This window comes from Vombatus ursinus, unplaced genomic scaffold (genome assembly GCF_900497805.2).
Source record: "Vombatus ursinus unplaced genomic scaffold, bare-nosed wombat genome assembly UNPS02007855.1, whole genome shotgun sequence".
In the NCBI taxonomy this organism is placed as follows: Eukaryota; Metazoa; Chordata; class Mammalia; order Diprotodontia; family Vombatidae; genus Vombatus; species Vombatus ursinus.
The window spans coordinates 166207-220514 of NW_020947633.1; the positions used below are offsets into that span (position 1 = coordinate 166207).

Here is a 54308-nt window from a genome sequence, read left to right on the forward strand (position 1 = left end):
GATTCATGTTTTTGCTCCACTTTGGGAAGTTACAGAATAAAAATAAATGCTATGCTCTTTAATTAAGGTCAGAGTTCCCAGGCAGGAATATCATGGCATTTTCCAAGTCTATTTTTTCTATAATATTTTTTGTGTAACTTGCCACAGCTTTTTTGCATCTCATTCCCTATAATGAAACAGATATGAACCAGAAATTGCTGTGATCAATCACAATTTTAGCTGACACCATGTTGCAATGCTAATAGAATAGAAATGTGAAACAAATTGAATAAAACAAGGACATTTTTGAGTTAACATAGGCTTTCCAGGCTGGGAGAAAGAGATGAAGAAATGGCAAATCACTGACATCAAGTGTGCTGAGTGGAAGGGTAACGATGACTAGTCTTCCCACACAGGATTTTCAGACTGCTCCCCTGGCCAAAATGGATGCAGCTCTAGTCGCAATTCAAATGCTTCCTCATCCACCACCACACCTGCTCCATCTCTCTTGAAATTCTTATGCATGGTGGCCAAGCTCACCTTCTCACCTGTGCACATCTTGCATCTCACAAAACTTCCTCAGGGGGAGGGGGAGGATAAAGAAAAGAAGACCCAGCCTTTTAAAGCATAATTGCTCTTTAGTCAGTGGATCAAAATCAAACTGAGGATCCTTTGGTAAGGTGGCTGTTACAAATGCAAAATATTCCTGAATTCTGTCTGGTCCTTTCCTTTGCTGCAATGATGATGGCAGGGGGACATGAAAGAAAGAAGGGTTACAAGGATCATGTAATTTTTAGATTGTATTTTAGATACATAAAGTGAGGGAAAGGGAGGATATAGCCCCCCATATTGGAAAGGCTTCTTTCTAAAAGACATGCTGACATGTAATGGAAATGCCTTGAAGAAATTTAGAGCAAGTAGAGACATTCTGTAACTAGTTCTGATATCCACATGGTAAAGAAGAGCCTCTTTGATTGGCTATGGAATTAGAACTAGGGTATATTTTAAAATAATCTATGGTTATTCTCTTGTCCTGGGTACTTTCTAGACTTGCTGGCATTGTCAAAGGAGGCTTAGATGGCTACTGAGGGCCTGTGGGTGGGAAAAATGTTTCAGACCCTCCATTCCTCAGAGCTAGCATGCAAGAGTGGTTAGCCCATCGTTTTGAATTTGAGAAGGTCAAGAGAGTGAAACATGTGGTGATCAAGGAGGGGAGGGGTGAGTCTAGCATCCAGGCTCTGAGGAAAGACATTCAGGACCCAGCCACGCTTTAGCTGAGATTCAAACTCATCCAGTTCATATGCTACATTTTGATGTGAACTTGGTAGGGAATAATACCATATAGAAATTATGTTAAGTCTGAGTCCTTTCTTCCCAGGGGCCAAAGTAATGTAAAGGAGATAGTCCTCCTCCTCCAGGAATCGGGGAGTCGGGAATATTGGTACTTCTGTGCTTGCTGTTCTCCAAGTAAATACTCCATTTAAAATCTCATCAAAATTAATTGGATAAGTGGAATGGGGGCAGTAATCACTGTCAGCTAACAGTAAAGGAATATATTACACTGTGGGCTTAAACCCATGGAATTACACTAAAATGTTACCATAAGTTCTAAGCAGGACCTTAGAACAGTGAAGGGAAGATGTAGGTGGTATATCTCTGGAACAATAAGGGTGTACTAGGCGTATATAAAAATAGTAACAACTATTATAACTCTAAATGTAACTGGATCCTCGTCCAGTGATCAGCAAGCGGATAAAATCCTGGAGTAGCTGAATGATATCATTAATTTTTGTTATGAAGACAAGAGGAAGTTACAGCCAAATGGGAAGGTGGTTCTGAAGTTGTTTTTGGAGAGGCAAAGAAGGGAGTTGGTGGAGCAGATAATGTCTTTTCCTCAAAGTTGACAAGAAACAAATAATGAGAGTTTTTTCATTTCATATTGCAGAGCATATAAAAGTAATTTGAAAAAATACCGCCATGAAAATAATTGTAACTTGTGTGTTACAATTATTGTAAAAAAATGTTGTGTTGTAAAAGATGTTGATCTTTTACAAAAATGAGGCAGAAGAGAAATATTACATACAACTCTATAAGACCATCCAATTTAAAATTAAGTTATTTCAGTGAGAATAGGTGAGAAGAGTGAAAAATGTCATGAAATATGGTTCAAGAGGAAACAATGAAAGAATCCAAGGGCTTGTGGTATTATTGCCTGGTTCATAGAACACTGTTTCATATAACAGCTATGAGGTCACATCTAGAGGAGTGCTTTTGGGTATTATAACTCAGCAAGCCGCTAGATGGCAATTTAAGCTTCAGATGCACTACCTCACTCAACTGAACATGTGTAAAAGCTTCTGTAGAACTCCAGCTCTGAGAGTCCACCTTATTTTTCTGAAAATGCACAGATTATACTCCCATCTCCTAGACCTTCTCTAGCCCAGTGGGGAAGGAGGGAGGGAAACAGTTCTGAACTTAAAATATAACAAAAATTCAGAGAAATAAATAAAGAAATTTTAGCAGTGAGGTCTAAAATAGTTAATTGCACAAGCTCCAACTTGTCCTGTAGTGTTCTGTGACATGACAGGCTGATATACCTGCAGATCTTTGAAGGAAGTCTTTTCAAGGTTCTCTGTTTCAAAGACAGAGAGGACAAGAACAAATCATCTTACCAAGCTCCAGACCCTCTTTTCCCCTTGCATGATCAGGGAGTGAATGATCCTTATCTCTTGGCCCTCAGCTGACTCATAGCATATGTCAATTGTTTTGTGAAAAAATTTTGTGTCATATATCATAAATGCTCTTATATTCCAGGGAAATTTTATCAGGAGCCTTGAAAAGATTGTCCATACTGCCTTCACACATGGTTGTCCTCACTGAGAATATAGTACCTTTGTGCCAGGATCTGCAGTTTCTACTAAGCTGGATTTCATAGATGGTCTTTCAGCCTCAGTTGCGTATATGTGTAATCAGTGTGGGTTATGGCCTGACCTGAATGAATCTAGTGAGTTGATGAGGACCAATTTTCATACTTAGAAAACACTCTCACAGTCACAATCACAGCATATTGATCCTAGAACAATGTTGAGAATTCCCACAGCAGATCATACATACCAGTTTGACCATGTTGCTATACAGTCTAGCTCTTTAATTTTTAGAAGTCCTGTATAAACAAAAAAAAAAATGAAAGCCTTTGGGAATTTTGAAGACTTCTCAGACAATTCTTCTGTGCAATGTTGTAATGTTTGTAATGTTCTCAATCCCAGTGGATTTCAATTGGCATTTTAATGATGTAGGTTACATTTGATGTTAGGGTACTCAAGGGGTTATATCCCAAATGCTACTAAACCCAACATAAATTTGATGCTGCCACGCAAAGATAATAACTTGGAGTCTACAGTTATCATCTTCTTGCATCAGTAGGTACCACTGCTGTTCTTGGTTTTACTATTAAAATACTTAGATCTGATTTTTGCTTTGTACTCATTTAGGGAGGCCTGTACATTCATCCTGCCATGGCAGACTTTACATTGATCTCTCTCTCTCTGTTTCTCTTCCTTCTCTCTCTCTCTCTCTTTCTGTTTCTCTTCCTTCTCTCTCTCTGTCCCTTTCCCTACTACCCTTCTTCTGTTTCTCTCTTTCTTTCTCTTCCTTCTCTCTCTCTGTCCTTTTCCCTCATACCCTCCTTCTCTCTCTGTCTCTCTGCCTCTGTCTGTCTGTCTCTCCATCTCTCCCTCTTTCTCGCTCTCTCATTAACATCCTTTTGTGATTTGGGTCTTCATATTTCTGGTCCCCTGTAGGTCCATATAAAGTCAAAGATTTGGAAGTGAGCTATATGCATGGAGCATTATTACAACATGGTAGTAAGTAAATTCTGATCTACCCCAGGTCATATCATATCTTGAAATATCACTACAACAGTAAGTACCTGTTAGAAGATGGTAAGGTAAGGACACCCTAGGTAAAGATCTCTGTGTATACATAGGTGCATTTGTTTCATGTATGACTCCCTCCCCCCACCTTTTCAAATTGAGAATTTATGGGGAAGAAATTCACTGACATTTGTTGTTTGATGTGTTGAAGAGAGAATTATACTTGAAGTCAGGAGACCTGGGTTCAAATCTCACATCTTAGTCTTTCTGGCTATGACTGTGATTGTGGATAAATGACCAAACTTCTGTGATCCTCAGTTACCTAATCTGTAAAATGGGAATAACAATATTTCCCCCTCAAAATTATGTGATGAAAGTTATTTATGAAATTTGAATTGTGGTATTGAGTTATTAGAATTTCTTTTGTTTGATTATTATGCTTATGTTACCAACATATGTTACAACATGAAAACTTCGGGTTTTCAGAAGTGAGTTGTTGCCTGCCATTGAACTAATATTTTCCAAGTGCACACTATGTACCCTTAGGACCTGTCCTAGGTACTAGGCATACAAAGAAAAAAAAACAATTCTTAACCTCAGGGAGTTTGCATTCTGTTGGAGAGGAAATGATAAAGTATTTACACAGATAAATAAATACAAGATAATTTGAGGAGGGACAGAGTTTAAGAAACTAGACTAAACCTGTAAGTGGTGACCCACTAGCTATGACACAAAGGAAGCTTAAGATTCTAAGAAGCAGAGATGAGGTAGGGCATTTTGAGCATGGAGCATGACCTGTGCAGAGGGAAATAAATGAAGATAGAATTCTGAGTCTGGGGAACAGAAAGCAGCCTGGAGTATAGAGTATATGGCTGGGAACAAAGTGAAATAAATTTGAACAGGGAGACTGGATTCAGGTTGTGCAGGACCCTAAATATCAAGCTGAAGGGTTGTTATTTTGTTCTCAAGGCAATAATGGATGTGTTCAATGCTTGAGTGACATGGTTACTCATGTGCTTTAGGAGGATAATTTTTGTAGGTTTATAAATTAAGAAATTATTGGCAGCTTTTTAGAGAATAGTTCCAGTGGACTGGCAGGAATCAGAAACCAGATGAGAATGGATTAACAAGTGAGTCGGAGGAGAGTAAGTGGATTCAACATGGATAGATTTTTTTTTTTATTTTTGAGAGCTGATTGGGAAAGTTAAGATATAAACTACAGTAACTCAAAAGTACAATTGAAGTTTTTACAGGATTGGACAGATCGGAGCCCATTTGTAGGAAGAAAGGAAGAAGCACATTGATAAAAACATTAAAAATTAAACGAGAGTTTTCAATGGTGACAACTTAGGTAGGATGAAATGGGAAGGATGGAATCAATGAAGCAGTTAGAGATATTGTCTCTGGATAAAAGGACCGGGTCTTTTTCAGGGACTATTGCAAAGACAATACGGGATGATATCAAGGAGTTTTGAACTTTAGAAGAGAAAAGATAAGGGAGCCCACAGGGACAGTCTTTCTTTTGTCAGAAAAGTGGTATGCAAAGTCCTCTCTTGAGAGGGAAGAGTGAGGTAGGAGGGGTTGAAAAATTCACTCAATGCTCTACAATTTTTTTAGTTAAAGTATTCTTTTTTCTTGTGGTCACGAAGAGCTAGGGTATTGACTCTTAAATGAGCATTATAGTCAGGTACTTTCTGAGCTGAATAGTATCTTGATATTTTATATCCTTTCCTAATGGACTTAGAAAAGAAGGAAAATGAGTTTAGAGTTGAGAGTAATAAGAACATCCCAGGAAAAAGTAATATTTAAGATAATTTCTTTTATTTGGATCTTACCAAGCACCAACAGATGCGAATATTTCAAGACATTTTGACCTTTAAAAGAAATGTGATGGATCTACATGTAAAGTTGTGGTTCTGCTGTTGATTTTTCTACATTTTGAAAATGTTTTGTTGTTGTTCTTTTTATCTTCCCATGCCTGTCACTACCCACTTAGCTACTTCCCTGTTCCCCACACAGTGGGAAGCTTCCCTTGTGAGAGATAAGTAAACACTCAAAGAACACAGATCAAGAAATAGGACATGTCTGAAATTGTGTCTCATTCTGTACCTCCCTGATAAGAAGTGGTGGTTATTTCCTCATCAGTTATATGAAGACATGATTCATCACTCTTTTGGTTCAAGTTTGGAGATCTTTCAAAGCTGTTTCCCTTCTCATGACTACTGTGGTTGTCACATAAATATTTTGTCTAATTCTACTGGGTTTCCTCTGCATAAGTTGATAAAAGTGTTTCCACATTATTCCAGAGTAATCATATTCATGTCTTCTTAAGGCATAACACATTTTTACTACATTCCTATACCAAAATTTGCTCAGCTTCTCTCCAAATGACAGAATCAATATGTAAATACGATATGGTTACAGAAGGTTCAGCAAGTGTTTTCCATTATTTTACCTAGAAATAGAAATTTCCCATGGGAAATTTCCCACATTCTTTCAGGCTTGCATTTTCAGTAATGCCAATTACTGAGAGCAAAATAACATAAGATGACTTAGAATTCAGATTCCCCATTAATCCTCTTTTGTGATTTTGGAGCAAAAGGGTCATTTGAAAACAAGGACTTTCCTCATAAGCAATTAGCATGATGTGGAAAGTGGCCCTGTGAGAGATGAGGGATGATAAAGTAGACTGTGTTTCTTTGGAAGGGTGACTACTTGGCCAAATAGCATTTACCCATATAGATATAATCCCTGCATAGATTTAAGGAAGGTTCCTATGGAAGGGATTAAAGCATATTTTTATTGGTAAGGATCTTTTCACATTGTCATAAAGACAAAATTGGTAAACCATACAGTCTTTTTGGTCCGTGGGGAAAAATTCGGAGGCAACAAAATTATTTATCTCCACTTTGGTTATGGGCAGCCTATCAAGGTGCCTAGAAGCAAAGTATGGGAGTAAGAAAGTAGAATGGATATGTAGGAGGTGGTCAGTGAATGTTTCCTGAATGCATCAATAGACATATCCAAAGCTTAATCCTGCATTCTATTTTAATCTCTTTTCCTTCTAATAGGTACCCTTTCAAAGACATATGTCTGAAAACTGCACTGCTGTGACTGAATTCATTATTTTGGGATTAACAGATGACCAAACCCTTTGTGTCATCCTCTTTGTGATATTTCTGGGTGTCTATGCTGTCACCTTAATTGGTAACCTTAGTATAATCATATTGATCAGAAACAGCTCCCAGCTTCATACTCCAATGTACCTTTTCCTCAGCCACTTGGCTTTTGTGGATATTGGATATTCCTCATCTGTCACACCTATCATGCTCATCAACTTCCTTACAGGTAAGACCACAATCCCTCTAGGAGACTGTGTGGCCCAATTTTGTTTTGTAGCCATTTTTGGGGCCACTGAGTGTCTCTTGCTGGCTATGATGGCCTATGATCGGTATATGGCCATCTGTAACCCCCTACTCTACTCCACCAACATGTCTCCTAGGGTCTGCACTCTGTTACTCATCACATCATACCTGGGTGGTTGTGTTAATTCTTGGATTTTCACTGGTTTCTTATTGAATTTGTCCTTCTGTGGACCCAACAAAATCAATCATTTCTTCTGTGATTATTCACCACTTTTGAAACTTTCCTACTCCGAAAATGATCTTGCTGAAATTCTTCCTGCTGCCTCTGCTGGGTCAATAATTATGATCACAATGTTAATTATCCTAATCTCTTATGTATACATCCTCTTTTCTGTCCTAAAAATAAGCTCCATTGATGGGAGATCCAAAGCTCTTTCAACTTGCACTTCCCACCTCACAGCAGTCACCCTGTTCTATGGGACCACTACATTCATTTATGTGATGCCTAAGTCCAGTTACTCAACAGATGAGAATAAAGTAGTGTCTGTTTTCTACACTACTATGATTCCCATGTTGAACCCCCTGATCTACAGTCTAAGGAACAATGAAGTAAAAGAGGCACTGAGGAAACTGATGAATTGGAAACCTCTTTTTTCATGATTCAACTCAATAACACAAGTATTTAATAAGTACATATTACATTGTTTGGTTTTGGAGATGCAACTACAAAAATGAAATGCTCTCTTCCTTTAAGGATTTAACGTGCTATTGCTATAATGGTTAAGATTAAGCGATAACAATACATGAGTTTTGGAAAGGCAAGTCACTTAACACTGTTTGTCTCTGGTCCTCATCTTTAAAATGAGATGGAGAAGGAAATGGAAAACTATTCCAATATCTTTTCCAAGAAAACCCCAAATATGGTCATGAACAGACAAAGAACTGAAATGATTCAACCACAAAAAATTTTCATTTTGATAAGTTAAATTTGGGAATTTAAATGTTGATTGCAAAGATATGAAAATGCATGCAATGTTCCACAAACATGGTCCTCCCACCTCTGCAAAAAGTCAGAAGAGAAGTCTTCTCATAACTCTTCTGTGGGTCTGTGATTGATTTTTTTGGACTCCTATAAGATTCATTTTCTACTTATGTGTGGTGGTTGTTCTTTCTTTTACATTATTATATTTATTCATTGTGTGGGAAGCTTGTGGTACAGTGGATAGAGTACTCAGCATGGAATAAAGAAGACTCATCTTCCTGAGTTCAAATTTGACTTCAGATGCTCATTAGCTGTGTGACCCTGGGCAAGTCACTTAACCCCATTTGCCTGATTTTGCTCACCTGTAAAATGAGCTGGAGAAGAAAATGGCAAATCACTACAGTATCTTTCCAAAGAAAACCCCAAATAGGTTGATGAAGAGGGAGACATGACTGGAATGAATGAACAATAACAAAATTCATTGTTATGTGTGTTGTTTTCTTGGTTATGAGAATGATCACTCTGTATCACATCATGTAAATATTTTCTTTGTTTCTGTAATACCCACATTTGTTTTTTTAAAGCATGGCAATGTTCCATTACGTTCATATGACACAATTTGTTTAGCCTTTCCTCAGTCATGGGGTATCTGCTTTGTTTCCAGTTCTTTGTTACCCCAAAAGTGGTGTTATAAATATTTTGGTGAATATAAGGAATTTCCTTTTGTCAATGACCACCTTTGTGGCCCAATACACCTATAAAATGTATTCTTTTTCCTTTGACATAGCTGTTTGTGAGGGGTGAGGAGGGAGAGATACTAAAAGAAATTTAGGTTATGTTCAGACAAAAGATATCAATAAAGAATCATTAAAAAATAAAAATCTTGCTCATTCTTACTTTTTCAGTCTTACACTTACTCCCATCCCTGTGGTGTGAAGTCTAGCTGCACTGGACTATTTGCCTTTTCCCATACATGTGTCTTGACACTGTGCCTTTACGCTGGCTGTCTCAGGTGCCTGAAATGTTTTGCTTGCCCACCTCTGCCACTCTGTTTCCCTGGTTTTCCTGAAGATAGTTCACATTCCACTTTCTCCAAGAAGTGTTTCCTCTCTAGCTGATGGTAGCTTCCTCTCCAAGATTACCATTCATCTCCTCTGTCTGTAATTTGTATGCACCTAGTTATTTACAAGGTGTGTCTCCCAATACAATGTGACCTCTTAGAAGGCAGAGACTTTGCTTTGCATTGTATTACAAGTTATAGCCCAGACCCTGTCTTATAGTAAGCCCTTAAAATCTTTATTGATGGATGACCAACTTGGTTATCCTCCTTTGGATACTCTCCAGATTTTCAGTATTTTCTTAAAATGAGGAGGTCAGGACTGAAAATAGCATTCCATATCTGGTATTATTAAGGCAAAATCCAGTGGAATTATCAACTTCCTAATTTTTAAAAATATACTTTTATTTTTTCCAATTACAGCTAAAATCTTTTAAACTTTCCTTTTTTAAAATTTTGATTCCCAAATTCTCTCCCTTCCTCTTCTGTGCCCTCATTGAGAGTGCAAGCAATTTGTTATAGGTTATACATGTAAAGTCATGCAAAACATTGCCATATTAGTCATGTTGTAAAAGAAAATACAGACCCACTCACAAAAAAAGCCTCCAAGAAAAATAAAGTTAAAAAAAGTATGTTTTGATCTGCACTCAGACTCTTTAAGTTCTTTCTCTGGAGCTGGATAGCTTTTTTTTCATCATAGGGCTTTCTGAATGGTCTTAGGATAGCTAAATTATTCACAGTTCATCATCGTACGCTCTATTTCTTACTGTGTACAATGTTCTCCTGGTTCTGCTTACTTCACTCAGCATAAGTTCATGTAAGTCTTTACATATTTTTTGAGACCATCCTGCTACTCATTTCTTAGAGCACAATAGTATTCCATAACATCATATACCATAACTTGTTCAGCCATTCCCTAATTGATGGGCATCCCTTCAATTTCCCATTTTTTCCACCACAAAAAACTGCTGTAAATTTCTTTGTACATATTTTGTAATTGTCCTTTTTCCTTGATCTCTTTGGGGTACAGACTTAGTAGTTGGATATCTGGGTCAAAGAGTATGCACAGTTGGAAAGCCTTTTGGCCACAGTGCCAAGTTGCTATCTAAAATGGTTGGATCAATGCACAACTCCACCACCAGTGCTTTATTGTCCAATTTTCCCACATACCCTCCAACATTTATCATTTTCCTTTTCTGTCATATGAGCCAATCTGATAGTTGTGAGGTTTTTATTCATCAGAGTTGTTTTTATTTGCATTTCTCTGATCAAGTGATTTTCATATGGTGATAGCTTTGATTTCTTCTTCTGAAAACTTCTTGTTCATATCCGTTGAAGATGCATCAATTGAGTAATGACTTGCATTCTTATAAATTTGTTTCAGTTCTCCATATATTTGAGAAATGAGGCCTTTAAAAGAGACACTAGCTATAAAAATTCCTTCCCCCACCTCAGTTTTCTGCTGTCCTTCTAATCTTGACTGCATTGGTTTTGTTTGTGTAAAAATCTTTTAATTTAATGTAATCAGAACTATCTATTTTACATGCATTGTGCTCTCTCTCTCTCTCTCTCTCTCTCATTTGATCATAAATCTTCCCTTACCCAGAGATTTGACCAGTAAACTATTCCATGCTCCATTAATTTGCTTGTAATATCACCTTTTATGTCTAAATCATGTGCCCATTTTTATGTTATCTCAGTAGATGATGTGAAATGTTGGTCTATAACTAGTTTCTGCCAAATTGCTTTCCCATTTTCCCAGCTTATTTTGTTAAATATCAAGTTCTTGTCCCCAAAACATGGATCTCAGAGTTTCTCAAACACAAGATTACTGTAGTCATTTACTATTTTAGATTGTGTACTTAATCTATGCCACTGATTCATTACTCTATTTCTTAGCCAGCAGCAAATTATTTTTATGATTATTGCTTTGTAATACAGTTTCACATCTGTTGTAGCTAGGCCACTTTATTGAACATTTTTTTTCACTGATTCCTTTGGTATTTTTGACCTTTTGTTCTTCCAAATGAATTTTGTTGTTTTTTCTAGCCCTATGAAATAATTTTTGATAGCTTGATTGGTATGGCACAGTATAAATAAATTAATTTAGGTAGAATTACAATTTTATTCTATTGTTTCAGCCTGTCCATGAGCAATAAAATTTTTTCCAATTGTTTAGATCTGACTTTAGCTGTGAGAAAAGTGTTTTGCAATTGTGTTCATATAATTTCTGGGCCTGTCTTGGCAGTTAGACTTCCAAGTATTTTACACTGTCTGCAGTTATTTTAAATGGAATTTCCCTTTTCATTTCTGGTTCAGTCTCAGTCTCATCCAGCTGCTATATCACATTTGACTGTGAACATGGTAGGGAAGACTTATGTAGGAATTGTGTTAAGCCATAGCCTACTCTCCCTATGGACCAATGTGGAATAAAGGAGAGTGTGTGCTTCCTCCAGGGATTGGGGAGTAGAGAATATTGGTTCTTCTGTGATTGCTAAATCTTTCAAGTAAAAATTCTTTTCACAAAATCTCATTGATATTAATTGGTCAAATGGAACTGAGGTAGTAATTACTGTCAGCTAACAGTAGAGGAACACATAGCAATGGGGACTTAAGCCCACAGAATTACATTAAAACACCCATAACCCTTGGGGAACCTTAGAACAATGAAGAGAAGATGTAGCTGACATAGTTCTGGAACAATAAAGACAGACCAGGCTGACGTATGAATAGTTACTTAATTATTATTACTCTAAATGTAATTGGATCTTTGTCCAGGAATCAACAGGTGGACATAATCCTGGAGCAGGTGAATCATATCTTGCACTTTTGCTATAAATCAAACCAGAATACAAGAGGATGTTACGGCCAAATGTGGTTCTGAAGTTGTTTTTGGAGAGGCAAAGAAGGGAGTTGGTGTAACAGATATTATGCCAAAGGTAATAAGAAACATTTCAGGAGACATTTTTTCATTTTATATTGTAGAGCTTTTAAAAATAAATTGTAAAATGACCACCATGAAAATAATTGTAGCTTAGGAGTCAACATCATCTAGAAAGAAATAATCAGATTTCTATATATTGCAAACAAAGTCCAGCAGGAAGAGATTGAAAGAGAAAATCCATGATAAAGAATAGCAGATGATATGAAATACTTGGAAGTCTACCAGGCAAGACAAACTCTGGAACTCTGTGAACCCAATCACAAAACACTTTTTATACAAATTAAGTAAGATCTAAATAAATAGAGAAATATTAATTGCTCATGAATAGCCTGAGCCAATATAGCAAAAATTACAATTGAACCAAAATTCATGTATTTATTTAGTTCCATACAAATAAAATTACTAAAAAAATTATTTTATAGAACTAGAAAAAAATAAAATTCATTTGGGAGAACAAAAGGTCAAAAATATCTAGGGAATCAATGAAAAAATGTGACAAGTGGCTTAACAGTACCATGTTTCAAACTGTATTACAAAGGGGGTAATTATCCAAACAATCTGGTACTGTCTAAGAAATAAAGTGATGGATCAGTCGAATAGATTAGGTGAACAATACACAGTAGCAACCATAGTAATCTAGTGTTTGGTAAACCCAAAGATCCAGAATTTTGGGACAAGAAATCACTATGTGACTAAAATTGATGGGAAAAGTGAAAAGTAGTTTAGCCAAAAAAAAAAGTGAAAAGTAGTTTGGAAAAGTAGTTTGTCAAAATGGGTACACAATTTAGACATAAACAGTGATATCATGAGCAAATTAAGTAATGCATGGAATAGATTCCTTTTCAGATATATGGATAAGGGAAGAATGTATAAGCAAACAAGATATAGAGAGCATTATGGGACTTTCTGGCCGTCAGCTGACTCACAGCATATGTCAACTGTCCTATGGAAAAATTTGTGTCATATAAATGCTCTTATATTCCAGCAAAATTTTATCAAGAACCTTGAAAAGCTTGTCAATATTGCCTTTACACATTGATAATTGTCCTCACCAAGAATAGCACCTTTGTTCTAGGATCTGTGGCTTCTACAAAATTGAGTTTCATAGTTGGTCTTTCAACATCGGTTTTGTATATGTGTAATCAGTGTGTGTTATGGCCTGACCAAAATGAATCTGCTGATGTGATGAGGATTAAGTTTCATAGTTAGTGAGCATTGTCACAACCACAATCACCACATGTTGATCCCAGAACAATGTTTGAGAGCTTTCATGGCAGATCATACTAGTTTGGCTATGCTGTTATTCAATCTTTTTTTTTTTTTACTTTTTAAAAATCCTGGATATACATAGATAAAGAAATATTAATGAAGCCTGCTGAGAATTTAGAGAACTTCTTGCACAACTCATTGGTGTGTTTATAATTTTCTCTATCCTAAAGGATTTCAGAAGGCATTTTAATGATGGTGGCTACATTTGGTGCTAAGATACTCAAGGGATTATCTCCCAAATGTTATGAAATCCAACATAAATATGGTGCTGCTATGCAAAGGTAATAACTGGAGCCTAACCTAATCATCTAGTTGCATCAATGTTTACCATTGCTGTTCTTGGTGTTAGTATAAAAATTCTTAGATCTGATTATTGATTTGTAGCTCCTTTCAGGGAAGCTTATCTATTCCTCTTGACATGCCAAACATTATATTGATTTCAGTTTTATATAGGGCTTTAATGCATATCTCTCTCTCTCTCCCTCCCTCTCTCTCTCTCTCTCTCTCAATCTGTTTCTCCCATAATGAGTGAGATTCATTCCTGATTTTGTTCTTGTTGTTTATGGTCTCTTACAGGGCCTTATGATGTTAAAGATTTAGAGGTGAGGTATACACATTGATCATTATTACAACATGTTAGTGAATAAAATTCTGATCTCTCATGGATGATAGCATATACCCTGAAACATCACTACAGACAGTAAGTACATGAAGAAATATGGTTAGGTAAGGAAAACTTAAGTAGAAATCTTTGTGTGTAAATAAGTACATTTGTTTTGTTACTTTTCCCTTACTTCTCAAAGTGAGACTTTGGGTGAGGAATTTCACTGATATATTTGCTGGTTGATGTAATGGAAAGAGAATTGGACTTGAAGTCAGGACAACTGGGTTTGAGTCCCACAGTTGAGTCTTACTCTCTCTGACTGTGATTGTGACTATGTGACTGTTCTGTGATCTCTGTGATCCTTAATTACCTCATCTGTAAAATTAACAGAACAATATATTCTAAAAATTGTGTGTGTGGAAACAATTTATGGAATTTAAATTGTCAAATTGAGTCATTAACACTCCTGTTATTTAATTATTTTGATTATGATGCCAGTAGGAATGAGGCTTAAAGTTTTCAGAAGTGCATTGCTGCCTTCCATTCAACTAATATTTTGATGTGCACACTATGCAGTCCTTTCTTATCTATTGAGGATAAAAAGAATAAAATGCAAAATAGACCTTAATGTCACAGAGTTTCTATTTTATGGGAGAGGAAGGGATGAAATATTTACAGAGATAAGTAAATACAAGATAAATTATGGTGGGATAGAGTTTTAGAAACTAGGCTTCCTGTAAGTGGAGACTCACTAGCTGAGACACAAAGGAAGCTTGAGTTTTCTAAGAAGCAGAGATAAGCTAGGGCATTTGGAGCATGGAGGATAACTTGAGCAGAGGGACAGAGATGGGTGTAGGATTTTGGCTCTGGGGTACAGACAGTAGGCCAATTGGGCTGAAATATAGACATGCCTGGGAGTAAAGTGAAATAAATCTGAAGAGCAAGACTGGATTATAATGACATGGGAGTATAAATATCAAGCTTAGGAATTATTATTTTGTCCTCAAGTCAGTAAGATATTTGTTTAAGGATTGAGTAAACAAGTGATATGATCAGCCATGTGCCTTAGGGAGATTATTTTTGTATGTTTTTAGAAAATAGTTTAGAGAACATTAAGACTGGACTTTTAATTAAGAGTCTTTTGCAATAGTCCAAGTGAGAGATGATGCAAACCTGAATTAGGAAGGTGGCTGTGTGAGTGGACATAAGAGTAGATGTGATATATGTTATGAATACAGAAGTTGCAAGATGTGGCAACTGAGTGGTTGGGTAAGTGAAGATAGACAGAAGAGTACAGATTAATTCCAGGATTACAAACCAGGGTACCTAGAAGAATGGTGAGGTCCTAAACAGAAATAAGAAATTATAGAGATATGTGATTTCAGGTTTGAGACTGGGGATAAAATGAGAAAGAACAGAGGTTCCCATTGTAAATTTTCCACATTTTTTCAGGCTCACAATATCTCACCAAATGATAGCCCTTTGCAAGTTCTATGAGCAAAATAACAAAAGATGACTTAGATTACTCACGCCTTGTGATTTTACAGCACAAGAGTCATCGTGGAAACCAGGACTTTAACCATAGTCAACAAGCATGAAGTGAATAACATCTTCAGTTCTGCACAGTGGTCTTTTGAGAGGTTTGGAATCATAAAGCAGACTCTTTTTCTTTGGAAAAGATTAACAATTGTGGGTACTCAGCAAAATAGTAATCATGTGTTTGGATGTAGTTTCTGCATATATTTAAGAAAGGATCCTATGGTGGGAATCTAATTATTCTTTTTACTTTTACAGGCTTTTTTATGCTTTCAAAATGTCAAATTGGTAAATCATAGAGTAATGTTGGTTATCAGGGAAAATTTTGGAGGAGACCAATTTATTCATCACTGCTTTGTTAATGGGCCCAATACCATGGTGTATAGCAGCAAAGTTTGGGAATAAGATAGTAGGATGGATATGTAGGAGGCAGTCAATTAATGTTTCCTCAATACATCAATAGATATATACAAATCTTAATCCTTATTCTAAATTTAATATTCTACTTTATTCTCCTTTTCTTCTAACAGGCACTCTTTCTAGGACAGATGTCTGGCAATAACTGTACTGCTGTGACTGAATTCATTATTTTGGGGTTAACAGATGATCCAACCCTTCGTGTCATCCTCTTTGTGATATTTCTGGGTGTCTATGCTGTCACCTTAATTGGTAACCTTAGCATAATAATATTGATTAGAAATAGCTCCCAGCTTCACACTCCAATGTACCTCTTCCTGAGCCACTTGGCTTTTGTGGATATTGGTTATTCCTCATCTGTCACACCTATCATGCTCATTAACTTCCTTGTGGACAAGACCTCAATGCCTCTGGGTGGCTGTATGGCCCAGTTTTGTTTTGCTGCCACCTTTGGGACAGCTGAGTGCTTCCTGCTGGCTGTGATGGCCTATGATCGGTATGTGGCCATCTGTAGCCCCTTACTCTACTCCACCCACATGTCTACCAGGGTCTGCACTATGTTACTCATCACATCTTATCTGGGTGGTTGTGTAAATTCTTGGATCTCTACTGGTTGCTTATTGAATTTGTCCTTCTGTGGGTCCAATGAGATCAATCACTTTTTCTGTGATTATTCACCACTTTTGAAACTTTGCAACTACCAAGATGATCTTGCTGAAGTTCTTCCTGCTGCCTCTGCTGGGTCAATACTTATACTCACAGTGCTAATTATCCTAATCTCTTATGTGTACATTCTCTTCTCTGTCCTAAAAATAAGCTCCATTGATGGAAGATGCAAGGCTCTTTCAACTTGCACCTCCCACCTCACAGCAGTCATTCTGTTTTATGGGACAAGTACATTCATTTATGTGTTGCCTAAATCCAACTACTCAACAGATGAGACTAAAGTGGTTTCTGTTTTCTACATTGTAATGATTCCCATGTTGAACCCCTTGATCTACAGTCTAAGGAACAATGAAGTAAAAGCGGCACTGAAGAAACTGATGAGTAGAGAACATCTTTTTTTATGAACTCAACTCACAACAGGTACTTATTAAGTACATATTATGTCTCTAGCATTACATTCGATTTCAATGATGCAAGTACCCAAATGAAACATTCCCTTCCTTCAAGGATCTAATAGTCTATTGATATAATGATTATGATTAAGTGATACCAATTAATGGGTTTTGGAAAGGCACGTCACTTAACCGTGTTTGCATCAGTTTCTCATGTGTAAAATGAGCTGGAGTTGGGGGCAGCTAGGTGGTACAGTGGATAGAGCACTGGCCCTGAAGTCAGGAGTACCTGAGTTCAAATCTGATCTCAGAGCACATACTTGACACTTACTAGTTGTGTGACCCTGGGCAAGTCACTTAACCCCAATTGCCTTAAAAAAACACTTTGTAAATTGGGCAGCTAGGTTGCACAGTGGATAGAGCACTGACCCTGGAGTCAGGAGGACCTGAGTTCAAATCCAGCCTCAGACACATAACACTTACTAGCTGTGTGACTCTGGGCAAGTCACTTAACCCCAATTGCTTCATCAAAAAAATAAAATAAAATGAGCTGGAGAAAGAAATGACATATCATTCTGGTATCTTTTCCAAGGAAAAACCCAAATGGGTTCATGAAGAATCAGACATGATTGAAATGACTGAACAACAACAAAATTCACTGTGTGTGTTATTTTCTTGGCTCTGCTATCCTCACTGTATCAGATCATGTAAATAATTTCTATGTTTCTGTCTTAATTATATTTTTTATTTTTTACTGCACAGCAGTATTTCATTATGTTCACATGAGAAAATTTGTTTAGCTTTATCTCTTTGTTACCAGAAAAGTGGTGCTATAAATTCTTTGGTCTATGAAAGGAGTTTCTTTTTATCACTGACCGCCTTTGTGGCATAATACACTCATAAAACATATTCTTTTTTCTTTGAGATACCTCTTTGTGAGGGATAAGGAGGGAGAGATACTAGAAGAAGTTTAGGTTATATTTAAACAAAAAATACTAATAAAAAATCATTTAAAAAAAATCTCCACAGTCTTTCTCCTTCCTACATTTTCAGTCTTATGTCTTACTCCCATCCATGCAGTGTAAAATCTAGCTGTACCGGATTATTTGCCATTTCCCACATATGACACTCCATCTTCTATGTCTTTACACTGGCTGTCTCACATTCCTGAAATGTTTTTCTTGCCCGCCTTTTCCACTTAGTTGCCCTGGTTTTCCTAAAGATAGTTCACATTCCACTTTCTGCCTTAAGTGTCTCCTCTCTAGCTAACGGTAGCTTCCTCTCTAAGATTACATTCTTCTACTCTGTCCATAATTTGTATCCACTTAGTTATTTACATGGTGTTTCTCCCAGTACAAAGTGACCTCTTAAAAGGCAGGAACTGTTTTCTTTTATTCTTCTTCGCTTTCCAAGTTATAGCATAGAGCTGGCATATAGTAAGCTCTTAAAATTCTTGTTGACTGGTGACCAACTTGATTATCCTCCTTTGGATGATCTCCAGATTTTCAATATTTTCTTAAAATAAGGAGGTCGGGAGTGAAAATAATATTCCATATCTGGTCTTATTAAGGCAGAATCCAGTGGAATTATCAACTTCCTAATTTTTTAATAATCTTTCATTTTTTTACAATTGCAGATAAAAATTTTTAACATTTGCATTAAAATTTTTTACTTCTAAATTTTCCCTTCCCTTCCTTTTGTATGCCCTCACTGAGAATGCAAGCAATTTGATACAGGTTATACATGTGCAGTATGGAAAACATATTACCTTACTAGTCATTTTATGAAAAAAACACAGATCTCCTTCCCCACCCAAAAACAACAACAACAACAAGACAAATAAAGTTTTTAAAAAAATATGTTATATATGCACTCAGACTCCATCAGTTCTTTCTGCAGAGGTGGATAGCACTTTTCATCATAAGTCTTCCTGAATTGTCTTAGATTGTTATATTGCTGAGAATAGCTAAGTTATTCACAGTTCATTACCATACTCTATTATTCTTACTGTGTACAATGTTCTCCTGGTTCTGCTCACTTCACTTTGCCTCAGTTCATGTAAGTCTCTCCTCATTTTTTGAGATCATCCTGCTCCTCATTTGTTAGAGCACAGTATATGCCATCATGATCACATACCACGACTTGTTCAGCCATTCCCCAATTGATGAGCTTCCTTTCAATTTCTAATTCTTTGTTACCATAAAAAAGCTATTGGAAATATTTTATACATGTAGGTCCTTTTCCTTTGATCTCTTTGATGTACAGATCCAGTAGTGGTATTGCTCGGTCAAAAAATATACACAGTTTGAAAGTCCCTTGACCATAGTTTCAAATTGCTCTCCAGAATGTTCAGACCAGTCCTTAACTCGATCAACAATGCATTAGTGTCCCAATTTTCCCACATCCTCTTCAACATTTGTCATTTTTCTTTTCTGTCACATTAGCCAACCTCATATGTGTGAGGTAGTACCTCAGAGATGACTTAATTTACATTACTCTAGTCGAGAGTGATTTTCATGTGACTATAAAGTGCTTTGATTTCTTCTGCTGAAACCTGCCTGTTCACATCATTGAACATTCATTAATTGGGGAATGACTTTTATTCTCATAAATTTGACTCAGTTTTCTATATATTTGAGAAATTAGGCCTTTAAATTTACCCCCAGTTTTCTGCTTTCCTTCTAGTCTTGACTGCATTGATTTTGTTTGTGCAAAACTTTTAAAATTTAATATTGTCAGAATGATCCATTTGACATCCCATATTGCTCTGTTTCATGTTTGATCATAGATCCTCTCTTATCTATTGATCTGACAGGTAAACTATGCTTATGATATCACTTTTTATGTCTGAATCATGTACCCATTTTGACCTTATCTCTGGATACAGTGTGAGATATTGGTCTATACCTAGTTTCTGCCAAACTTCTTTCTAGATTTCTTTGCAGTTTTTGTCAAATAATGTTTTCTTGTCTCAAAAGTTTGGATCTTTGGGTTTATGATATACCAGGTTACTATGGTGATGTGCTACTGTGTATTTTCTACCTAATCTATTCCACAGAAGCACCATTCTTTTTGATGATTCCACTTTGTAATACAGTTTGAGACATGGTATGGCTAGGCCATCTTCCTTCACATATTTTTTTTTCATCAATTTCCTTGGTATTCTTGACCTTCTGTTCTTCCAGAGGAATTTTGGTATTATTTTTCTTATTATTTTTCTATCTGTATAAAATCGTTTTTGATTCCTTGATTGGTATGACTATGAATAAGTAAATTAATTTCAATAGAACTGTAATTTTTATTTTATTGCCTCTGCCTGCCCATGAACAAAAAAATATTTCCCCTATTCTTTTAGATCTTACTTAATTTGTGTGAAAAGTGTTTTGTAATTGTGTTCATATCATTTCAGGAACTGTTTTGGCAGGTAGACTCCCAAGGATTTTATACTGTCTACAATTATTTTAAATGGAATTTCACTTTCTATTTCTTGCTGTTTAACTTTGTTTGTAAGATATAGAAATGCTGATGATTTATGTAGGTTTATTTTATATACTGCAACTTTACTTGAGTTGTTGATTATTTTAACTAGTTGTTTAGTTGATTCTGAAGGATTCTCAAGTATACCAACATATTATCTGCCAAGAGGGATAATTTTCTTGCCTCATTTTCTATTCCAATTTGAATATTCTTCTATTTTTTTATTCTTTTGATTTGATTTGATTTTTTCCCTGATCTCTAATTGAATCATTAGCTTCCACTTAGTCAATTCTAATTTTTAAGGAAATATTTTCTTCAGTGAGTTTTTGTACATCCTTTTACATTTGGGCAATTCTATTTCTTAAGGAGTTCTTATTTTCAGTGAATTTTTGTTCATCATTTTCCATTTGGCCAATTGTGCATTTTAAGGATTCTTCTCTTCAATAGATTTTTTTGTACCTCTTTTACCATTTTGCTTAATCTGTTTTTTAAAGTGCTATTTCCTTCTTTTTCTTCTTCTTCTTGTTCTTCTTCTTCTTCTTGTTCTTCTTGTTCTTCTTCCTTTTTGGTGAGGCAATTGGGGTTAAGTAACTTGCCCAGGGTCAGACAGCTAGTAACTGTCAAGCATTTGGTCTGAGGCCAAATTTGAACTCATATCCTCCTGACTCCAAGGCCGGAGCTCTATCCACTAGCTGTTTGTTAAAGTGTTATTTTCTTTTGTAATTTTCTTTGCCTCCTTTGCAAAGCTATTTACTTCCCCCCCCCCCCAATTTTCTTGTATCACTCACATTTCTTTTCCCAATTTTCCCTCTGCCTCTCTTATGTGATTTTTAAAATCCTTTTAAAGCTCTTCCAGAAGTTGTTTTTGGTCCTGAAACTTATTCATATTTTTCTTTGAGGTTTAGCATGTAGCTGCATTGATTTCCTTGTGTTCTTCTGAGTTTGTGTTTCAATCTTCCCTGTCACCATAGTAACTTTTTATGGTCAGGTGTCTTTTTTTTGTTTGTTTGTTTGCTTATTTTTCTAGCCCTAAATTGCCTTGGGCTGGAAAATTGTTTCACTTTGACCTTTTCTTGATTTAGCCGCTCCAGAATTCATTTTGAAGAGTTATTTTAAAGTTGTTTGGAGGGTAATTGAAGAGAGTTCAGGCAAGTCCCTGCCTTTTCCCTGCCATCTTGGGTCTGCCACATCACCTTCATAATTTTTGATCTTGTGCTTCTCTTAATTCAGCCTAAATTTGTATTATTCCTTCTCATTGACATGATGCATTATTCAAAAATGAGTACCTTTCCCATTGCATTGTAATTGTCATTTTTTTAACTACTAATTTACCATTTAACTTTGATTGTAATTCTGCACTGTCTATTCTGTTCTGTTCTATCATTTCTGCCTTTTACCCAACATGACATAATTTGGGAAATAATCATTTTATAATATTATCTAATCATAATCACTCCATAGAATGATTTGAAATCTGACAGTGTGAGTCCCTCTTTCTCTTTCTCTTCATAATTACCCTTTATATTATTGTGCAGTTCATATAGGCTCTTGGGATCCTTATCCCAACTCACACTAACACTGATGAGTCGAAGTCCGCAAAGCAAGGCTGGCTATGTCTGCCCTCAAGTTAGTAAGGGTAACCACAAAGTAGTATGTAATTTTATACAATACTATTAGCTTGAATCCCTGTCCCTATTCTGGCATGTTATCCATAACATCAATCTCCAGTGCCAATTGATATCTCACTAATATGATTATTTGATGCAGTGTTTAGTTCCTCAATGTCATTTCACCAATTGCCATCAATTAACTTTACAAAGGGATATTTACTGAGAAGATATAGCCCAGCCAGAAGTTAGAAACATATGCCTGTGGACCATTAGCATACTCTCCTATACTACCTCAGTCCCTGGGAGAGCAGGCTTAAACTGAAATCAACGGCTGCAAAGCATTGATTCTATCAGGTTCATTTCCAAATGCAGGGTAGCCAATGAATGGTCTCTCTCTTGCTTGTGAGAGCTGGGGTCTTGACTGTGAAATCAGTACCTTACTGGGATAGTTTCTGATTTTTTTTAGTGCTCTGCTAGTTGTCTGGAATTGGTTACCTACAGAATCTGGTTTAGACGCCTGTATTCAAACCTCTGACATCTTGTTCTTCTTTTTGAAACACATCGTCTCAAGTCTTCTTAGCCTTCATCTAATAAAAAGTCAGAATAGACACAACAAAGGCAGAAGCAGATACTGGACCATATATACATGGATTCATATCACTTGGGTGGAGATATGAGGCCACTGAAACTAGTTTGGAATGTTAGAAATTTTCCTTACTAGAAGCTTGGAGCATTGTGTTTAAATTTATAATTTTTTTCATCTAAAAATTCTCTAAAGCTGAAGAGGAAACCACATTGACCTTTGGGGACAAGAAATCATACCATAGGCTTAAAATGAGCTAAACTTTATAACAGAGTTACGTAGGGATGGTGTGTGGAACTTTTGGAGAGTAAATTGACAAACTGTTAAGGGGCAAGAGAAGTATTGTTCTGATTGTGTTTCCAGAGCAAGTTAGTGAGGAGATGGGGTAGGATATGATGGAGGTATATATTGTGATATGGTGGTTCTTGAGAATATGGCCAGGCAGCAATGTGAGGCATTGCTGGAGCTGGCTTGGCCTGAAATAGAGGAACAAGTGAGGTACTTATTTTTGTGTACTAAAATGGAAACTTCCTAAGTAGAAGAAACATTGTATTGAGTAGAGTTTGTTATAATAATTTTTACTTTAATATTGAGTTTAGTTGTCTCTGAAACCTCTTGTAACCATATATGTTGCATGCTAAAAGTTCAACAACTTTTTCTTTTTATAACTAGTGACAAAAGCCTGAATGGGCTATGTTCCCACTCCTGAACTCAAATTGTTGGTTGTTGGCCTTTGTTCTTGAAGAGAACTAAAATGACATCACTATGTTGGGGTCAAGGTACAGTGTGTCTGACTGGCTGATTAGATCAATATGAGCTCCCTGTGATTGTCATAGTACAAACTATATCCTTTTCATTTATAGAGATGGACAATGGAGGCATCCTTGAATTCCGGAGGGATAATCTCCTCTTGCCATATAACCCAGAATATTTCTGTCAATTTTTGTATGAGCAGCTTTTTTATGACCCAACTGCCTTGTAAATCTCAGCTGGAATAGAATCAGCACCAAGAGCTTTGCCCCAGGAGATGAGCCTAATGGCATTCCCAACCTCATCTTCAGTTGGAAGTTTGGCTGGAGGGGGATTGACATCCATGTGAGATATGTGATCAGTGGCTTCAGCACTGATTGATGGTGGCCTGTTGAAAATACTATGGAAGTGTTCAGCCCATCTCTCCAGGACCATGTTCTTATCACTAACCAATGTGGCTACATCAGCACTGAATAGTTGAGATGCATCATACATTTTTGGCCCATAATAGCCTTCAGAGCATCATAAAAGCACTTTTCATTTCTATTATTAGTGTAAAACTGAATTTTGTCTGCCTTATTACTGAGCGAAGAATCCTGCAACTCTCTAAGCTTCATTTGCATTTTACTTTCTTTCTTTTTTATTGCCTACAGTTATTCTATTTTATTTTTTATTTAGGATTTTATTTTTCCCAAATTACATGTAAAAACAGTATTCAAAATTGATTTTTTTAAAATTTTGACTCCTAAATTCCCTCCCTTTCTTCCCATCCCCCTCATTGGGAAGGCAAGCAATTTGATATGGGTTATAATCATATAATCATGTGAAGCATATTTCCATATTAGTCATATTATAAAAGAAAACATAGACCAAAAAACCTCAATAAAAATAAAGTAAAAAAAGTATGTTTTGATCTGCATTCAGACTCCATCAATTTTTTCTCTTGGGATGAATAGCGTTCTCCATTATAAGTCCTTCAGTGTTGTCTTAGAGCATTGTACCACTAAGAATATCTAAGTTATTAACAGCAGACCATCTTGCAACATTGCCATTACTGTGTACAATGTCCTCCTGGTTCTGCTTATTTCTCTTTGCATGTAGGTCTTTCCAGGTTTTTCTGAGAGCATCTGGCTCATCATTTATTTTTTTTTTTTGGTGAGGCAATTAAGGCTAAGTGACTTGCCCAGGGTCACACAGCTAGTAAGTGACAAGTGTCTGAGGCTGGATTTGAACTTAGGTCCTCCTGACTCCAAGGCTGAAGCTCTATCCACTGCACCACCTAGCTGCTCTCTCCTCATCTCTGCTGGCTCCCTTCAAATCTCATCTAAAATCCCACCTTCTGCAAGAAGCCTTTCCCAGTCATCCTTGATCTTTGTGTCTTATCTCCAATTTACCACCTAGCTGCCCCTGGCTCATTGTTTCTTATAGCAGAACAGTACTCCATTACAATCATATACCACAACTTGTTTAGCCACTCCTCAATTGATGAGCATCCCCCCAATTTCCAATTCTTTACCACCAGAAGAGAGCTGCTATAAATATTTTTGTTCATGTAAGCCCTTTTCCTTCCTGTTATTTTTTTAAATCTCTTTTAGGATACAGGCCGAGTAGTAGTATTGCTTATTCAAAGGGCATGCATGGTTTTAAAAAATTAATTAATAAATTAATTTTTAATTTTCAACATTCACTTCCACAAGATTTTGAGTTCCAATCTTTCTCCCCAACTCTCCCCTCCCCTACCTCCAGATGGCATGCATTGAGAATACCCCTCTGCCCAATCTGCCCTCCCTTCTATCACCCTCCCTTCTCTTATCCCTTTCCCCTTCTATTTTCCTGTAGGACAGGATAGATTTCTATGCCTGATTGCCCATATATCTTATTTCTCAGTTGCATGTAAAAACAATTTTTGACATTTGTTTTTAAAACTTTGAGATCCAAATTCTCTCTTTTCCTCCCTCCCCACCCATCTTTGTTGAGAAGGCAAGCAATACAATATAGGTTTTACTTCTGTAGTAATGCAAAACACTTCCATAATAGTCATGTTGTGAAAGACTACCTATATTTCCCTCCATCCTATCTGGCCCCCTGTTTATTCTATTCTCTCCTTTGACCCTGTCCCTCCTCAAAATTGCTTCTGATTACCCCCTCCCCCAATCTGCCCTCTCTTCTATCAATCTTCCTCTTGTCCCCTAGATTTCCATACCCAATTGAATGTGTGTGTTATTCCCTCCTTAAGCCAAATCTTATAAGAGTAAAATTCACTTATTCCCTCTCATCTCCTCCATCTTTCCCTCCACTGTAAAAGTTTTGTCTTGCCTCTTTTATGTGAGATAATTTACCCCATTCTACCTCTCCTTTTCTCCTTCTCCCAGTACAATTCTCATTCACCCCTTAATTTTATTTTTTAGATATCATCCCTTCATATTCAACTCACTCTGTGCCCTCTGTCTATACACATATAAATATATATGCATATATGTATATGTATGTATGTATACATTCCCTCCAACTACTCTGATACTGACAAAAGTTTCATGAGTTACAAATATCATCTTTCCATGTAAGATGTAAAAAGTTCAACTTTAGTATGTCTCTTATGATTTCTCTTTCTTATTTACCTTTTCATGCTTCTCTTGAGTCTTGTATTGGAAAGTCAAATATTCTATTCAGCTCTGGTCTTTTCATCAAGTATGCTTGCAAGTAGTCTATTTCATTGAATTTCCATTTTTTCCCTGAAGGATTATACTCAGTTTTGCTGGGTAGGTGATTCTTAGTTTTAATTCTAGCTCCTTTGAACTCCAAAGTATCATATTCCCAGCCCTCTGGTTCCTTAATGTAGAAGCTGTAAATCTTGGGTTATCCTGATTGTGTTTCCAGAATACTTGAAGTGTTTCTTTCTGGCTTCTTGCAATATTTTCTTCTTGACCTGGGAACTCTCGAATTTAGCTATAATTTTCTGAGGAGTTTTCCTTTTGGGATCTCTTTCAGGAGGAGATTTGTGTATTCTTTCAATTTCCATTTTACCCTCTGGTTCTACAATATCAGGGAAGTTTTTCTTGCTAATTTCCTGAAAGATGATGTTTAGGCTATTTTTTTGATCATGGCTTTTAGTTAGTCCAATAATTTTTAAATGATCTCTTCTGATCTATTTTCTAGGTCAGTTGTTTTTTCAATGAGATATTTCACATTGTTTTCTATTTGGTTTTGTTTTATAATTTCTTGATTTCTCATAGAGTCATTAGTTTCCATTTGCTCCATTCTAATTTTTAAGGAATTATTTTCCTCAATGAGTTTTTGGACCTCCTTTTCCATTTGGCCAGTTCTGCTTTTTAAGACATTCTTCTGCTCATTGACTTTTTGGACATTTTTTTTGCTATTTGGGTTAGTATATTTTTTAAGGTGTTATTTTCTTCAGTATTTTTTGGGTCTTCTTTAGCAAGCTGTGGACTCATTTTTCATGATTTTCTTGCATCATTCTCATTTTTCTTCCCAGTTTTTCCTCTACTTCTCTTACCTGCTTTTCAAAATCCTTTTTGAGCTCTCCCATGGCCTGAGATCACTTCATATTTTTTCTTGGAGTCTTTGGGTGTGGCTTTGTTGTCTTCTTCTGGTTGTGTGTTTTGATCTTCTTTGTCATCAAAATAAGATTCTATAGCCTGAGTTTTTTCTGCTGTTTGCTCATGGTCCCAGTCAATTACTTGACTTTTTAACTCTTTGTTAAGGCAGGGCTCTGCTTCTAGTATAGAGGGTGTACTATCCCAAACTTCAGGAGTATTGTGCAGCTGTTTTCAGAGATACTTTTGAGGACCTGTAAATTTTCAGTTCTTCCAAGGTGGTATGATCAAAGGAGACATATTTACTCCTTTCTTGGCCTGGCTCTGGTCTATGAGTGACCACAAACACTCTTTTCTGCCTTGGAACTGTGAGCAGGATTCTCTCCACCACCGCCACAAGCTCTGCCATGCCAGTGCTCCTGCTTGCCCCAGGAATGCCACTCAGGACTGTGACCCAGATCCAAGCACGGGCAAGGTAAGAGAATCTTGCCTCAGTGCCAGCAAAGAGGTCCTTGCAATTCTTCTCTGATCAGCTACTTGATCCCCTGACCATCGGTGGGCCAAGAGCTCTGAAATCAGCCTCTGCCACCACCCTGGGAGCATACCAGGGCTGGGGCCAGACCACACTCCTCTCTCACTCAGGTCCAACAGACCTTACCTACTGACCTTCTAAGTTGTCTTTGACACTTGTGGGTTGAGAAGTCTGGAAACTGCCACAGCTGTGATTCAGTCCCCTGAGGCCTGATTTGGGTTTGCTGGGGCCTCCTCTTTTCCTATGTGGCTTATGCTGAACTATGCTCCAGTCCCAGTCCGGTGCAACAAACCTTTCCTATCAACAATTCAGGTTGTCTTAGGTTGGAAATTTGTTTCATTCTGTCTTTTTGTGGGTTATGCTGCTATAGAAATTGTTTAGAGTCATTTTTACAGGTATTTGGAGGGTATGAGGGAGAGCTCAAACAAGTTACTGCTTTTACTCTGCCATCTTGGCTCTGGCCCCTGGTTTTATAGTCCTTTGGGCATAGCTCCAAATTGCTCTACATATTGGTTTAATTAGTTCATAACACCACCAGGACTGCATCAGTGTCTCAATTTTCCCAACTCTCCTACAACATTTATAATTTACCTTTTCTGTTCTATTAGCCAATCTAATATGTGTGAGGTGATATTTTATAATTATTTTAATTTGCATTTCTCCAATCAATAGTGGTTTAGAGCATTTTTAATATGGCTATAGATAGTTTTAATCACTTTATATGAAAACTATTCATATGTTTTTATTATTTATCAATTGGAGAAAGGCTCTTTTATATTTATAAATTTGACTAATTTCTCTATATATTTCAGAAATTAAGACTTTATTAGAGAAACTCGCTTCAAAATTTTTTTTCACAGTTATGATTGCTAACTGTATTTCCCTCTGTCCCATTTCCCTCCTGTTTTTTCTATTCTCTCTCTCCTTTAACCCTGTCCCTCCTCAAAAGTGTTTTACTTCTGACTACCACCTTGCCCAATCCATCCTCCCTTCTATCAGCACTCCTCACTCTTATCCTTTTCCCCTCCTACTTTCCTATAGGGTAAGATTTCCATACCCAATTGAGTGTGTATATTATTCTCTATTTGAGCCAATTCTGATGAAAGTAAGGTTCAAACATTCCCTGCCACATTCCCCATCTTCTCCTCCACTGTAAAAGCTCTTTCTTGCCTATTTTATTTAAGATAATGTACTCCATTTTACTTCTCCCTTTCCCCTTTTTTTCCCCCAGTGCATTCCTCTTTCTCACCTTTTAATTTTATTATTTTGGATAGCATCCCATCATATTCAACTCATACCTGGGTCCTCTGACTATATATACTCCTAACTGCCCTAAGAATGAGAAAGTTCTTAAGAGTTGCAAGTTACGGAGGAATGTAAACAGTTTAATCTTATTAAATTCCTTATGATTTCCTTTTCCTGTTTACCTTTTTTATGCTTCTCTTGAGTCTTGTATTTCAAACTCAAATTTTCTATTCAGCTCTGGTATTTTCATGAGGAATGCTTGAAAGTCCTCTGTTTCATTGAATATCCATTTTTCACCCTTAAGGATTATAGTCAGTTTTGCTGGGAAGGTGATTCTTGGTTGTAATTGTAGCTCCAGAATATCATATTCCAATCCTTCTGATCCTTTAATGTAGAAGCTGCTGAATCTTGTGTTATCCTGACAGTGGCTTCATGATACCCGAATTGTTTCTTTATGTCTGCTTGCAATATTTTTGCCTTTACCTGGCATCTCTGCAATTTGGTGATAGTATTTCTGGCAATTTTCATTTTGGGATTGGTTTCAGGAGGCGATTGGTGGATTCTTTCAATTTTGATTTTTCCCTCTGGTTCTAGAAAATCAGAGCAGTTTTCCTAATATTTTTGAGATGCTGTCCAGGCTCTTTTTTTATTATGGCTTTCAGATAGTTCAATAATTCTTAAATGATCACCTGTGGATCTATTTTCCTGATCAATTATTTTTCCAATAAGATAGTTCACATTTTCATCTATTTTTGCCTTCTTCTGGTTTTGTTTTATTGTTTCTTGATGTCTCATAAAGTCATTAGTTTTTACTTGCTCAATTCTAATTTTTAAGATTTTTTTTCTTCAGGAAATTTTAAAAATATCTTTTCCAATTTGGCAATTCTGCTTTTCAAGGCATTCTTCTCCTCATTGGCTTTTGGTACTTCTTTTAAATAGTGTTTGACAAACTCAAAGATCCAAGCTCTTGGGACAAGAAAGCACTATTTGACTAAAACTGATGGGAAAACTGAAAAGCAGTTTGACAGAAACTAGATGTAGACTAATATCTCACACTATATACTGAGATAAAGTCAAAATGGATACATAATATAGACATAAATGGTGATATTATAAGCAAATTAATTGGGACATGGAATAATTTCCCTCTCAGATATAGATAAGGGAAGAATTTATAACCAAATGAGATATAGACAGCATTATGGGATTTCCTAGACTTCAGCTGACTCATGGCATATATCAACTGTCCTATGGACATTTTTTGTGTCACATATTATACATGCTCTTACATTCCAGAAAAATTTATCAGGAGCCTTGAAAAGATTTTCAGTACTGTGTTTAAACATGGATAATAGTCTTCACTATGAATAGTGCCTTTGTTCCAGGATCTGTAATTGTCAGTACCACCTTTACACATGGATAATTGTCTTCACTATAAATAGTGCCTTTGTTTCAGGATCTGTGATTTCTAGTAAGCTGACTTTCATAGTTGGTCTTTCAGCTTCAATTTTGTATATGTGTAATCAGTGTGTCTTATGGCCTGACCAAAATGAATCTGGTGATATGATCAGGACCAAATTTCATAGTTAGTGAACACTGCCACAACCACAATTGCCACATGTTGATCTTAGAACAATTTTTGAGAGCTTCCATGGCAGATCATACTACTTTGGCTATGGTGCTATCCAATCTTGTTTTATTTTTTTTTTAATTTTTAAAAATCCTGGACAAACATAAATAAAGAAAAAAGTAATGAAGCTCCCTGAGAATTTAGAGAGCTTCTCACACAACTCACTGGTGTGTTTGTAATTTTCTCAATCCCAATGGATTTCAAAAGGCATTTTAATGATGGTGGCTACATTTGGTGCTAAGGTACTCAAGGGGTTATCTCCCAAATGTTATGAAACCCAAAATAAATATGGTTCTGCTATGCAAAGATAATAACTGGAGTCTAATGTAATCATCTAGCTGCATCAATAGGTACCACTGCTGTTCTTGGTTTTAGTATAAAAATTTTTAGATCTGATTATTGATTTGTAGCTCCTTTCAGGGAAGCTTATCTATTTCTCTTGACATACCAAACATTATATTGATTTCAGTTTTATATAGGGCTTTCATTCATCTCTCTCTTCCTCTCTCTCTCTCTCTCTCTCTCTCTTTCTCTCTCTCTCTCTCTTTCTCTCTCCCTGTCTCCCTCTCCAACCCCCCCAATGAGTAAGATTCATTCCTGATTTTGGTCTTCTTGTTTCTGGTCCCTTATAGGACCATATAATGTTAAAGATTTAGAAATGAAGTATATCCATTAAGGGTTGTTATAGAATGTTAGTAAATAAAATTCTGATCTCTCATAGGTGATATCATATACCCTGAAACATCACTACAAACAGTAAGTACATAATCAAACATAGTTAGTTAAGGAAAACTTAGGAGAAATCTTTGTGTACACATGACTAAACTTGTTTTATTTTATTACTTTCCCTCCACTTCTCAGATTGAAGCTTTGGGTGAGAAATTTCACTGATATATTTATTGGTTGATGTAATGGAAAGAGAAATGGACTTGAAGTCAAGAGAATTGAGTTTGAGTCCCACATCTGAGTCTTATTGGCTCTGATTGTGATTGTGATGCCAATATGAATGAGGCTTGAGGTTTTTGAAAATGCATTGTTGCCTTCCATTCAACTAATATTTTGATGTACACACTATGCAGGGTGTCCTATCCTATCCACTGGGTAATAAAAGAATAAAAAAGAATAAAATACAAAATAGTCCTTAATGTCAGGGAGTTTACATTCTACTAGAGAGGAAGGGATGAAATGTTTACAGAGATAAGTAAATACAAGATAAATTATGGTGGCATAGAGTTTTAGAAACTAGGCTTCCTGTAAGTGGTGGACCACTAGCTGAGACACAAAGGAAACTTGAACTTTTAAGAAGCAGAGATGAGCTAGGGAATTTGGAGCACGGAGGATGGCCTGTGCAGAGGGACAGAGATGGGGATAGAATTCTGGGTATGGAGTACAGGCACTAGCCAAGTTAGGCTGGAGTCTAGGCATGCTTGAGAATAAAGTGAAATAAATCTGAAGAGCAAGACTAGATTAACATGACATTGAAGTATAAATATCAAGTTGAGGGATTATTATTTTGTCCTCACCTTAGTAAGATATTTGTTTAAAGATTGAGTAAGCAAGTGATATGATCAGCCATGTGCTTTAGGAAGTTCATTTTTGTAGAATGGATACGTAGGAGGTGGTCAATTAATGTTTCTTCCATACATCAATAGAGACATCAAAATCTTAATCCTGATTCTAATCTTAATATTCTACTTTATTCTTTTCTTCTAACAGGCACTCTTTCCAAGGCAGATGTCTGGCAATAATTGCTCTGCTGTGACTGAATTCATTATTTTGGCATTAACAGATGATCTAACCCTTCATGTCATCCTCTTTGTGATATTTCTGGGTGTCTATACCATCACCTTATTTGTTAACCTTTGCATCATAATATTGATTAGAAATAGCTCCCAGCTTCACACTCCAATGTACCTTTTCCTGAGCCACTTGGCTTTTGTGGATATTGGTTATTGTTCATCTGTCACACCTCTCATGTTTATCAATTTCCTTATGGACAAGACTTCAATTTCTCTGGGAGGCTGTGTGGCCCAGTTTTGTTTTGCAACCACCTTTGGGACAGCTGAGTGCTTTTTGCTAGCTGTGATAGCCTATGATCAGTATGTGGCCATTTGTAGCCCCTTACTCTACTCCATCCATATGTCTACCAGGGTCTGTACTCTGCTATTCTTCACATCCTATCTGGGTGGTTGTGTAAATTCTTGGATCTCTACTGGTTGTTTATTGAATCTGTCCTTCTGTGGACCCAATAAGATCAATCACTTTTTCTGTGATTATTCATCACTTCTGAAGCTTTCCAACTCCCAAGACGATCTTTCTGAAATTCTTCCTGCTGTCTCTGCTGGGACAATAATTATAATCACAGTGCTGATTATCCTAATCTCTTATGTATATATCCTCTTCTCTGTCCTGAAGATAAGGTCCACTGTGGGGAGATCCAAAGCTTTCTCAACTTGCACCTCCCACTTCACAGCAGTCATTCTGTTCTATGGGACCTTTACATTCATTTATGTGATGCCTAAATCCAGTTACTCAACAGCTGAGAATAAAGTGGTGTCTGTTTTCTATGCTGTAATGATCCCCATGTTGAACCCCCTGATCTACAGTCTAAGGAACAATGAAGTAAAAGGGGCCCTGAAGAAATATATGGGTAGGAAACATCTTTTTTCATGAATTTAACTCAATACAACATGTACACAATAAGTACATATGGTGTCTCAAGCACTATGTATGTTTTCATGGATGCAAGGACAGAAATGAAACGTTCTCTTACTTTAAGGATCTAATATTCTCTTGATATAATGGTAATGATTAATAGATACCAAGTAATGGGTTTTGGAAAGGCAAGTAACTTTAACCCTCTTTGCCTCAGTTCCTCATCTATAAAATGAGCTGGAGAAGGAAATGTCAAATTATTCCAGTATCTTTCTAAGAAAAACCCAAATGGGTTCATAAAGTGTCATATATGACTGAAATGACTGATCAACAACAAAATTCATTGTGTGTGTTATTTTCTTGGTTCTGCTATCATCACTATATCAGATGATGTAAATAATTTCTATGCTTCTATATTATTCACATTTTTTTTACTGCACAGTAAGAGTTCATTATGTTCATATGAGAAAATTTGTTTAGCCATTCCTCAATCATGGGACATCTACTTTGTTTCCAGTTCTTTGTTACCACAAAAGTGGTGCTATAAATACTTAGGTCTATGCAGGAAATTTCTTTTTATTGATGACTACCTTTATGGCATAATATACTTGTAAAATATTCATTTTTCTTTGGGATAACTCTTTGTGAGGGATGAGGTGGGAGAGATGCTAGAGAAAATTTAGATTATATAAAAACAATAAAATACTAATAATCATTAAAAAAATAACAATCTCCACAACCTTGCTCCTTCCTACATTTTCAGTCTTACATTTTATGTCTATCCATTCAATGTAAGATCTAGCTGTACTGAACTATTTACTTTTCTCCACACATGACACTCCATCTTCTGTGTCTTTACACTGACTTTCTCACAGACCTGAAAAGGTTTGCTTGCCAACCTCTGCCAGTTAATTTGAGGAAAAAATTAATACAAATGCTAAAAAATTTTTTAATCTACAATTGGAAAAATAAAAGATTATTTAAAAATTAGGAGGGTGATAGTTCAACTGGATTCTCCCTTAATAAGACCAGATGTGGAATGATATTTTCAGTTCTGACCTCTTCATTTTAAGAAAACATTGAAAATCTGGAAATCATCCAAAGGAGGATAACCAAGTTGTTCAGCAGTCAACAAGGATTTTAAGGGCTTACTAGGTGCCAGCTCTATGCTATAACTTGGAATACAAAAAAAAAGCAAAAAAAATCCCTGCCTTCCAGGATCTCACCTTCCATTTAGAGACATCATGTAAACAACTAGGTGCATATAAATTATAGACAGAGTAGATGAATTGTGATCTTAGAGAGAGAGAGCCACTGTTAAATTGGAACCACTTTGTGCAGAAAGTGGAATGTGAACTATCTTCAGGAAAACTAGGGAAAATAACTGGCAGGAATGTGAACTGGTTAACCTTATTAATTCTTTTATGATTTTCCCCTTCCTGTTTACCTTTTTATGCTTCTCTTGAGTCTTATATTTGAAAGTCAAATTTTCTAGTTAGCTCTGGTATTTTCATAAGGAATGCTTGAAAGTTCTCTATTTCATTGAATATCCATTTTTTGCCCTTAAGGATTATACTCAGTTTTGCTAGGTAGGTGATTCTTGGTTGTAATCTTAGCTCCTTTGCTCTCCAGAATGTCACATTTCAAGCCATCTGATGCTTTAATGTAGAAGCTGCTGAATCTTATCTTTTCCTGACAGTGGCTCCATGACACTTGAATTGTTTCTTTCTGTCTGCTTGCAATATTTTCTCCTTGACCTGGGAGCTCTGGAATTTGGTGATAATATTTCTGAGAGTTTTCATTTTGGGATTGGTTTCTGGAGGTGATTAGTGGATTCTTTCAATTTTGATTTTCCCCTCTGATTCTAGAACATCAGGGCAGTTTTCCTTGATAATTTTGTTAAAGGTACTGTCCAAGTGCCTTGTTTTTTTTTTCTTTTTGATCATGGCTTTCAGGTAGTCCAATAATTCTTAAATGATCTCTCCTGGATCTATTTTCCAGATCAGTTGTTTTTCCAGTGAGATATTTAACATTATCTTCTGTTTTTTCTTCTTTTGGTTTTGTTTTATTGTATCTTGATGTCTCATAAAGTCACTAGCTTCTACTTGCTTAATTCTAATTTTTAAGGAATTATTTGCTTCAGTGAGTTTTTGTGCCCCCTTTTACATTTGGCCCATTCTCCTTTTTAAGATTTTCTTTTCTTCAGTGAATTTTTAAAAATCTTTTTCCATTTGGCCAATTCTACTTTTCAGGGCATTTTTCTCCTCATTTGGGTTTTTATACTTCTTTTACCAATCAGTCAATTAAGTTTTTTTTAAGGTGTTATTTTCTTCAGTATTTTTTGTGCCTCCTTTACCAAGGTATTGCCTCTTTTGTCATGATTTTCTTTCATTACTCTTATTTCTCTTCCCAATTTTTTCTCTACTTCCCTTTAGGATTTTAAAAATCCTTTTTGAGCTCTTCTATGACCTGAGACCAATTCATATTTTCCTTGGAGGCTTTGGGTGTAAGAGCTTTGACTTTGTTGTCTTCTTCTTAGTGTGTGTTTTGAGCTTTCTTATCACCATAGTAGTTTTCTATGGTCAGAGTTTGTTCTGTTGTGTGCTCATTTTTGAGTTTTAACTCTTTGATAAAGTAGGGCTCTCCTTCCAGGGTGGAGGAAGCACCATTCCAAGCTTCAGAGATTTTGTGCTGCTCTTTTCAGAGGTACTTCTAGGGACCTGTAAGTTTTCATTTTTTCCTAGGTGGTATGATCTAAGTAGAGGTGTTTACTACTTTCAAGACCTAAGCTCTGGTCTGTGAGTGACCACAAACACTCTTTTCTGCCTTGGAACTGTGACAAAGATCCCTGCTACAGTGTGGCCATAAGCCTTGCTGTGCTATTGCTCCTCCTTGCCCTGAGACTGCAACCCAAGACTGTGACCCAGATCCAAGTATTAGCAAAGCAACAGAGTCGTGCCCCCAGTGCTAGCAAAGAGATCCCTGTAAGACATAAATGGTGATATTATGAGTAAGTTCAGTGAGGCATGGAATAGTTTTCTTCTCAGATATATGGATAAGTAAATAATTTATGACCAAGCAAGATATAGAGAGCATTATGGGATTTCCTGGCCCTCTGCTGACTCACAGCACATGTCAAATGTCTTATGGAAAATTTTTGTGTCATATATTATATATGTTCTTACATTCCAGCAAAAGTTTATCAGGATTGAAAAGATTGTCAGTACTGCCTTTACACATGGATAATTGTCTTCACTATAAATAGTGCCTTTGTTCTAGGATCTGTGATTTGTAGTAAGCTGACTTTCATAGTTGGTCTTTCGACTTCAATTTTGTATATGTGTAATCAGTGTGTCTTATGGCCTGACCAAAATGAATCTGATAATTTGATCGGGACCAAATTTCATAGTTAGTGAACACTGTCACAACCACAATTGCCACATGTTGATCTTAGAACAATTTTTGAGAACTTCCATGGCAGATCATACTACTTTGGCTATGGTGCTATCCAATCTTGTTTTATTTTATTTTTACTTTTTAAAAATACAGTACAAACATAAATAAAAATGATGAAGCCTCCTGAGAATTTAGAGGATTTCTCACACAACTCACTGGTGTGTTTGTAATTTTCTCAATCCCAATGGATTTCAAAAGGCATTTTAGTGATGGTGGCTACATTTGGTGCTAAGGTACTCAAGGGGTTATCTCCCAAATGTTATGAAACCCAACATAAATATGGTGCTACTATGCATAGGTAATAACTGGAGCCTAACGCAATCATCCAGTTGCATTAATGGGTACCATTGCTGTTCTTGGTTTTAGTATAAAAATTCTTAGATCTGATTATCTGATTTGTAGCTCATTTCAGGGAAGCCTGTGTATTCTTCTTGACATGTCAAACTTTATGTTGATTTCAGTTTTGCATTGGGCTTTAATGCATCTCTCTCTCTCTTTCTCTCTCTCTCTCTCTCTCTCTCTCTCTCTCTCTCTCTCCCCCCCCATGAGTAAGATTCATTCCTGATTTTGGTCTTCTTGTTTCTGGTCCCTTATGGGGCCATATAATGTTAAAGATTAAGAAGTGAAGTATATGCATTGAGCCTTGTTATAGAATGTTAGTAAATAAAATTCTAATCTCTCATAGGTGATATATATCCTGAAACATCACTATAAACAGTAAGTATATCATCAAACATAGTTAGGTAAGGAATACTTAGGTAAAAACTTTTGTGTATAGATTTATTTTATTTATTACTTTCCCTCCACTTCTCAAATTGAAGCTTTAAGTGAGGAATTTCACTGATATATTTGTTGGTTGATGTAATGGAAAGAGAACTGAACTTGAAGCAAGGAGAAGTGGCTTCAATTGTGGGTTTGAGTCCCACATCTGAGTCTTACTGGCTCTGATTGTGATTGTGTTTAAGTGACTGCACCTCTGTGACCCTTAGTTACCTCATCTGTAAAATTAGCATAACAATATATTCTTCTAAAAATTGTGGGACAAAAGTAATTTGTGAAATTAAAATTTTCATATTGAGATATTAATATTTCTGTTATGTGATTATTTTTATTATGATACCAACACGAATGAGACCTGAGGTTTTCAAAATACATTGTTGTCTTCCATTCAACTAAAATTTTGATGTGCACACTATTCAGAGTGTCCTGTCCTATCCTACTGGATAATGTGGCATAGGAGTATAAATATCAAGCTTAGGAATTATTATTTGTCCTCAAGTCAATAAGATATCTGTTTAAGGATTTAGTAAGCAAGTGATATGATCAGTCATATGTTTGAGGAAGAACATTTTTGTAGGTTTTTAGAAGATAGTTTAGAGGACATTGAGACTGGACTTTTAATTAAGAGTCTTTTGCAATAGTCCAAGTGAATAGAGAAATATGTAGAAGTGGTAAGATTTGGCAACTGACTGGTTGGGTAAGGCAAGATAGAGAGAAGAGTAGAGATTAATTCCAGCATTGCAAACTAGGGCATGTAGAAGAATAGTGAGGCTCTGAACAGAAAGAAAATTATGGAAATATTTTTTAAATTGAATGTTGACATTAATATAAATTCTCTTCTGAACTTGTTGAATTTGAAATGCCTTTGAGATGTCTGTATATAAATGTCCAAATATTGGTGGTCTATGGATTGGAATTCAGTGGTGGATATATAGACTTGGGATTCATCTGAATAGAGAAGTTAATGGTAATTGAACCTAATGAGCTCATTTAAAAGATATAAAAAAGAGGAAATGGTCTAGAACAGAAGCAGAGGCACTTGTAAGGTTAGGAGACTGCACAGGGATTATGATCTGGCAAAGGAGGCTGAGGAGGAAATGTAAGACAGATACAATAGTACTAGGATCAGAGTGTCGTGAAAACTCATGAGGAGTTATGCACTTGGTAGAGGCCAAGAATCAATCAATAAATCAGTATTTATTTAGCATCAACTATTTTTCAGATACTTCCCTAGGTGCTAATGACACAAATACAAAGTCTGCAACAATCCCTACCCCCTAGGTATTTAAATGAAGATTATGAAAATATTATCATTTTCCAATTAATAAATTATTGGTAACTTTGTAGAGAATATTTCCTGTGGAGTGATTGGATCAGAAACAAGACTATAATGGGTTAACATGTGAGGAGGAAAGGAAGTGGATTAAACAAGATTAAATTTTTTCCTGAGAGGTTATTGGAAAAGGGAGGAGGTATAGTATGATAACTTGAAAAGATGTCCAGAAATAGAAAATTTTACAGGATTGGGCAGATCTGAGCCAATTTTTAGGAAAAAGGGGAAAGTCCATAGATAAAAAGATTAAAAATTAAAAGGGAGTTTTTCAATGGGGAAAGCTTAGCATTGAAATAAGAGAGATGGAATTAATGTAACAATTAGAGGAATTGGCCCTGTATAGTAGAAGGACTATCTCTTTCTCAGAGATTGTTGCAATGATAATAGGGGGTGATAACGGAGGAGTTTTGAACTGTAGAAAAGAAAAGAAAGGGAATCTCATAGGGATAGTCTTTCTTTTGTTGGAAAAGTTGGATTCCAAGTCCTCTCTTGAGAGGGAATGGTGAAGTAGGAGGAGTTGAAAAATTCACACAACACTCTACAAATTTTTGATTAGTTAAGATATTTTTTCTTGTGGTCAGTCATAGAGAGAGAGGTGGACGATAGACCCATAAATGACTGATATAATGTTTCTTCCTCAGCTGAATAGTATCTCAATATTTTCTATCTTTCTTATTGGATTCAGAAGAAAAGTGAGCTTAGAGTTGGGAGTAATAAGAACATTTCAGGAAAAAGTAATATTTAAGACAATTTCTTACATTTGGAACTTAACAAAGATGAGCAAATGAAAACATTTGAAGACAGTTTGGTCTTTAAAAGAAATATAACACATATATTAATAAAATTATACTACCTTTTTGGTTTTTTTTTTTGCATTCTGAAAATGTTTTATTGTTACTCTTTTCCTCTGCCATGTCTATCACTATCCACTTAGCTATCTCTCCCCACTCACAGTGGAAGCCGCCCTTGTAAGTGATAGTCAAGGAATAGAAATCAACAGTTCAGCCATGTCATAGAATGCTTATATCATTCTGTACCTCTGGTCTGTCATGTTTGAAATGGAGATAACTCTCTGAGCAAGATGATATTTATTATCAGGGGCATGTTGCCTATCAGTAAATTGATCAGTGGATCACCTCAATTAATGTCCAAGTCCCTGAGCAAGAGGATATTTCTCCTTTATAAATTTTTGGGAAATATAAAACAAAAATCTGAATAGGGTAGATGATGTCATAGGCTTAAGGACCACGTGATTGGTTACAGAGTAGAGGTGCAGGGAACAACATGATTGGTTGGAAGGTTGGCAATTAGGTCTAGCAATAACTATTCTTATTTTCTCATGAGAATAAGAAATGCTCATTATATGGGTAGAAGTGCAAGATAGTGGCCCAAACTTTTGGACAGGAAACTAGACATCCTTGACAGATAACTTCATGCTATAGAGAGCTCAGGTCCCACTCCCTTGCTTTCCCATATATTCCCTAAACAACTAAATTCTCTGAGGCAAGAATAGATTAGTGATTAGGAGGGACTGTGAATTTCTAAAATTAACCCATTACAGGTCAGCTGAATTCTGAAATGATTTCAGAGACAAGGAATCATGACTTAGGTAATTACAGGTCAAAAGCAGTTACAAGATAAAACCAATTAATTTTAAATAGATCAATAAATAAATGGTATAGGATCAATCTTAATCTTTTCAAGTCCATCACCTCTCTGCCAAGAAGTGGTAGGTAATATTTCCTCATTGGTCTTTTGAAGACATAATTTGTCACTATTTTGGTAAAAGTTCTGAGGTCTTTCAAAGTCGTTTCCCTTATCATGATTATTGTGGTCATCACATTAATTGTTTTACTGAATTTGTTCTGCATCAGTTAATGAAAGTGTTCCCATATTACTCCAAAGCAGTCATATTCACCACTTCTTGTGGCACAATAATTTGCCACTACTTTCCTATACTAGAGTTTACTCAGCTATTCTGCAATTGAAGGAAGCAATAGGTAAACAGGATACGGTTACAGCATTCCATTGTTTTACCTGGAAACAGCAAAGTTCCCATGGGAAATTTCCCATAGTTCTTCAGGCTGGCAATATCTAGCCTGATAATAGCCCTTTGTAGTCATGGCAAGTTCTAGGAGCAAAGTAAAATGAGAAGTCTTAGAATTCAGATTCCTCATTCATTTTCTTTTGTGACTTTAGAGCACAAGTGCTATCTTGGAAACCAAAACTTTCCTTATACTCATTTAGCATGAGGTGGATACCACCTTCAGATGTGGAGTGTGGTCTTGTGAGAACTTAGGAATCACAAAGCAGACTCAGTTTCTTTGGAAGGGATAGTTGGCAGAACAGCATTTGCGCATTTGGATATTGTCTCAGCATATCTTTAAGAAAGGTTTCCATATTAGGAATTCAACTATCCTCTTCACTCTTTTACATAATTTTTTTACACTCTCACAATGGCAAAATTGGCAAATCTTACAATACTATTGGTTCATTGGGAAGAATTATGAGGAAATTAATTTTTTATCTCTGTTTTGCTTATTGTCACTCTGCCATGGTGCATAGGAGCAAAGTATTGGAGTAGGAGAGTATGATGGGCATGTAGGAGGTGGCCAGTGAATGTTTCCTGACATATCCAAATCTTAGTTCTGTATTCTATTTTAATCTCCTTTTCTTCTGTCTACTAGGCATTCTTTCCAAGACAAGTCTGGCAATAACTGCACTGCTGTGACTGAATTCATTATTTTGGGGTTAACAGATGATCCAAACCTTCGTGTCATCCTCTTTGTGATATTCTTAGGTGTCTATGCAGTCACATTAATTGGTAACCTTAGCATAATCATATTGATCAGAAAGAGCTCCCAACTTCACACTCCAATGTACCTTTTCCTTAGTCATTTGGCTTTTGTGGACTCTGCATATTCCTCATCTGTCACACCTGTTATGCTCAAGAACTTCCTTGTGTACAAAACCATAATCCCTCCTGGAGGCTGTGTGGCCCAGATGTTCTGTACAGCAACCGTTGGGACAGCTGAGTGCTTCCTGCTGGCTATGATGGCCTATGATCAGTATATGGCTATCTGTAACCCCCTACTCTACTCCACCAACATGTCTCCTAGGGTCTGCACTCTGTTACTCATCACATCCTACCTAGGTGGCTGTGTAAATGCTTGGATCTTCACTGGCTGCTTATTGAATCGGTCATTCTGTGGACCCAATAAGATCAGTCATTTTTTCTGTGATTATTCACCACTTTTGAAGCTTTCCTACTCTGAAGATAATCTTGCTGATATTCTTCCTGCTGCCTCTACTGGGTTAGTGATTGTGATCACAGTGTTACTTATTCTGTTCTCTTACATATACATTCTCTTCTCTGTCCTGAAGATAAACTCTGCTGAGGGCAGAGTCAAAGCTTTCTCAACTTGCACCTCTCACCTCACAGCAGTCACTCTGTTCTGTGGGACCACTACATTCATTTATGTGATGCCTAAATCCAGTTACTCAACAGATGAGAATAAAGTGATGTCTGTTTTCTGCATTGTAATGATCCCCATGTTGAACCCCCTGATCTACAGTCTTAGGAACAATGAAGTAAAGGGGGCCCTGAGAAGACTGATGAGGAGGAAACATTCTTTTTCATGAATTCAACTTAATATAAATAGTATTTATTAAGTATATATCATGTCTCAGACACTGCAATAAGTTTTGGAGATTCAAGGACAAAAATAAAACTATCTTTGCCCATAAGGAATTAATATTCTACCGATATAATTATTAAGATAAAATGATACCGATGGATGTGCTTTAGAAAAGGCATATATTTATTTTGATGGGTTAAAGTTGTGAATTTAAAAGTTGATTGGAAAGGTCTGAAAATGCATGCAATGTTCCACAAATGTGGACCTACCTTTGCTGCAGAGGAGTAGGGAGATATGTCTTTTCATTGCTCTTCTTTGAGTCTGTGATAGTTTTTTGGAATCTGGCAACACATTTTTTATTGATATATGGGGGTTGTTCTTTATATTTACATTCTCATACTCAATGTGTGTGTTATTTTATTCTCTCTGCTATAATCACTCTGTATCAGATGATGTAAATCTTTTTCTGTATTAGCCATATTTTTTAAATCACAGTAATATTCCATTACCTTCATGTGCCATACTTTGTTTAGCCATTACTCAATCACTGGGCGTCTGCTTTCTTTCCAGTTTTTGCCACCATAAAATTGGTGCTACAAATATTTTGATGTATGTGGGGACTTTCCTTTTATCAGTGACTACTTTTGTGGCATAATATACCTGAAAAATGGTATTTTTTTCCCCTATGTTTTAACTCTTCATGAGAGGTGAGATACTAGAAGAAATTTAATTCATGAAAAATAAAAGATATCAATAAAGAATAAAAAAAATAAAAATCTCCACAACCTGTTCTTTTCCTACCTTTCTAGTCTTACACTTTCCTCCCATCCATGCAGTGTCTAATCTAGCTATACTGGACTGTCTGCCTTTCCCCACACATAACATTCCATCTTCTATGTCTTTACAGTGGCTGTTTCACAGTTCTGAAATGCCTTGTTCCCCTTCCTCTGCTGCTTAGTTTTCTACGCTTTTCTCAAGACAACTCAAATCCCACATTCTGCAAGGAACCTTTCCTCTCTAGCTAAGAGTAGCTTCTTCTCTAAGATAACCTTCCATCTACTCTGTCTGTAATTTGTTTGTGCCTGGTTATTTACATGGTGTTTCCCTCAATAGAATGTGAGCTCATGGATGACAGGGAGTTTTTTTGCTTTTCTTAGCATACCAAATTATATTGTAATGCCTGACACATTGTAAGCACTCAAAATCCTTGTTAACTGACCACCAGCTTGATTATCCTCCTTTAGATGTTCTGCAGATTTTCTATTTAAAATGAGGTCAGGACTGAATATGTTCTTCCATATCTGGTCTTATGAAAGCTGAATTCAATGGAATTATCACATTCCTAATTTTTAAAAATCATCTTTCATTTTTTCCTATTAGATGTAAAGTAGTTGTTGCATTTATTTTTAAAAATCTTGATTTCCATGGGGGAATTCTGGGAAGATGGCAGAGGAGGTCAGAAAATTCCAAGTTCTTCAGATTTCCTCCACAAAGAATGCAAAATAGCACTTCAGGGCGAACATAGAGTGGCAAATATAAACAAGAGTTGTGGCAGAGCAGTGGTTCTCCTGGGACAACTGCAGAAGACCTGAGGAAAGACCCCAGGGATGGAGGTTTGGCCAGAGTAAAGTGTAAACACCCTCAGGCTATCTCCTCTGAAACAACCAACAACAACCCTTTGTGGCAGCTGGATTGGGAAGCAACCTTAGCCTCAGCCACAGGAATTCTCACCTTACAAACAATGTAGGAGTTCAGACATCTCAGCAGGGGAATATTGAAAGACTGTCTGTTGCAGAGGGATGCCAGTCTCAGCTGTGCTGCCAAGACATGGTTGCCTGGCAGTGGCTGAAGGAAGAATAAGCCAGCATATACCTGGTGAGTGCCGAAGTAGTGGGGTGGGGATGCTGCTGGCTGTGGGCACATACAGGAGAGCTGAGTTCTTGGTTTTGGTTCCAGGCCAGAGGGGAGAACTGAAGGTTATAACCACTGGAGGGTCCTCAGGGAACAAGAGCATTTCCAGCATAGTGTGGCTGGGGGGAGGGGGGAAGGAGTGCAGAGGTTGGTTCCAGGACAAAACTCAGAAAACAACAGTAAGAAGGACCTGAAACCAGAAACACGATCCCCCACACCCCGGGGCTAGAGGTGATTATAATAATAAGCTGCCAAAAAAAAAATGAGTGAGCAAAGGAGAAAGAACCCAACCATAGATAGCTACTGTGGGGATAGAGAAGACCTGGGTTTGTTTTCAGAGGAGAGTGCTGAAGCAAGAAAAGCCTCTCCTACCCCAAAGAGTAACATTTAATGGTCACCTGCCCGAAAGAGTTCTTGGAAGAAATTAAAAATGACTTTAAAAATTAAATAAGAAAGGTTGAGAAAAAATTAGGAAAATAATAAGAACAATCCAAGAAAACCAAGAAAAATATGAAAAGAAAGTCAACCAACTAGAAAAAGACATCCAGAATCTTAAGGAAGAAAACAACTCCTTGAAAATTAGAACTAGGGAAGCGGAAGCAAATGATGTTTTAAGATACCAAGAAATAATGAAACAAAATAAAAGGAATGAAAAAATAGAAGAAAATGTGTAACATCTCATTAAAAAAATCAACTGATCTGGAGAGCAGATCAAGAAGAGAAAATAAAAAATTTTGGACTACCTGAAAGCTATGATCAAAAAAAGAATCTCTTTTTAAAAAAATTTTTAACATATGTTTTTAAAACTTTGGGTTACAAATTTTCTCCCTTCCTCTGTCCCTAACTACCCTCATTGAAGAGGTAAGCATCTCTCTACAGGTTATAGATCTGTAGTCATGCAAAACACTTCCATAGTAGTCCTGTTGTGAAAAACTAAGTATATTTCCCTTCATTCTATCCTACCCCCCATTTATTCTATTCTCTCTTTTGACCCTGTCCCTCCTCAGAAGTGTTTGCTTTTGATAAGCCCTCCCACAATCTTCCCCCTCTTTGATCAACCCCCTGCTCTCTTGTCCCCTTCCCCCCTTATTTTCCTGTAGGGTAAGACAGATTTCCATACCCCATTGTGCATGTTATTCCCTCCTTAAGTCAAATCCTATGAGAATAGGATTCACTCATTCCCTCTCACTTTCCCCCATTTCCCCTCCACTGTTAAAGTCTTTTCTTTTCTGTTTAATGTGAGATAATTTGCCCCATTCTACTTCTCCCTTTCTCCTTCTCCCAGTATAATCCTCTCTCACCCCTTAATTTTATTTTCCAGATATCACCCCTTCATCTTCAACTCACCCTGTGTCCTCTATCTCTCTATCTATACATACATATAATTTTTCCCTCCCACTACCCTAATACTGACAAAGGACTCATGAGTTACAAATGTCATCTTTCCATGCAGGATTGTAAACAGTTCAACCTTAATAAGTCTCTTATGATTTCTCTTTCCTGTTTACCTCTTCCATGTTTCACTTGAATCTTGTATTTGAAGGTCAAATTTTCTATTCAGCTCTGGTCTTTTCCTCAGAAATGCTTGAAAGTCCCCTATTTTATTGAATGACCATTTTTTACCCTGAAGGATTATACTCAGTTTTCCTGGGTAAGTGATTCTTGGTTATAGGCTTATCTCCTTTACTCTCTGGAATATCATACTCCATGCCCTCCGGACCCTTAATATAGAAGCTGCTAAATCTTGTGTTATCCTGATTGTGTTTCCACAATACTTGAATTGTTTCCTTCTTGCTGCCTGCAATATTTTATCCTTGACCTGGGAATTCTGGAATTTGGTTACAATATTCCTAGGAGTTTTCCTTTTGGGATCCCTGTCAGGAGGTGATCAGTGGATTCTTTCAATTTCTATTTTGCCTTCTGACTCTAGAATATCAGAGCAGTTTTCCCTGATAATTTCTTGAAAGATAATGTCTAGGCTCTTTTTTTGGTCATGACTTTCATGCAGTCAAATAGTCTTTAAGTTCTCTCTCCTAGATCTGTTTTCCAGGTCAATTGTTTTTCCAGTGAGATATTTCACATTCTCTTCTATTTTTTCATTCTTTTGGATTAGTGCCTTGATTTCTCAAATTGTCACTAACTTCCAATTGCTCTATTTTAATTTTTAAGGAAGTATTTTCTTCAGTAAGCTTTTGGACTTCCTTTTCTGTTTGGCCAATTTTGCTTTGTAGGGCATTTTTCTACTCATTGGCTTTTTGTACCTCTTTTGCCATTTGAGTTAGGCTATTTTTTAAGGTATTATTTTCTTCAGGATTTTTTTGGGGGGTCTCCTTTAGCATCACTCTTAGTTTTTCCTCTACTTCTCTTACTTGCTTATCAAAATTCTTTTTTGAGCTCTTCCATGGCCTGGGACCAATTCATATTTTTCTTGGAGGCTTTGGTTGTAGGAGCTTTGGCTTTGTTGTCTTCTTCTGGTTGTATGTTTTGATCTTCTTTGTCACCAAAGTAAGATAATATAGTCTGACTCTTTTTTCACTGTTTGCTCATGATCCCAGCCAATTACTTGAGTTATAAACTCTTTGTTAAGGTAGGGGTCTGTTTCCAGTATGGAGAATGTACTGTCTCAAGCTTCAGGGGTTTTGTGCAGCTGTTTTCAGAGATATTTCTAGGGACCTGTACATTTTCAGTTCTTCAAAGTTGCTATGATCAAGGGTGCAGGTTTATTCCTTTCCTGGCCTGTGCTCTGATCTATGAGTGACCACAAGCACTCTTTTCTGTCTTGGAACTGTGAGGATTTCTTCTCCACAGCTACTACAAGCTCCACCATGCCAACACTCCTCCTTGCCCCAGGACTGCCACCCAGAACTGTGACCCAGATCCAAGCATGGGCAAAGCAAGAGAATCTTGCACCAGCAGAGAGATCCTTGCAATCCCCCTCTGATCAGCCACTTGATTCCCCCTCTGTCTATGGGCCAGAAGCTCAGGAGGCAGCCGCCGCCTTGAGACCAAGTTTGGGGAGTGGGGCTGGAACGTTACTGTGCTTCTCTCTCAGCACTGCAGAGACAGACTTTTCCTCCTGACCTTCTAAGTTGTTTTGGGCTTCATGCATTGAGAAGTCTGGAAACTGCCACAGCTGCCCGCGATTCAGTCCTCTGAGGCCTGCTCCAGGTTCACTGTGGCCTGTGCGCCCACGCCAAACTGCGTTCCTCCTCCAACCTGGTGCAATATACCTTTCTGATCAACCATCCAGGCTGTCTTTGGCTGGAAATTTGCTTCACTCTGTCTTTTTGTGTGTTCTGCTGCTTTAGAATTTGTTTAGAGCTATTTTTAATAGGTATTTGGAGGGGTTTGGGGGAGAGCTCAAGGAAGTCACTGCTTTTACTCTGCCATCTTGGCTCTGCCCCCCAAAAGAGAATCTTGATTACAAATATTACAAGAAACAATTCAAGAAAATTGCCCTGAAGTTTTAGAACAAGAGGGAAAAGTAGAAATAGAAAAAATCCACCAATCACCACCTGAAAGAGATCCAAGGATGAAAACCTACAGGAATATCACAGCCAAATTTCAAAACCTCCAGGTTAAGGAGAATATATTATGAATAAGAAGAAAAAACAGTTCAAATACCACAGAGCCACAATTAGAATTACAGAAGACCTAGCAGTTGCTTTACTAAAAGACCCCAAGTCTTGGAACACTACATTTTGAAGAGCAAAAGAACTGGGGTTGTGGCCAAAAATAACTTACCCAGCAAATTTGAGTATAATCTTGAATGAAAAAAAGTTACATTCAATGAATTGACAGACGTTCAGGTTTTTGTCATAAAAAGACCATAACTTAATAGAAAATTTGACACCTAATATCCAGAGAAATGCAAGGTAAACATCAAAGACCAATTCCCAGGAGCTCACTAAGGACAAACTGTTTGCTTTTTATAAGTGGAAGTGGAAATGTAAACCATGTTCTGTCATTAGTAATTGGCTTGTTTGAAAGAAAGACTAGGAATGAGCTGAGTATGATGTGATGATTCTAAAAAAGCAAAATTGTGTAGGAAAAACTAAAAAGAGCAATTATCACATACAAATGAGGTGCAAGAGGAAGAACTGATACAAAGGAATCAGATGGGGGTGAAGGGCTGGTAGTGTTGGAACCCTACTCTCATCAAATCTGTCTTAAAGAGGGAACAATACACATCTAGAGGTTTAAAAGTTTAAATTTATAAAGAAATAAGAGGGTGAGGAACAAGATAAGGGGGAGTTAGAAGGTTGTATAAACTAAGATTTAGGAGGGTGGGGGTGGAGAAGAAAATGGAGACACCCTTAGAAGAGTGGGTAGAACAAAGAAAAGGGCCTTAGGTGAGAAGATAAGGGAGAGATTCTTGAAAAGGGTGTGGAATAACAAGGTAGTAGTTAGAAGTAAACTAGAGGAGGGAAAAGGTAAAAAAAGAGACTGAGAAGGACAAGAGTGAGGAAAAAACAGAAAGGAGGGAAATACACAAATAGTAATTATAACTTTGAATGTCAATAAGTTGAATTCACTCATAAAACAGAAATGGATAGTAAAATGGATTAAAAATCAGAATCTGATGATATGCTGCTTACTTTCAAAAAAAATATTTATTTATTTTTAGTTTTCAACATTCACTTTCATGAAATTTTGAGTTTTAAATTTTCTCCCTCTCTTTCTCCTCCCCCATCCTCAAAATGGCATGCAATCTGATATAGACTCTACTTATATATTCATATTAAGCATACTTTCACATTTGTCAAGATATATAGAAAAATTAGAACTAATGGGAGGAACCATGAGAAAGAAGAAATAAAACAAAACAACAAAAGAAATGGAGAGAAAATAGTATGCTTCCTCCTGCACTCAGACTCTGTAGTTCTTTCTCTGGATGTGGATAGCATTTTCTATCATGACTCTTTTGGAGTTGTCTTAGATCCTTGCATTGCTGAGAAGAGGTAAGTCTATCAAAGTCAGTCATTGCACAATGTGGCTGTTGTTACTTACAATGTTCTCCTGGTTCTGCTCATTTCATTCCACATCAGTTCATATAAGTCTTTCCAGGTTTTCTGAAGTCAGTCTGCCTATCATTTCTTATAGTATAATAGTATTCCATTACATTCATATACCACAACTTGTTCAGTCATTCCCCAATTGATGGGCATCCCTTCAATTTCCAATTCTTTGCCACCACAAAAAGAGCTGCTATAAATACTTTTGCACATGTAGGTTCTTTCCCCATTTTCATGCTCTTTTTGGGCATTAGACCTAGAAGTGGTATTGTTGGGTCAAAGGGTATGAATCATTTATAGCCCTTTTGGCATAGTTCTAAATTCCTCTCCAGAGAGGTTGGATTGGTTCACAACTCCACCAACAATGCATTAGTGTTCCAATTTTCCCACATCTTCTCCAGCATTTATCATTATCCTGTTTTGTCATATTAGCCAATCTGGTAGGTGTGATGTGGTACCTCAGAATTCTTTTGATGTGCATTTCTCTAATCAATAGTAATTTAGAGCATTTTTATATGACTATAGATAGCTTTAATTTCTTCCTCTGAAATGTGCCTACATTGACCATTTATCAATTGGAGAATGACTTGTATTCTTACAAATTCACCTCAGTTCTGTATGTATTTTAGAAATGAGGCCTTTATCAGAGACACTGGCTGTAAAAATTGTTTCTCAGCTTTCTCCTTTCCTTCTAATCTTGGTTGCATTGGTTTTTTTTGGGCAAAAACCTTTTAATTTAATGCAATCAAAGTCATCTATCTTGCACTTTATAATGTTCTCTATCTCTTGTTTGGTCATAAATTCTTCCCTTCTCCATAGATTTGACAAGTAAACTATTCTTTGCTCTCCTACTTTGCTTATAGTATCAGCCTTTATATCTAAATCATGCACTCATTTTGACTTTATCTTGGTAGAGGGTGTAAGATGTTGGTCTATGCCTAGACCAACCTAATTGCCTAGTTCCTGCCATACTATTTTCCAGTTTTCCTAGCAGTTTTTGTTAAATAGTGAATTCTTATACCAGAAGCTAGAGTCTTTGGATTTATCAAATAGTAGAATACTATAGTCATTGACTGCTGTATCTTGAATACATAACCTATTCCACTGATCCACCACTCTATTTCTTAGCCAGTATCAAGTAGTTTGATGATCGCTGCTTTATAATACAATTTAAGATCTGGTATAGCTAGGTCACCTTCTCTTGCATTTCTTTCCATTAGTTCTCTTGATATTCTGGACCTTTTGTTCTTTCAGATGAATTTTGTTATTGTTTTTTCTAGCTCTATAAAATAATTTTAGGGAATTTGATTGATATGGCACTGAACAAATAAATTAATTTAGGTAGAATTATCATTTTTATTATATTAGCTTGGCTTACCCAGGAGCAACTGATATTTTCCCAATTATTTATATCTAACTTTATTTGTGTGAAAAGTGTTTTGTTATTGTGTTCATGTATTTCTTAAGTTTGTTTTGGCAGGTAGATGCTCAAATTTTTTTTATACTGTTTACAGTAACTTTAAATAGAATTTCTCTTTCTATCTCTTGCTGTTGGACTTTATTAGTAATATGTAGAAATGTAAATGATTTATGTGGATGATATGCTGCTTTCAAGAAACACATTTAAAGAGATGCACAGAGTTAAAATAAATGGCTGAAGTAGAATGTATTTTGCCTCAGTCAATGTAAAAAAAAAAAGCAGAGGTAGTAATTATGGTATCAGACAAAGTCAAAGCTAAAATAGATTTAATCAAAAGAGATAAGCAGGTAAAATACATTATGATAGAAAGTACCATAGATAATGAAGCAATATCAATACTAAAACCTATATACATTAAATACTATACCATCTAAATTTTTAAAAGAATAGTTAAGTGAAATACTTGTGGAAATAGAAAGTAATACTATAATAATGGAGGTCTTTAATCTTCCCTTCTCAGAATTAGACAAATCTAAGCAAAAAAAAAAAAATAAGAAAGCCATTAAGGAAGTGAATAGAATTTTAGATAAGCTAAATATGATAGATATCTGAAGAGAACTGAATGGAAATAGAGAGGAATCCACCTTTTTCTCAGTAGCACATGGTACATTTACAAAGACTGACCACATATTAGGGCACAAAAATTTTATAGTTAAAAGCAGAAAAGCAGAAATAGTAAACACTTCATTTACAGACTACAATGCAATAAAATTATATTTAATAAGGGACCATGGAAACATAGAAAAACTGAGTGGAAACTAAACAATCTAGTCTTAGAGAATGTTTGGGTTAAAGAACAAATAATAGAGACAATAAGGAATTTCATTAAAGAAAGTGACAATAATGAAACAACATATCAAAACCTACGGGATACAGCAAAAGCAGTAATCAGACAAAAATTTATATCTCTAAGTGCTTATATAAATAAAAAAGAAGAAGAGCAGACCAATGAACTGGGTATGCAATTAAAAAACAAACTAGAAAAAGAGCAAATTAAAAATCCCCAGTTAAACACTCAATTGGAAATCCTAAAAATTAAATGTGAAATTAATAAAATTGAGTACAAGAAAACACTTGAATTAATAAATAAAATTAGGAGTTAGTGTTACACAAAAGTCAATAAAATAGATAAACCGTTGGTTAATATGATTTTAAAAAGAGAGAAGAAAACCAAATTACTAGTATCAAAAATGGAAATGTGAATATGCTACTAAAGAAGATGAAATCAAAGCAATAATAAGGAGTTATTTTGCCCAACTATACGCCAACAAATTTAACAACTTAAGCAAAATGGAAGAATATTTACAAAAATGCAAATTGCCTGGATTAGCAGAAGAGGAAATAGATTATTTAAATGGACCTATATTAGAAAAAGAAATTGAACAGACCCTAAATGAGCTTCCTAAGAAAAAAGCACCAGGACCACATGGATTTACAAGTGAATTCTACTAAATATTTAAAGACCAACTAATTCCAATATTAAGTAAATTATTTGGAATAATAGGCAAAGAAGAGATCCTATAAAACTCCTTTTATGAAACAAATATGATACTGATATCTAAACCAGGAAAAGTAAAAACAGAGAAAGAAATTATAGACCAATTTCATTAATGGATATGGATGCAAAAATCCTAAATAAAATATTAGCTAAAAAATTACAATCATATATTACAAAGATTATGCATTTTGACTAATAGGGATTCATTCCAGTTAAGCAGGGATTAATGAACATGAGGAAAAGCTATTAACACAATTAATTATATTAATAATAAAAATTATAAAAATCATAATATCAATAGAATAGCTAAGTCATTCAAAGGCAATCATAAAATATTATTTTAACTATGTACATTGTTTTCCTGGTTCTGTTCACTTCCCTTTGCATCAGTTCACTTACTTTTTTCAGATTTTTCTGAATCCATCCCCTTTGTCATTTCTTAGAGCACAATAGTATGCCATCACAATGATATAACACATTTTCTTCAGCTATTCCCCAATTGATGGGCATTCCAAGTCTTTGCCACCACAAAAAGAGCCACTAGAAATATTTTTGTATGCAAGGGTTCTTTTCCTTTTTCTTTGATCTCTTTGGGGTATAGACCAAGTAGTAGTATTGGTAAGTCAAAGGGTATGCACAATTTGACAGCCCTTTGGGCATAATTTAAAATTGTACTCCAGTATGGTTAGATAAATTCACAATTCCACATTAGTGTCCCAATTTTCCAATATCTGCTTGAACATTTGTCATTTTCCCTTTCAGTCATATTAACCAATTTGAAAGCTCTGAGGTGGTACTTCAGAATTGATTTAATTTGCATTTCTCTAATCAATAGTGATTTAGAGCATTCTTTCATATGACTTTAGAGAGCTTTGAGTTCCTCTGAAAGTTGCCTGTTCATACCCTCTGATATCAATATCTCTGATATCAGTTGATATTAATTGAGGAATGACTTGTATTCTTATAACTTTGACTCCATTCTCTATATTTGATAAATCAGACCTTTGTCAGAGAAACTTGCTGTAGAATTTTCCCCCCATTTTCTGCTTTCTTTCTAAATCTTGGCTGCATTGGTTTTGTTTTTACAAACCCATTTTAATTATATGTGACCAAAATTATCCATTTTATATTCCACATTGCTCTTTATCTCTTGTTTTGTCATAAGTTCTTCCCTTATCCATAAATCTAACAGGTAAACTATTCCATGTTCTTCTAATCTGCTTATGTTATCATTCTTTATGTCTAAATCATGTACCCATTTTGACCTTATCTTGGTATACCATGTGAGATGTAGGTTTATATCTAGTTTCTGCCAAGCTGCTTTCTAGTTTTCCAAGCAGTTTTTGTCAAATGATGATTTCTTGTCCCACAGGGTTGGGTCTTTGGGTTTATCAAACATTATATTCTTGAGGTCCTTGACTATTGTATATTGTGTACCTAATATATTCCCCTGATCCATTATGCTATTTCTTAGCGAGTATCAGACTGGTTTGATGATTACCATTTTGTAATACAATTAGAGATCTGGTATGGCTGGGCCATATTCTTTCACCTTTTAAAAAATTTATTTTCTTGATATTCTTGACCTTTTGTTTATCCAGATGAATTAAAAACATTTTTCTAACCCTATAAAATATTTTTGGTAATTTTGCTGGCATGGCACTGAGAAAGTATATTAATTTATCTAGAATTGTCATTTTTATAGTGGTTTGACCTGCCTATGAGCAATTAATATTTTTCCAATTATTTAGATAAGACTTTATTTGTATGAAAAGTATTTTATAATTGTCTTCATATAGTTCTTGTGTTTATCTTGACAATCAGACTCTCAAGTATTTCATATTGTCTATAGTTATTTTAAATGGAATTCTTTTTTCTATCTCTTACTGTTGGACTCTGGTGGTAATATATATAAATGCTGTTGATTTACATTGGTTTATTTTGTGTCCTGTAATCCCACCAAAACTGCTAATTATTTGAACTTGTTTTTTAGTTGATTCTCTAGGATTATTTAAGTATACCATCATATCATCCACAAAGAGTAATAGTTTTATTTCCTTATTGCCTATTCTAATGAA

At 36.1% G+C, this 54308-nt stretch overlaps 4 protein-coding genes across 4 annotated transcripts; all 4 read left to right on the forward strand.

Moving 5' to 3' along the window:
* The first annotated feature begins 6940 nt into the window (after positions 1-6940).
* Positions 6941-7876, forward strand: LOC114034061 (olfactory receptor 480-like). Its single transcript, XM_027849677.1, has one exon. It carries the CDS (start codon positions 6941-6943, stop codon positions 7874-7876), a length of 936 nt encoding a protein of 311 aa, XP_027705478.1.
* An 8280-nt stretch (positions 7877-16156) lies between these two features.
* LOC114034066 (olfactory receptor 480-like) lies at positions 16157-17095 on the forward strand. Its single transcript, XM_027849682.1, has one exon. It carries the CDS (start codon positions 16157-16159, stop codon positions 17093-17095), a length of 939 nt encoding a protein of 312 aa, XP_027705483.1.
* Positions 17096-32198: 15103 nt separating this feature from the next.
* LOC114034050 (olfactory receptor 480-like) lies at positions 32199-33137 on the forward strand. Its single transcript, XM_027849666.1, has one exon. It carries the CDS (start codon positions 32199-32201, stop codon positions 33135-33137), a length of 939 nt encoding a protein of 312 aa, XP_027705467.1.
* An 8144-nt stretch (positions 33138-41281) lies between these two features.
* LOC114034044 (olfactory receptor 508-like) lies at positions 41282-42330 on the forward strand. Its single transcript, XM_027849663.1, has 2 exons — positions 41282-41289; positions 41376-42330. The coding sequence occupies exons 1-2, from the start codon at positions 41282-41284 to the stop codon at positions 42328-42330; spliced, it is 963 nt and encodes a 320-aa protein (XP_027705464.1).
* Positions 42331-54308: the final 11978 nt, after the last annotated feature.

Bases quoted from the DNA above. Each gene is read 5' to 3' on its own strand.
- LOC114034066 (XM_027849682.1), top strand. From the start codon at position 16,157: ATGTCTGGCAATAACTGTACTGCTGTGACTGAATTCATTATTTTGGGG.
- LOC114034061 (XM_027849677.1), top strand. From the start codon at position 6,941: ATGTCTGAAAACTGCACTGCTGTGACTGAATTCATTATTTTGGGATTA.
- LOC114034050 (XM_027849666.1), top strand. From the start codon at position 32,199: ATGTCTGGCAATAATTGCTCTGCTGTGACTGAATTCATTATTTTGGCA.